This window comes from Emys orbicularis, chromosome 15 (assembly GCF_028017835.1).
Source record: "Emys orbicularis isolate rEmyOrb1 chromosome 15, rEmyOrb1.hap1, whole genome shotgun sequence".
Taxonomy (NCBI): Eukaryota; Metazoa; Chordata; order Testudines; family Emydidae; genus Emys; species Emys orbicularis.
In genome coordinates, this window is record NC_088697.1 from 7,683,656 (window position 1) to 7,755,060 (window position 71,405).

The 71,405-nt window shown below is 47.5% G+C and overlaps 1 protein-coding gene and 5 non-coding genes across 6 annotated transcripts; 3 read left to right on the top strand and 3 right to left on the bottom strand.

The window, feature by feature from the left end:
* Positions 1–8,447: 8,447 nt before the first annotated feature.
* Positions 8,448–19,045, top strand: LOC135889536 (zinc finger protein 501-like). The gene is made up of 4 exons (XM_065417398.1): positions 8,448–8,462; positions 12,065–12,191; positions 17,562–18,281; positions 18,366–19,045. Exons 1-4 carry the CDS (start codon positions 8,448–8,450, stop codon positions 19,043–19,045), a joined length of 1,542 nt encoding a protein of 513 aa, XP_065273470.1.
* A 10,405-nt stretch (positions 19,046–29,450) lies between these two features.
* On the bottom strand, positions 29,451–29,523 carry TRNAF-GAA (transfer RNA phenylalanine (anticodon GAA)). The gene has a single exon. It is a non-coding gene; the product is annotated as a tRNA-Phe (tRNA).
* Positions 29,524–30,906: 1,383 nt separating this feature from the next.
* Positions 30,907–30,979, bottom strand: TRNAK-UUU (transfer RNA lysine (anticodon UUU)). The gene has a single exon. It is a non-coding gene; the product is annotated as a tRNA-Lys (tRNA).
* A 13,062-nt stretch (positions 30,980–44,041) lies between these two features.
* TRNAC-GCA (transfer RNA cysteine (anticodon GCA)) lies at positions 44,042–44,113 on the bottom strand. Its single transcript has one exon. It is a non-coding gene; the product is annotated as a tRNA-Cys (tRNA).
* An 18,714-nt stretch (positions 44,114–62,827) lies between these two features.
* On the top strand, positions 62,828–62,899 carry TRNAE-UUC (transfer RNA glutamic acid (anticodon UUC)). Its single transcript has one exon. It is a non-coding gene; the product is annotated as a tRNA-Glu (tRNA).
* Positions 62,900–66,107: 3,208 nt separating this feature from the next.
* TRNAK-CUU (transfer RNA lysine (anticodon CUU)) lies at positions 66,108–66,180 on the top strand. The gene has a single exon. It is a non-coding gene; the product is annotated as a tRNA-Lys (tRNA).
* Positions 66,181–71,405: the final 5,225 nt, after the last annotated feature.

The window sequence follows — 71,405 nt, forward strand, 5'->3', positions numbered from 1 at the left end:
CTGTCGCACCAGAACAGCCAACAGCCAGCTGGGTTGATCTTGGTGGGAAATTATTGGCCCAAGCTATACCCCAACTAGGAAGAGAGTTAGTGGGTGTAACTTGGAAGAGTCCTCAGACAAGGCTGCCTCTCGGGGTGGGGACAGGTCATTCTCTACTCGCAAGAGGGTGTGGAAAGGGCACAGGAGGAGCAAGTGTCCCTTATGGAGACTGCCCAGCCCCAGGTTATCCAGTCCCAGACGCTTCTTCCCCCACCATACCCCAAACCTCTTCACCCCTCCAACCATCACTTGCCAGTCTTCTCTCACGGCAGAAACCTCTAAGCCAGTAGTGGGTCAGGGCTCAACCCTCTGCCTGAGGCCTCGGGGCACTTTCTTCCTCTCTGAGGGTACCATGCCACAGGGGCCCCACAAATCTACATTGCTTAGGCTTTGGCTTCAGCCCCTGGTGGTGAGGCTCAGGGCCCTGGACTTCAGCCCCATGCACTGGGGACTTCAGCTTTCTGCCCTGGGCCTCAGTGAGTCTAATACTGGCCTTGCTTGGGGGCCCCCTGAAACCTACTAGTGGCCCCCCCAGCGGGCCCCAGACCCCTGCTTGAGAACCACTGCCTTACACCACGAATCACAGCAATGTTCAGGTTACTGCCAGTCATAGAATCATAGAATATCAGGGTTGGAAGGGACCTCAGAAGGTCATCTAGTCCAACCCCCTGCAACTAGTCAGATATTAACCCAGGCAGCAACTCACAAGCATTCAATAAAGTCTAAACACATTCTTACAATTCTAATACCTGTTTTAACAATACTAACACAGGTGAGTCAGACAGATTCCAGCTATGTGTTTGTCCATATTGTGACAAAGTTCTGTCCTTGACTCCGTGGGTCCTGCATTTCCTGGCAGATTTTGCTAGCCTCAGAGGCTCACTGTGACCCTCCACGTAGCCCTTCTCGCTCTAGAGGCAAGGGTCACAGTCTACTGAGCCATTTTCATCATAAGCCAGCAAGGGAGGTGAGGAGAAGCAACCCTCCCTCGCACAGTCTCTGTAGTCTCCCAGTATCAGTGATTAATCAAGGAGGGGAGGGAGGAGCCCGGGCCCACCCTCTACTCCAGGCTCCACTCAGTATCTTCTTCACAATTACCTCAGGGCCTCCTTCCTTGCACCTGATACAGATTTGTATTGCTTCAGTCCTCCAACAGCCCAGCTCCCTCCTATAGCTCCTGCCACCCACACCTCACTGACTAACTGGGAGGCTTTTAACTAGTTCAAGCCAGCCCTTGATTGGTTTCAGGTGTCCCAATCAATCTAGCTGTCTCCACTGCCTGCTAGAAGGATCTTAATTGGCTCCAGGTGTCTTGATTAACCTGGAGCAACTGTCATTTGGTTACCATGGTACCAGGGATTTGTTTAGCCTGGGGCTAACATACCTGTTCCTCACTACTTTACTGTAGCCATCTGCCCTTGCCCCATCACATATCCCCCTCCCCCCCCCCCGCTCAACACCATAGAGTTGGGCAACTTGGGACGCCAGGCAGTGTGCTTGTGATAGACCATCAGCGTTGCCGTGGTGGCATCCAGCCCTGTGCCATATGTGGAACTGGAATGGTTGGAGGGATAAGAACCACCTGGTGACCCTTGCATTCTTTTCCTTATTTCGCTGCATCCACTGGAGAGGTGCATGGTCCGTCACAAGAGTAAATCGCCGGCCTAAGAGGTAATAACGCAGTGTCTCCATGGCCCATTTGACAGCAAGGCATTCTCTCTCTACTACTGCGTACTTCTGTTCTCTTGGGAGCAGCTTTCTGCTTAGGTAGAGGATTGGGTGTTCTTGTTCTCCAACCATTTGCGACAGAACTGCCCCCAACCCCACCTCGGAAGCATCTGTTTGTAAAATAAATTCCTTGTTAAAGTCCAGGGCTATGAGTATGGGGTCATTACAGAGGGCCGTCCGAAGGTCTATGAATGCCCCCTCTGCTGCGTCGGGCCACTTCACCATGTCTGGACCTCGGGCCTTCACCAGGTCCGTTAGGGGACTTGCCCTACTGGCGAAGTGGGGAATAAAATGTCGGGAGTAGCCTACCACGCCTAAGAACGCATGGCCCTGCTTCTTTCGGGTCGGCCGGGGCCAGTTTTGAATTGCCTCTAGCTTATTTGTTTGGGGCTTCACTATGCCCCTGCCTACAATATATCCCAGGTACCTAGCCTCTGCTAGCCCTATGGCGCATTTAGCGGGATTAGCGGTGAGGCCAGCCCGCCTTAAGGTGCGCAGTACTGCCTCAACTTTCTCCAAGTGGGTTCCCCAGTCTGGCATATGGATGACGACATCATCTAGGTATGCGGCTGCATAACTAGTATGGGGGCGCAGCAGCTTATCCATGAGACGCTGGAATGTGGCCGGGGCCCCATGTAGCCCAAAAGGGAGGACTGTGTACTGGAATAGCCCATGTGGGGTGGAGAATGCTGTCTTTTCTTTAGTTTCTTTGGTCAGGGGAATCTGCCAATACCCTTTCATCAGATCCAGTGTAGTCAAGAATCGGGCACTACCCAGTTGGTCAACCAGTTCGTCAATGCGTGGTATGGGGTATGCATCAAATTGGGATACTTCATTCAATCGGCGAAAGTCATTACAGAATCTCATGGTACCATCAGGTTTAGGCACTAGAATGATTGGACTGCACCACTGACTGTAAGATTCTTCAATAACCCCTAATTCTAATATTTTCTTTACTTCGGCCTTGATTTCTTCTCTTTTGGCTGCTGGGATTCGGTAGGGTCTCAATGTTACCTTGGCTCCGGGGATCATGTGGATATGGTGATAGGTCTCAGTCGTCCACCCCGGTTTTGTAGAGAACACATCTCGGTTGCGATTAATCATGTCGGCTGCCTCGATCTTTTGGATCGGCGTCAAGTCGGGTGATATCCTCACTTGCTCGTGTAAGTTATCCTCCTGGGGAAGGATCTCCTGGGTGACTAAGCATGCCTCTCGATCATGCCAAGGTTTTAAAAGATTGATGGGGTAAATTTGCTCCGGTTTCCTGCGGCCTGGCTGCCGCACCTTATAGTTCACTTCTCCCATGTCTTTGATCACTTCCTAGGGTCCCTGCCACTGGGCCAACAGCTCACTTTCTGCTGTGGGCACCAGGACCATCACTCAATCCCCTGGTTGGAACCGTCAAAGCTTTGCTTGGTGGTTATAATGGGTTCGTTGGGTCTCCTGTGCTTTCTCCAAGTGTTCCCGTACAATGGGTGTAACTCGGGCTATCCGATCCCTCATCTGCAGTACATGCTCGACTATGTTCCTTCCGGGATTTGGCTCCTCTTCCCAGGCTTCTCTGGCTATATCCAATATGCCCCGAGGGTGGCGGCCATATAGTAGTTAGAACGGAGAGAAACCTGTGGAGGCTTGTGGGACTTCCCAGATGGCGAACATGAGGTAAGGCAATAGGGTATCCCAATCTTTCCCATCCCGGCTCATCACTTTCCTGATCATGGCCTTGAGGGTCCTATTGAACCTTTCCACAAGGCCGTCTGTTTGTGGGTGGTATACAGAGGTCTGTAGGGCTTGTACATGGAGTAATGAACAGAGATCTTTCATCAACTTGGACACGAAAGGTGTCCCTTGATCAGTCAGGATCTCCTTGGGTAGCCCAACCCGGGAAAAGATCTGTACTAGCTCCTTAGCTATTGTCTTGGAAGCTGTGTTGCGTAGGGGGACAGCTTCCGGGTATCGGGTTGCATAGTCTAGTACAACAAGCACATGTTGGTGGCCCCGAGCTGTCTTCTCTAGGGGCCCAATCAGATCCATGGCTATGCGTTCAAATGGTACCTCTATTATTGGAAGAGTTATCAAAGGGGCCCGCAAGTGCGGGCGAGGGCTATGTAGCTGACACTCTGGACAAGAGGTGCAGTATCGCCGGACATCTTCATGTACTCCTGGCCAGAAGAACCTCCGCAGGATCCGTGCCTGGGTTTTCTCTACCCCTAGGTGTCCTCCAAACAGGTGACTGTGGGCGAGGCTCAATATGGCTTTTTGATGTTTTCGTGGCACCAGAAGTTGATGCATCTCCTGCTCCTGCATTTGCACCACGCGGTATAGGAGATCTTTCTTCACTATAAAGTAAGGTCCTGGACCCCGGACCTTCCCCTCCACTGGTATCCCATCTATCTCAGCCACCTCTTTCCTGACGTTATCATATCTAGGGTCCTCTGCCTGGTCCCGCCCGAAAGTCTCTCTCCCGGGACTAACCTGCCTGAGCTCCCAGGGGCTGGCTTCTGCTTCTTCCAACGGCTCACCGCTGTCATGGCTGGGGCCAGCCTCCGGCTCACCTTCCGTGGTGGTAGTTTCTCTGATGGCTGCTCATGTCCATCTGCCTACTAGGGCGGTCTTCTGGCCCTGGGTCAGGATCCGGGTTCCCAAGGCCTTCGCAGCCTTCCTCTCTTTTTTTTGTCTTCCGGGCCTTTTTGGGGGCTGAGAATAGATCCCGAGAAATCTCAGCGTTGACATTCCCCCAATGATGAGTCGCTGCCATCAGGGTCCCCACTTCCCTCCAGTCTCTCCGGGGGGAGTAAATTATCAAACCCTGGACAGTCCCTCCCAATGACTACAGGATATGGGAGTTTAGGAACTACGCCCACTGTCACCTCAATGGGGTTCCCCTGAACCTCTATCTCCACTGGGATGGTGGGGTAATGGCTCACGGCACCATGCACACACGTCACTGCTATGCGTTTGGCTTGTAGCAGCTGGCTACTTTTTACCAGCTTACCCGATATAAGGGTAATAGCACTCCCTGAGTCCACAAGCGCTGTAGTCTCTGCTCCATTTATCTTCACCGGCCTGGTGTAGTTATGCGGGGCTAATGCGATGCCTGCAAGATGGATAAGGGAGCACGGGATCTCCCAATCCCCCAAGTTGCATTACATAGGCTCCTCGGTGCTGGGACACTGTGTTGCTATGTGTCCCCACTCCCCACATGCATAACATCTATAATTGTTTCTAATCACTCCCTTATCACGGAGTTTAGGGGGTTTAGTCCCAGGGTTCCCCCCACTCAGGCCAATCCCTTCCTTCTGGGGTCCCCGCTGGTTTTCAGCCCCCCCTTCCTCCACCTAGGACTGCCCAGGGGTTTGGCTGTCCCACCTTCCAGGGTTGGGGTCGGGTGCTTGCTTCGAAAGGGGCCTTCCTTGGGTAGTTGGGTCAATTCCCTGGCTGTCATGCGTCTTTCTACCAGGGTGATCATCTCATCATAGGTGGATTGATCGTTCTGGCCTACCTATTTGCGGAGATCTGGTGGCAGTCCTCGCATGTAATGGTCCATGACCAGGGTTTCCAAAATCTCCTCCGGGCTGCACACCTCGGGCTGTAACCACTTCCATGCGAGGTGTATGAGGTCAAATAGCTGGGACCTCGGGGGTTTGTTCTCCTGGTACTTCCACTCCATGAACCTCTGGGCCCGTACCGTGGCCGTCACCCCTGATCGTGCTAGGATCTCTGCCTGCAGTCGGGTATAGTCAGTGGCGTCCATGGCAGGCAAGTCAAAGTAGGCCTTCTGGGCCTCTCCGCACATTCTCTGGGTGAGAATGCTGGCCCACTGCTCCTGGGGCCACTTCTCATGCTGAGCAGTCCTTTCAAATGAGAGGAGATATGCCTCTACGTCATCTTCTGACGTCATCTTTGGCAGACAACCAGTGGCCTTCAGGGTTCGCGTCCCATCTGACCCCCGGGCCTGGGTGATGAGGATCTTCAGCTGGTCAACTACCTCTCGCAAGAGGGCACGATCTTGGGTTGCCTGGCCCATTAATAATTGATTGGTTTCTTGCTGTAGCCGCATGGACCCATGTTGCGCCATTGCCTGAACCCGGGTGGCCTCCTGCTGGGCTGCAGTGGCTTGTACCAGAGCTCTTACCACCTCCTCCATTGTGATACAAAGCAAACCAAAAAAACAAAAACAAATCCAAAATCCCAGTGCACTTTTTTTTTAAACCTCTTTCTTCCACCACAGTGTGAATGATGATCCCACCCCTGACACCAGTTGTGACAAAGTTCTGTCCTTGACTCTGTGGGTCCTGCGTTTCCTGGCGGATTTTGCTAGCCTCAGAGACTCACTGTGACCCTCCACATAGCCCTTCTCGCTCTAGAGGCAAGGGTCACAGTCTACTGAGCCATTTTCATGATAAGCCAGCAAGGGAGGTGAGGAGAAGCAGCCCTCCCTCACACAGTCTCTGTTGTCTCCCAGTCTTAGTAATTAATCAGGGAGGGGGAGGGGGGAGCCTGGGCCCACCCTCTACTCCGGGCTCCAGCCCAGGGACCCTAAAATTAGCAGCTATGGAAGCTGACTTTTTGCAAATAGGATGTGTACAATTCCCTGGGCCACTTCCCCACAGCAGCCCCCACTCAGTATCTTCTTCACAATTACCTCAGGGCCTCCTTCCTTACACCTGATATAGATTTGTATTGCTTCGGTCCTCCAACAGCCCAGCTCCCTCCTATAGCACCTGACACCCACACCTCACTGACTAACTGGGAGGCTTTTAACTAGTTCAAGCCAGCCCTTGATTGGTTTCAGGTGTCCCAATCAATCTAGCTGTCTCCACTACCTTCTAGAAGGATCTTAATTGGCTCCAGGTGTCTTGATTAACCTGGAGCAACTGTCATTTGGTTACCATTGTACCAGGGATTTGTTTAGCCTGGGGCTAACATACCTGTTCCTCACTACTTTACTGTAGCCATCTGCCCTTGCCCCATCACAATATTCAATTAAGACATGGGGGCTTTTGCAAGAGCTAACACCTCATCTGCCAGTGTCACAGGCAGGATGGGCAGGGATGGTGTGTTTAGCCTTTCTTTGCCAGAAGCTGGGAATGGGTGACAGGGGATGGATCACTTGATGATTCCCTGTTCTGTTCTTTCCCTCTGAAGCACCTGGCATTGGCCACTGAGCTAGATGGACCATTGGTCTGACGCAGTGGGCCCTTCTTATGTTCACAGTCTCTGAGGCATATCTACTCATTTGGACTCACTGGGGAGCCACAGAAAAAAGCTAGGTATGCTGAGGCAAGAAGGCCCAGTCTCAGCGCCCTTGGGTTCATGCTTGTCAAAAGCTAAAACTAGGCCCAGCCCTTGAAAGGGGGCACTCCCAGGAGAGACTGTATAAAGGCTGGAGCATCAAACAACTTTGTAAACCTGAGAGAGCTGCCTTGGGGACAATAACAGGGAGAATCACCCAGAGTGACTCCTTTGATTCTGCTCTTCTCTGGCCTTTGGTTCATAGAATCATAGAACTGGAAGGGACCTTGAGAGGTCATCTAGTCCAGTCCCCTTCACTCAAGGCAGGACTAAGTATTATCTAGACCATCCCTGAGAGGTGTTTCTCCAGCCTGCTCTTAAAAATCCCCAAGGACGGAGACTCCACAACCTCCCTAGGCAATTTATTCCAGTGTTTAACCACTCTGACAGTTAGGAAGTTTTTTCCCTAATCTCCATCCTAAACTGCCCTTGCTGCAATTTAAAGCCATTGCTTCTTATCTTATCCTCAGAGGTTAAGAAGAACAATTTTTCTCCCTCCTCTTTGTAACAACCTTTTATGTACTTGAAAACTATTACCATGTCCCCTCTCAGTCTTCTCTTCTCCAGACTAAACAAACCCAATTTTTTCAGTCTTCTCTCATAGGTCATGTTTTCTAGACCTTTAATCATTTTTGTTGCTGTTCTCTGGACTTTCTCCAATTTGTCCACATCTTTCCTGAAATGTGGTACCCACAACTGGACACAGTACTCCAGTTGTGGCCTAATCAGTGCGAAGTAGAGCAGAAGAATTACTTCTTGTGTCTTGCTTACAGTACTCCTGTTAATACATCCCAGAATGATGTTTGCTTTTTTTCTAACAGCATTACACTGTTGACTCATATTTAGCTTGTGATCCACTGTGACCTCCAGATCCCTTTCCACAATACTCCATCCTGGGCAGTCATTTCCCATTTTGTATGTGTGCAACTGATTGTTCCTTCCCAAGTGGAGTACTTTGCATTTGTCCGTATTGAATTTCATCCTATTTACTTCAGACCTTTTCTCCAGTTTGTCCAGATCATTTTGAATTGTAATCCTATCCTCCAAAGCACTTGCAACCCCTCCCAGCTTGGTATCGTCCGCAAACTTTTTAAGTGTAACAGAGAGACTGTTACTGGGAGGGTGTCACCATGTCTCAGAGGGTTACACCCTGGTGGGAGGGGGTGAGGCCTGTTCTGGAATAAGGTCACTCTGTGCTTTACAGTGTGGCAGAACCTAGAATGTCCATTAGCAGGGAAAAATCCTGGGGGGAATCAGCATGTGGAATGGATGAAAACCCCATCTGAATTCTCTCACATTGCCCTTCTCATCCTGTCAGGCTACAGAATAACATCCACGTTTGCTCCAGATCATCCCATCCTCCCAGGGGGAAGGAAATGGCTGCAATGGAGCTGGCTCAGGTAAGAGATTATCAAGGAGCTGGTGGTGGGCTCTGCTTGGAGGGAGAGGAGCAGTAAAGGCATAGGAACGTGGTAGCTGCTACACATGGTGGGAGGCAGGAAATAACAGGATGTGACAAACCCTCTGAGACTTGTGTAATCTAGGGTGTGATGGGTTGTCACCCCCAGGGTGCAGTCTCGGGGGCTTCTGGGAACTGCTGTGCCCTCTAACCCTCAAGCTGGGTTGGCCCTTCTCACACTGCTTTGCTGGAGATTCATTCAGCCTCTCCAGGCCCTGTTATCACCCAACACGACAGCAGGTGGTGCCATACACCCAACTAAGCTACCTGAGTGCTTTACCTAAGCTACTCAAGGACAGATAGAAGACAACAGCCAATTTCCCAGCTCCCCAACCTTGCACACTTGCTGTAGTATAAATTCAGAATTATACCATCTTATAGTGCACAGGGCTCTCTGCAATGTAATCTCATTAATATAATTCGCCTTCCCCTCGATATGGGAAAGATACGCACAATAAGCTTGTGCTAACCAATCTCAGATTTTCCCCAGATACTTCACTCAAAATACTTAACACTGGTTAAGATAAAGCATAAAACAAAAAACAAGTTTATTAACTGCAGAAAGATAGATTTTAAATGATTATTGTTAGAAGAATAAAGAGGCAGGTTAACCCGGACGCGGATCTGAGTACAGGCTTCTTTATTGCGATACTTGTTCCCCTCGACCCAATTGTCGAGTGAGCACTGCATTAGTTACATCACACTCCCTTTATCTAAGTTAGTATGTACACGCCTACATCCATTACAACACCCCCAAAACTCTTATTAAGTAATAGAAACACCCATACTGTTAGTATACCCACACCTATCTATTATTCACAGGATTACGCATGTCATACAGACATTTTTACTTTAAAAATCCAGTTCTTTGCATTAATGTGTTGCTACAAATTTCCTTAATCAGCAGTTCTCAGGGGAGGGAGGAAGGGGCTATAAGCCAGGGCTTGTTTATGTAGCTGGGAAAGGAAGGGTGGGGGAGATAACATTTATTTTACTTTCTTTTGCACAAAGGACATTCATTCCGACAACTAGATTTCTCATGCAGCTGCATCCTTATCAATTCTTACAAGCAGCAGGGAAAGGAAAAATATGGCAACTTATTTATTAAGCAAAGAATTACTGCCTGCTTATGCCTTTGTCCCCTAATGCCATGTCAGCACATTAGCAGCTTCCCAGCTCTTTTACTTAACCCTAACATATCCCAACAATTATAAGTGATAGCAAACAGATGAAAGCAGATTACTTAGCAAATAACCAAAAACTCAAACTAAGCCTAACATACTAGATGGATAGAATTTGAATTAGCAATTTCTCACCCTGACTGATGGTACAAGCAGGCCCCCAAGTTTCCATACACAAGCTAGAAATCTCTTTACCCTCGGACCAGCACTTCCCCCAGTTCAGTCTTACTTCCTCAGGTGTTTCCAGAAGTTCTCTTGTGTGGGGAATGAGGCCAAGAGATGATGTCACACCCTACCTTATGTACCTTTTCCATAGGGCGGGACCCCTTTGTTCCAAGGTCATTTCCCAGTCCAGTTTGTGGAAAAATACAGGTACCAAAATGGAGTTCATTGTCATGTGGTCTGGTCACATGCCGTAGCATGCCCTGCTGAGTGCTAAACTCTTCCATGGTCCATTATCCATATTCTTTGTTGATGAGCCATCAGCACTGTCTGGCTTCTTCATTTTGTACCTGAAAGGCTAGTTGTGGGTGTTATCCAGAGTAAGCACATTTGAAATGCAGATACATAGTCAATAACCATAACTTCAGTACAAACATGATCCATGCACACAAATAGGATAATCATATTCAGCACATGATGCATCTTGCACAAAATGCATCATAATTATGTCCCAATCATATTACTATGCTGAATATGGGGTGTAGTGTCTGATAGGGCCTAATTTCAAGGCACAGGAGTTGGGAATGGAACTTCCCCTCTTTGTGGAACAGGAAATAACCCTCCAGCCAGGGCTGGGAAAACTTCACAGACTCCCAGTACTGGAGCCTGAATCTACTGACACTTATAATATATGGAGATATGCCTATCTTATATAGCTTGAAGGGACCCTGAAAGGTCATCATGTCTAGCCCCCTGCCTTCACTAGCAAGTCCAAGTACTGATTTTACCCCAGATCCCTAAGGATTGAACTCACAACCCTGGGTTTAGCAGGTCAATGCTCAAACCACTGAGCTATCCCTCCCACCTTCATTAGTTACCACCATCCCCAATCTTTCTGGCAACTGCAAACTTTATCAGTGCTGATTTTATATTCTCTTCTAGGTCATTGATAAGAATGTTAAATAGCACAGGGCCAAGATCCAATCCTTGCGGGAACCCGCTAGAAATAAATCCACTTGACCATGGTTCCCCATTTACAATCACAGTTTTTAATCTATTTAATGTATGCCGTGTTTATTTTGTATCATTCTAGTTTTTTAATCAAAATATTGTGCTGAACCAAGTCATATGCCTTACAGAAGTCTAGGTATATTACATCAATACTATTAGCTGTGACCAAACTTTTGTTCTCATCCAATAAGGATATCCAGTTAGTTTTCTAGGATCTATTTTCTCTAAACCTTTCTTAATGGGCACTAATTCTATTACCCTCCTTTAATTCTTTATTAATGAAATCCAGTATCGACTGCTCCATTATTTTGCTCAGTATTGATATCAGACTGACACTCTTGTAATTAACTGGGTCATCTCTTTTACACTTTTTAGTATTGGCACAGCATTAGCTTTATTCCAGTCTTCTGGAATTTCCCCAGTGTTCCAAGTCCTAATTAAAATCAACATTAATAGCCCACCACGCTCCTCCACCAGGTCTTTAAAAACTCTTGGACCTGGTTATCTGGACCTGTTTTTTTAAACATGTCTAACTTTAATAACTGCTGTTTAACGTCCTCGTGAGTTCTTGTTGGAATGGAAAGAGTGTCGTTGTCAACATATTATGATATGAGTACATCATCTGTTTTTCTCCAAATCCAGGAGAGAAATATTTATTGAACACTTTTACCCCTTCTGCATTATTTTTGATAATTCTGCCATTTCCGTCTAGAAATTTATCACTACCATTGTTAGGATTAATATACTTTTCAAAACTTCCTTCTTATTTTCATTGATTGGTCATTGATTTCTGATAGCTTCCCTTACCAATTTTCTACAATTCTGACCTTTTAACTTATATTCTTTACTATTGACTTCCCCTTCCTTCCATATATTTTATTTGGAAAGTGTTGGGATTCCTACCAGGGAGCCACCAGCAGGGTCCAGAGATAGCCCCATCTCCTATATCAAGCCCTGACTAGTAGGTATATGATAAATGTGAAGACCCTGCCTCCATGTGTCAGTTGGGAGACACAAAGGTTCTCTCTTTCTACCCTCTGATGCCTCCTGGCTGCTCTAGGGAAGGTGGGGTGGGACTCTGTTAACATGTGCCTCCCGGAACTTCCATTTACCTGGTGCTACTGTTCTGTGAATAGTGGGGTTGTGACTGGGGCAGCAGATACTGAGTGTTGGACTCTTGCTCTTTCAGGGGCCAGTGACTTTTGAGGAGGTGGCTGTGTATTTCACCAGGGAAGAGGGGGCTCTGCTGGACCCCACTCAGAGAGCCCTCTACAGGGATGTCATGCAGGAGAACTATGAGACGGTGGTCTTGCTGGGTAAGGAGTCCTGTCCCCTCAGTTATTAGAAGCTGTGGGGTCTCTAAAGAACCTGAGTAGTAATAACTTTATACCTTTATTCATCATACAAGTTTTGAGACATTTCCTTGCCCCCCTTTTTTTGCCTTATTTCCCACCCACTAGAATAATTTTTGGACATGTGCTTTTTTGGTGCTGTCAGTCATTTTAAAATTACATTTAATGTATCCTTATTGGAGACATTAATAATTAGAGTTTTCATGCCTTTTCCTCATTTTAAGAGGAAAATATGCCACCTGTAAATTCTAAATTGAGTAAATAGTTGTAGGACTCATGCATGACTTGTGTGACAGTCAGATGAGCTCATCTTTTGATAGGAGAGTGCATAAAGTTGCCATTCGGACCCCATGGGTGAAGGGAGAACAGAGCTGTGGGAAGGTGGAAAAAGGGGGGAGTAGATAATTCTGGGGTGCCAGGACATGGGGAAGGTGTGTGAAGGATTAGAGCTAAGAAGCAGCAGGGAGGGATGAGGTAGTGAGAGACGAGGAGGGAACACAAGAAGCTCCCAAGGTGCTGGGAAGTGGTGACAATTGAGGGTAATGGGAAGAAGGGGAGGAGAGTGTGGAGGAAGGACACCCAGGAAGTGGGCTGGGTGGGTCAGTGGGAGGGAGAGAGGTTTGGGGATCTAGAGCTGTGATGGATCCCAGACCTTTAACCTCGAATCCCTACCCAAGCCTTGTTTCTTTAGAGCTTACAGTCCAGTTTTATTTCTGTTCAGTTTCACTTCATTATACATTTTTTCCCAAAATATTATTATTCTAATTCTTGTCCTCCCTCTGCCACTCATTACCCCTTTCCCCATATAACCTCCCCATCTCTATGCACAGTGACCCTGGCCACCGATCCTGAGTCCTTGCTGCATTCCTCCTTCCCATAGCAGGGCCATTACCCAGGCACAAATGGGCATTTTGTTGATGATATCACAAGGTGGTAGTGTAGCCTGAAGAATTTTTACACCTACATATTGGGGTACAACTGCCCTTGTACATGGCAACTCAAAGTTGATTTAATACAGACAGTTATAATTGAAATCATAGGCAAGGATCAATACACATAACAATTAGACTAAGATAAGTATAGTAAAGAGAGTCTTGCATTGTGCATACTTACAAGTTATGTATACCATTGGAAACAAAGATCGAGGGGCAAGGGAGACCCTCAGAAGGGAGGCCCTTCTTCAGTTTATACTGTCTCGGAGACGTGACAAAATGAAAAAATGATAACTAGGAGAGATATTTTATCCATTTCCTTATGGTAATAGGATGGCTATATACCATATCTGCTCCTTTACTCTGATTACAATAATGTCAATAGCTGCCCCAACCCATATGTGGCCTTTGGGAAGTCCATAATTAAGCATCAAGCATTAATACTCATGATTTACATCACTTATTTATTAATAATTCCAATATATGAATGCGGTCCAACTGCTGAGATACTGCATAGCAACCTAATTGCTAAAGCCCGCCCCAAACTTCCTTCTTTCAGAATCCTGTGGCATATTCCACCCGCTTGTGGTTACTTGTTAGTCTCTTAAAATGAGGGTGCAAAATATCTGACCTGGGATTCTCTCCTTAGCCTATTTGGGTAAATCCCAGACTTCAGCATAACTACTCCCACAAAGCCTCAACCTAATATAACAGGCCCTTAACTGTAGCAAGCTTAGGCTATGTCTACACTACTGCAGTAACTCAACCTACGCTGCGCAACTCCAGCTACGTGAATAACGTAGCTGGAGTCGATGTACCTTAGGTCGAGTTACCGCAGGGTCTACTTACCTTACTCTTCTCGTCAGGGGTAGAGTACAGGGGTCGACTGGAGAGCGATCTGCAGTCAATTTGGCGGGTCTTTAATAGACACGCTGCATCGATCACCGGTTGATTGATCTCAGAGCTTTGATCCCGGCTGTAGTGTAGTCCCTGCCCTTAATAACCCATTTATTTATATTCACCTCCTTGCCCCTCTATGCATATTCCAAGCTAATAAGCAATACTCTGATAATGACATTTTACCTCTAGCTAGTATAAAATTGCCCACAAGACATGTGACTAGGTCATAGATCATAAAATCAGGTTGGGGTCAGCAGGAGTGAGAGTTTGGAAAGAGTTTTGTCACCCCTCTCCCCATGTGCAGCAGCCAGAAGCTGTCTTCCCTCCCGACTCCTTGGATCTTTGAGCCTGTACCTCCTAGGTTGCGTAGCCCAGTTCTTGTTTCTTACATTCTTCTTTTCCTGAAGAATTAGAGGCTGTTACTCCTGAATTTTAGTGTTAAATTCCCCAGCCTTGTCCACACACTGGGGGAGTTTAATTCTCCCTCCCATTACACCTGAGTCACTAGATTTCCTAATTCCCCAAAACGTGCTTTTGCGATGTCACAGTTCTGGGGTAGCTAAGCCTTTGACCTGCCTCCATGGTCTGCTCAAGCAATGCCCTCTCAGGTATCAGGCCTCTAGCCAGCCCCTCTCTATGGGTAGGGACCCACATGCCTCTTCTTTTTGACTAGGGTTTGAGGATTGCAGCTTGTTCTCCACTGTGTTCACTGGACTACCGTCCAGTTCCTGTGCTTTGCTTTCTCTCCAAGGGCTGTGAGCAGTGTGTGTGTGATAGAGGTGGGAATTTTGGTGATACTTCTATGATGCCAATACACACCTCAGTTTCCCTCTGTGATTGGTGTTACTATGATTATAACGATCAGGAGACATGAGGTGTTTTGTCATGTATCTGTCATGGGGTGATATGAATGGGTTATTAAGGACTGGCTGGGACCAACCTACATCAATGGAATACCCGACAGAGACAAGGGAATAATTGTCAGCGGTCCATGGGAGGATCTCCGTTTGGCTGAGTGAAGTATACATGGACTCGTTATGTTTTTGGGAGCAGGAAGAACTGGGCTCGCAGACGCCGGGAGCTCTACCGGAGCGAAGACAAATGGACAGTCACAGTGAAAGGAAACCAAAACGTTTTCTACAGCAGCATGGCTCAAGGGCATTGGCCAGTATGGACTATATTGTCTTTTTTGCTTCCCTGTGCTAATCTAAGGACTTTCCAATGCTGCGTTTCAGTTGACTAATAAATCCTGCTATGTTTTAAAAGTCAAGTGTCACAGCAAAAACTTGCTCCGTGCATTGACTGAGGAACAGTCTCTGAACAGGAGTGTCGTTCAGCTGGACCTGCTGACAGAGCTGACAGGTTGAAATAGGAGTGTTGAAGCCAGAGGCTCAGTCTCAGGTGTTGAAGCTACATGGCCTATCCTTGTGGAAGAGTGGGACCCCTCGGGGGTCTAGTGCACTCAAGGGGCACCTCCCAAGGACTGTTTAAAAGCCAGGGCATTGCACAGATCCTATGGATCCATGACAGTGCGCCTTATGGGGGAAACATATAAAACAAGAAAAGGATCAAAATGTGTATTTACCATCGCCCCTTCATCAGTCCTCATAGGAATCCCTGATCAGTTCCAAAGTGTATTAAAACCTTCCTTAAAGGCTTACCTCTTGGTTATCAGGTCATGCCAGTTTTGTTAGAGGGCTTTCCCTTCACCCTCCCACTTCCCTGGTTCTTGTCACGCAGACAGGAAGCAGCAAAAGACCAGAAGTCCGAAGCGCAGATAATGTTTATTGGGGTTAGTTTCCAAGCAGGCATATTCCGAAGCCCTTCACACCAGTCGGGCTTCTCTCTATACGTGATAGAGTCTGTTCCCCAGTGTTCCCTTCCCAGCTCTGATACCGCATTTTCCCTGTTTCCCCCATCCCAGTTCTGACGCCACAGAGCCTTGCCTGTGTCCCTGTTCCCTGTTCCTGTTGTCCCCCCTTAAGAAACATGATTCCAATTTCTTTTCCCCCTCCTGTTTGACCCCATATTCTCATAGTCATATTCTCAGCTATACCTTAACCAATCATTTTACTGAAATTTAACTAACCAATTCTAACATATTGTAACATAATTCTCTAACCAATTATATCCCTCTACGTAATTAACTTACACCTAGCAACATTAATTTTACAGCAGAAAGAAACAATTAGAGAACCAGACTGATTAACAAGGTAAAAGTGGTGGCCATAAAGATAAAACAATACATAAATGCGGGTTTCACAACCATTGATAAGTGATTTCTTGCCAGACAGGATGCTATCAAACTAAGTTTTCTTTAACCATCTTAAGATCTGTTTCTTTATCTGGTGGTGATGGGCACTATCCAGACAGGAGCGTCTTCCTAACAGCCCAAAAGCACCTTATTTCAATGTGACTGGTTTGGGATGTGAGGATGTGACCCTACGCTTCCCAGCTTATAGCTGCCCCAGCTGCTTAACCAAAGGCCTTAGCCTAAGAACAAGACCTCAGACTATCCTAGTGAGAGAAGGCCCATACACAGGCAGACTGTGATTTTGATTCTTTGTTTTTATACCTCTGTAACTAGCTAAGTGATAAAAATACACCTAAGTTCTTTAAGTATAGACTTTACAGGCAGGCCTGAATATCCCTATTCTAACAGTGGGTTCTACTCCTTCCCCCATTCTGTGTCTCTGTCTTGTTTATTTAGATTGTAAATTCTTCAGGGCATGGGCCATCTACTGTTCTGTGTTTGTACTGTGCCTAGCACAATGGGGACCCACTGTTAGTTGGACTTTAGGCACTAAGGTAATGAATATGATTTATAATAATAATAACTCTCCTGCCACTTTGAGCCAAGGAAGATGGCCTTGGTATTTTACTGCTTAAAAATGAGCTGGGCTTAAAACCATGGAATATTCTTTGTGACAAGTATCCCACAAATTCCACTGACCTCCCTTGTTTTCTTTGCCTGGAGTAGGGTTTCCAGTTTCCAAACCTGATGTGATCTTGCAGCTGGAACGAGGGGAAGAGCCATGGGTCCCAGACCTCCAGGGTTCTGAGAAAGAAGTGCTCCTGAGAGCTGCCTGCATAGGTGAGGAATTGGTTAAACCAACTCAACAACTGTTTAGGAATGCAGGAAACATTTGGGATGCCCTACAAAGACCCTGTGAGCTCTCCAAGTTCAGGATAGTTCCCTGCAGAATGGAATCATTATGGCAGATGTCACACATGGCTTCCCAGCTATTCTGACTGACAACTGGCAGCAGGTCCCTCCCCGATTTTGCTTTCCCGTGAGTGTTCTGGTGAGATGCGGACCAAAACTGATCCCTTCCTCTCTCCTCTGGGGAAGGGTTTGCGAAAAATCAGCTCCTGATAGGTTTGATCTCTCCCACACATATTTTGTTTTGTTCATCCCTTTTTCCATTCCTCTCTCTAAAATTTCCTTTCTTTCCGGCGCAGGGAGTGACTTATGTCTGGATTCTCTGTGTCTCCCATTCAGGTGATGAGATGGTGAGTGAGAATGAGGAGGAGAAACCCCAGCAGGAAGATGCTGAGCAAGTGGAACCACATGGAACGTTATCAGGAAGATCCAAAGGGAATGTTTCCGGGAGTTGTGCACTCCGAGAAAAAGCAAAAGCCTGTGAGACTCAGCAGATGCCAGAGGAAAACTTCAGTAGCCACTCAGACCTTATTACACGTGACAAAATCAACTTGGAAGGGAGACGCTACACATGCCATGAGTGTGGGAAAAGCTTCAGTTGGAACTCTGCCCTTATCACACATTGGAGAACCCACACTGGAGAGAAGCCCTACACATCCTCTGAGTGTGGGAAAAGCTTTAGTCAGTGTTCAAACCTTATCACACATGAGAGAATCCACACAGGAGAGATGCCCTACACATGCTCTGAGTGCGGGAAAAGCTTTAATTGGAGCTCACACCTTATCACACATGAGAGTATCCACACAGGAGAGAAGCCCTACATGTGCTCTGAGTGCGGGAAAAGCTTTAGTCAGCACTCAACCCTTATCACACATCAGAGAATCCACACAGGAGAGATGCCCTACATGTGCTCTGAGTGCGGGAAAAGCTTCATTGATAGTTCAAGCCTCATCTCACATGAGCGAATCCACACAGGAGAGACACCCTACACATGCTCTGAGTGTGGGAAAAGCTTTAATCACAGCTCTACCCTGAGCAAACATAGGAGAATCCACACGGGTGAGAAACCTTATGGATGCTCTGAGTGCGGGAAAAGCTTTGGTCAGCGTTCAGACCTTATCACACATCAGAGAACCCACACAGGAGAGAAGCCCTACACGTGCTCTGAGTGCGGGAAAAGCTTTAATCGGAGCTCACACCTTATCACACATGAGAGAATCCACACAGGAGAGAAGCCCTACACGTGCTCTGAGTGTGGGAAAAGCTTTGGTCATCACTCAACCCTTATCACACATCAGAGAATCCACACAGGAGAGATGCCCTATACATGCTCTGAATGCGGGAAAAGCTTCATTGATAGTTCAAGCCTCATCTCACATCAGCGAATCCACACAGGGGAGACGCCCTACACATGCTCTGAGTGTGGGAAAAGCTTCAGCGGGCGCTCACACCTTATCAGACATCAGAGAATCCACACAGGAGAGATGCCCTACACATGCTCTGAGTGCGGGAAAAGCTTCAATCGGAGCTCTAACCTTATCACGCATCAGAGAATCCACACAGGAGAGAGACCCTACACATGCTCTGAGTGTGGGAAAAGTTTAAATAGGACCTCAAACCTTATTACGCATCAGAGAATCCACACAGGAGAGAGACCCTACACATGCTCTGAGTGCGGGAAAAGCTTCAATCGGAGCTCAAACCTTATCACGCATCAGAGAATCCACACAGGAGAGAGACCCTACACATGCGCTGAGTGTGGGAAAAGCTTCAATCGGAGCTCAAACCTTATTACGCATCAGAGAGTCCACACCGGAGAGTAGCCCTACATGTGCTCTGAGTGCGGGAAAAGCTTCCGCAAGAGCTCAAACCTTATCACACATTGTAAAATCCACACAGGAGAGAAGCCTTACATGTGCTCTGAGTATGGGAAAAGCTTTAGTCAGCACTCACAACTTATCTCACATTGTAGAATCCACACAAGAGAGACGCCCTTCACATGCTCTGAGTGCGGGAAGAGCTTTAGTTATCGCTTGCGGGAAAAGCTTCAGTTGGAGCTCGTGCCTTATCAGACATCAGAGAATCCACAAAGGGGAGATGCCAAATACATCAGGCCTTCACAACTCGTAAAGCGAGGGCCGTATTACTCCAAAGAAAACAGCTGAGGGCCGAACCCCCCCCCCCAGTGCTACCTGGCCCCATGGAAACAACCCCCCCCCACTGCTGCCCAGCCCCGCGGAAACAAACCCTCCTTTCCCAGTGCCACCCCACCGAAACAGCTGTGGGCCGAAAAGGAAGGTTGGGGGGGAGGTGATACTTTATTAAGAATTTTTCAATTAAAGCAAACAATAATTTTTAAAAATTATTTTAATGAAAATACTGAAAATGGATGCCCCCCTCCAGCCACCGACTCACCGCTCCCCTCCTCATGCCCCCAAGTATAAAGCTCCCCCCACTACTACCCGCCCACTCGGCTTGTCATCCCCCCACGCCCCCGGCTCGCCTACTCACCCCCCGCCGCCCGCTCGCCTACTCAGCCCCCCCCCACCGCCGGCTCACCTGCCCCCCCGCCACTGGCCTCTTCACCACCCGGCCAGCCAGCCAGCCGTTGGCTTGCTCCACCCCGCTGCTTGCCCACTCACCCCCCGCGGGCCACCCAGGGAACCCATGCAGGCCACATGCTCTGAATGCGGGAAAAGCTTCAGGTGGAGCTCACGCCTTATCAGACATCAGAGAATCCACACAGGAGAGCTGCTCTGAGTGTGGGAAAAGCTTCAATCGGAGCTCAAACCTTATCGCACATAGAACAATCCACACAGGAGAGAAACCCTACACATACTTTGAGTGCAGGAAAAGCTTCAGTGATAGCTCAACCCTTATTAGACATTAGAAAATTCACATGAGAGAGAACTGTAATAAATCCCTTGACTAGGGCTGGCCAAAATTTTTTTTTAAAAAAATCACATTTGCTAATTCCCACATAGTGATTTTTGCACCATCTTCACTGTCGCCTCTCAGCTCCACCAGATGAGTTGCCTGCTTCTGCCTTTGCAGCTCACCCTTCTTTGGGGTCAGTCCTGTGATCTTTTCTATCAACTCCTTTCCTTTTGAGCTGTAGGAGTGTGTCCCTCAGCCAGGAATGTTCATCGGCTCCAGGTAAGAGAGGTTTGATCCCAACAAGCTACACTGATTGAAAAAACCACCTGTGCCTTACATCCACTAGGACTGTACATGGCGTTGGCTGCTCAAGTTAGTGATCTTGGTGTAAAAAGACAATTATAGTTGTAGTGCACATGCAGCCCAGGAGCAGTGGTTGGCATTAGCTTTCCCCTTGACCTGACCTCAACTCCATCACTTTTCCTAGTCTAAACAAACCCTGAGCATCACGGTTATACTGTTCCCCCATTTCAAAGCAATTGTTAGTCATCAAGTTCCCTCTTGGGGAACAAATTGTTTCATTCCCAGCTGCTCTGATGTTGCGTCAAGTTGCTTTGGAGAGCAGATATTTTTACTACCATTTTCCTCACTTAAAATATATTGAACTATAACAAAGAGCAGGAACAGGGCAGGGATAGGAAAAATTGTCATTTCACCCTCTGTAACAACAGAAGATAGGGTAAATCAGAGGGATTCCCTTATTCCCCATCACCATCCCAATCCCCCTGTTGTTCAATTGGTTAGGTCAATATTTTTTCTAAAGGGCTGGGAAGAGGATTCCCTAGTAAATGACTTGTAACTAAGCAAAATACCCATGTATTGGGCTCCGAAAGCAGTTGTGGGCCATGCCCTGCAGGAGGTCGCTCCTGAAGATATCTCCTTTCTGATCAGGTGCATGTTGCCTTTTATTTGGGAAATGCAATCCCTATCTAGGTAGAGATGGGAAAAATGGAAATGACATTTCTGTTCAGGTCACCCCTGGGAGATGCTGCAAATGTGTAGAAAATTAAACCGGTGTTGAATGTGATATAGCTGCAGAAAGATACCTATTTTTAATAGATACCTGACATTTGGTGTTTTACAGGGATTCTAAGCCACACCTGAATTTAGTCCCTAATTTAAAGCTGTGCCACTAGATTAAAGAAATAAAAGGGCATAGTTGGGGGAGTTATACCTCACTATCGCTACTGATATGTTGTGTGGTTGGTGAAGAATTCTATGCCAGAGAAGTGTAAAATTACTCCAAGTAAGGTCAAAGATTTGACAAGAACTCAGGTAGAAATTGCAGGTAGTGGTGGTTGATTTTCATCCCAGAGATGGAAGCAATGGTGACCTGTGGCCCAGGTAAACTATTTTTAGAATACTGCTCCCTAGTTAAGTGGCATTGATCACACTCCTAAAGCATGCCATGATTAAATTGGGCACAACAGTCTTTTACCATTTGGATCCAAAGCTTCATGAATCACAGAGAGAATCATAGAAGATTAGGGTTGGAAGAGACCTCAGGAGTCATCTAGTCCAACCCCCTGCTCAAAGCAGGACCAACACCTCACCTTCCCTATCTCCAGTTGCGCAAGAGCGAGTCTTTCCCCTCCTGCTGGGTGACTCACGCCCACTGGAGCCAGATCTTCGGTCGGGATGGTGTGACGGGATGGTCGCAGTGAGTTGGGCCTCTAGAACTTGCCACCCTAGCTACTGATTCCGGAGGACCTGCGGTTTGACCTGATGGTTGGGATTCTCGCTGCTTCACCTGATGCCCACAAGTTTGGCCCTTGTGCTTGCTGCCACACTTTTCCTCTTGCCCATGTGGTGCTTAAAGAAAGGAGTGCCAGGGCCAGGCTTCATAGTCAGGGATAGGCAGGAGGGAGAAAGAATCCCAGGCTGGAGCCCAGCACACCTTTCCTCCTCTGGGCACCTAGAGCAGAGGCAGCTTGTGCTGAAAGATCCAAGGGAAGGCTTAAAAGCCACAGAGTAGACAAGGGCAAGGAGGACCATGGCTATGCATGGCCAGCTGACAGCCACAAAGGCACCTGGCCAGCCTGCTCCCTGGCATGCCAAATGCCCACTGAAGGCCACCCGCAGATCAGCATGCAGGGTGGCTGCTGATGCTCTGTGGCCAACATCAGAAGGTGGTAGGAAAGCAGGGCCAGCCCCCCGGTGAGGCCTCTTACTGTTCCAACTCAAGGTGCTCACATTTGCAGTGGGGCAGGAGAGTTTTCCCCAAGAGGCTTTTCCACAGCTGGTGAGAAGCAGAGAAACACCCAGGCTCCATTTAGCAAGCCCCCTCAAGCACAGGGACAGGTGCACGTTTGGAAGAGGAAACTGCTCTACACTGTAGCCTGGGAATCCACACATTTTCTTTGGTAAGTCAGGAATGGTAAAGGCTAGACTGGAAGACCTGGGGCTCGCGCCCTTGTGATGCCCAACCCCCAACTCCTTCCCAGGGCTCTAGCTGAAGCAATAGGATTGGCCTGAGCAGCCAAGAAGAGAGCAGGACTTTCAGTACAAAGGGAAAACTGCACAAGCACAACCACGAAGGGACTCAAATCCTCAATCACCTGACCTGAAGTCAGGCATCTTCTCCATTAGGCCACACGAGAAAAGTCTCTCCACACACTTCTTTGGAAAAGGCAGACACTGTGTTTCTTGGGTCATCTACTGAGGGGGCAGAGACACTCTGGGCACAAGAAGCAGAGTTCCTAGCTAGATGTGAGACTTAATTCTATGGAGCCAGGTACAGGACTTTGGCAGGGAGGCTTAAGTATGGGAGATTGGGGTGCAGCGGATGGGCCGGCTGTCTAGTTGAAGAGATTTAGTTGCACTGAGGCCCAGGAGGGAGGAGGAGGAATCCTGCTGATGGGCAGTGGCTGTGGAGAAAAAGAGGGGTTCCTGGTACTCACCTGCCTGCTTGCTCTTGTGGTGGAAGGGGGCAGATGCTCTCAGGAAGCCTGTTTTGTTAGTTCCCTCTGGGGCACCTGGCATTGGCCACTGTCAGAGGACAGGATACTGGGCTAGATGGACCTTTGGTCTGACCCACTCTGGCCATTCTTATGGGGTTTGCCAAGGTCACCTATGGATCTTCTCTTTATGTCTCTGAATGCTCTACAGGGCCGCATAAGCTGCAGCAAGTTTCTGGTCTTGGGTTTGATCTTGAGAAACAGGTTTGTAGGCGAGGCAGGGAGTCAAAGGGCATTGTGCCTGACAGCCAGCAGATGTGCAGGTCATGGGCAATGAGCCCAGGACAACTGGTAAATGCAGTGCATGAATGAGCCCAAACTAGAAGGTTTCTTGTTGGCCTCTTTGATGTTATGAGTGTAATATAATATTTCATTGGAAGGTGACAGGGCCAGAAAGAGTTAATTAACTCACTGACTGACCTGACCCATGGGTGAACTTTAGTGACTGGTCAGGAAGCTAGGTAAATGAATAGAGCTTCGAAATGCAAGTCTGCATTGTTAGAGATCTCAAGGGTAGATGTTTGCTCAGGTCTTGTTATGTAAGCAAATAAGTCTTGTCTATCGCTATAGCTTTGATTCGAAGATCAAAAAAGGAATATTAACATTTATGATGATACTTGAGTGAAATAGTATTATTGTCTATATGTCTCTTTGAAGGTTGTGGTAACCTGTATCTGAACTGTTTAATGGATAAATTACCCTGTGCTAATTGCCAGGATGTTTGGAAGAAGGAGAGTTAGGCCTATTGTTTTCTTAGGCAGAAAGGCTGCTGGAAATGTATAAGAACCCTGGGACCTGATCCTACTTCATCTCAGATCTGCTTTGGCTTTCAAGAGGGGGAAACCTTAAGCCACAGGGATTGAGATCCCCAGTCATTGACTGGAGCCACGCTGAATATGGACATTGGACTATAACTAAAAGGACTTTTGTCAACTACAAGCTCACCTCTGCTATGTATCTGAAACTCAAGAATTGAATTCAAGTCTGTATGTATATTGATCTTTTAACCAACACTCTCTTTTTCTTTTCTTTTTTAATGAATTTTAGCTTAGTTAATCAGAATTGGCTATTAGCGTGTATTTTGGGAAAGATCTAAGTTGTAATTGAACCTGGGTGTGTGGCTGATCCTTTGGGATTGGAAGAACCTCTTCTTTTATATGATGAGATAAGATTTTCAGTAATCATCATCATATGTTTGACAGGTGTGTCTGGATGGAGGCCTGAGGCTGGGTACTTTAAGGGAACTGCATTGTTTGGACTTCTAAGTAACCAGTGAGGTACTATAGAAGCTGTTTTGTGCTGGCTTGGTAAATCTAAGTATTGGAATAGCCACCAGCTTTTGGGGTTTGTCTGCCCCGTTTTGTTTGCAGTTCACCCTGATTGAGTGACCTCAGCTGGCTCCTACAGGCAGCACCGTCACAGTGGTGTAGTCGTGCAAGGATCCACAGAACCAGGTCAATTAAGCTTTGGCTCAGAACCCCATGCTATCCAAATTTGAATTTTGGTATTGAGAGTTTGGTTGGTTAAAGAGCAGTTGCAATGGATGAGCAAAGAGCATATGAGGGTCTTGCCAAAAAAGCCCTGAAAGATTTGTGTTCAGAAAAGGGTTAAACACAGATTTGTGTTTAGAAAGAAAGCTACAAATCAAGAACTGAGAGAGCTGTTAATGGCCAGTGATCAGGAGGCAGGAGCACAACCCTTACCTGATACTACAGTAACTGCAGAAGCAATTAGAATGCAAAAGGCAGCAAGTAAACTGCAAACCCTGAAAGAGAGCCTGCAGTTTGAACATGAGTAAAAACTGGCAAAAATTCGAATGAGAGAGAAGCAAGCCTTGGCCCAGCTGGAGAAGGAGGCTGCTGAGGAGAGGATTTGCCAGATGCAACAGGAGATGGCCAGACTTCAGCTCCAAGTCAAAAAAGCAAGGGAAGAACAGCAGAAATTGTATCCTTTTGAAAATCCAGTTTATAACTATGTTGATATGTGGTATTACTCTGGGCAGTTTTCTGTGTTTAACCAGTTTTGCTATGGGCATGGAGAGGGGGATTCTAACCTGGTGGGTAGTAGCTGTTTGTCTGTGCAAGAAAGCAGTGTGGCTGTGAACGAAGTGTCTGAATGTCTATCCAGTGTCTCAAAAGTAAATCTGGAGTTAGATCAAAAGCAGAAAGATTTCATTGGTCAGGAAAATGTTTCTCAGGAGCAGATTAAAGTTTATGGTCAGGTTAAAGCCCTAACGGAGGAAGGAAAGGGTAGATCTTTGATGGGTGATGAATTATTGGCAAGTACAGCTTGTAAAAGTGAACCTGAAAAGGGTAATCATGATTTGCTGGAAGTAGCTCAGTGTAGTGAGAAGAGCAGCAGTTTATCTGTTGGAAGTGGCAATTTGCCTGGTAAGGAAAGTTTGGATGAGCCTAGGCAGCCTTGTGAGCTGATGGCTTTGTCTAGTCAGCAGTTCGGGAAGGCAAGGATAGTGGAAGATGAGTGTCCCTATACCTTACCTGTTTCCAGTGTGGAGACTAGTAACAGTGAAGGAGATATGCCTGTGTGTGTCAGGGGTATTGACTTGCCTATGAAGAAAGCTACTTCAGTCTCCAAACAGTTGTCTGTGAACAGCCCTGTGTGCTGGGACAAGGGAAATGAGATGCCAAGCTGTGTGTCTGGCAAAGGGAGAATGTATCTCCAACTCTTCTTTGTCTGTGAAGCAAACAGAAGGTGCCTTTCAGCCTGTGATGGTTGAGAATAGTACAGTTGTCTCAAAGTTGGTTCTGGATTCAACTAAAGCCCAGGAAGGAAATGGTCCTAAGTTTGTGTCTGCTGGGGAGAATGGCACTGTAACTAGGTTGCATCCAGTTAGTGTCTTTGCAAAATCCCAGAGACCAGACAATTCTGGTGCTTGTATTTTGCCTATTGCTAATGTGTGGTTGGAAAAGGGTGTAGCAACTCTGTCTAATCAGGGTGATATCCTAGCCAGTGCACAAGGAGAGCATGAAGGTGATTTGATTGTGTTGCCTACTGACAGTTTGACAACTTGTAGCTAGAAGGAAAGAATTCCTGAGCTTATGTGTGGCAAAGGGAAGGAGAATGCTTCTAACCTTTTATCTAGTGAGTCTAAAGAGTTTGCCTAAAAGGGGATTGTGTAAAAATCCACCTGATGGGCCAGTGGTGATCCTGCATATGAGTAAGACCCAGAAAGAGTCTGTTGTTGATCAGGAAAGTGTTCCTTTAGAGCAAGCCCTAGGTGAAGAAGGTAAGGGCAAAATTTCTAAAAGGAACGAGGTGTTACTTAGAAAAGCTGCTAAGGAAAGAAATCCCCATGGTAATCTGTGCAAGCAGTTAGCTACAACTAAAGGGTGTGAGAGTGATTTAATCAAGAAAGTTTCAGTTCCTAACAGCCAAAAATTTTCTGTTGTAAATGGATCCACTGACTTTCCTTTTGAAAGATCCAGTGTGGATAGCTTTGAAAAGGTCTCAGATGAAGTAAGAGCTGTTAAGAAAGTTGAGCAGCCCTATGACCAAGTGGCTGTGTGTGGCCAGCTTGTTGGGAAGACAATGGTGTTGAAACAGGAATGTCTCCATGCTAATTCGTTAAGTGAGCAGTCTGTGCTTCAGGGTCTGAGGACAGATTTGGTTACTGGTGTGTCAGAGCAGAACAGTTTTATGGCTAAATGCTTGAGGATGCAGGGGAGAGCAAGCAAACTCTCACCCTCAGACTCTTTGGGTTTGTGTGGTATCTCTGTAAGACAGAGTCCAGCCTTGGAATTGGTAGCAGCTGAAAATCTAAAAGCTAGTGTCTGTGTTGATGCAAAGTACCTGGCTGTCAGGAAGAAGAAAGACTTGCTAATAGGGGGTTTAATATGTGGTTGGGAGAATTCCACATCCATAAAATCTCACACCTGGGTTTGTAATGTCAGGCTACAGCAAACAAGTCCCTTTATATGTGAAGGGAGGGGCTGTGAGGGGGAGGGCTATGGAGTGTCTCTGTAAATGGGAGGGGCTGTGAGGATAGAGTCACTTCCAGGAAGCAGGAGCCCACGGAGATGGGGGTTGAACTGCCCCCATCCGCCCAGGTACTTTAGAGGGCCCTAGGGCCCAGCATGGAGCTGCTGTCCCTGCAGGGTTCCTGGGAGTCACAAAGGGGTGATGTGAGGTTACTGCCCCATCAGCCCTGGGGTGGGGGCCTGGAGCCCCTGGAACAGCCCTGTATGGAATTCACTGTCTGTGGAAAAGCACGTCTAGGAATGGGGATTCCCAGCTGCATTACAGCATCAGGAAGGAGAAGAAAGAGTCATTGCTTTAGAACAGTCTGGATGCGCTGGGTGTGGAGGAGGGTGTCCAGCTCTCAGTCTGCAGAATGGCCAACCCCAAATGTTCAAAAACCCTGAGTCAGGCTCACCAAAAATCACAAGATTGGCTTTGAAATCAGGAGATTCTGTAAAAATAATACAGCTACAGTTTACTTAGAAAGTGCACTTCTCCTATATAGGTCATAAGGATCCTATCTGTCTGAATACTGGCTGCTCTTTCTTTCTTTGATCTGCAGAGTGACTGATGCTTTTCAGATATCAGTTGTGGGTACAGGAGGGTTTCATTGCATCTTCTCTTTAAGGGAAATTACTGCTTTGTTCAACCCCGAAGAGCTATGAGATCTTTGCTCACCAATTCTCATAAAACTTGTATTTGTCATGCCTTTTTGGTGACTTTAGTATTATGATCTATTATAAATAAAGTGCATTTCATTGACTGATTTTAAAATGAAATTAGTAACTGGAAAAAATGGCCAGTATTTTTTTTAAACCTGTGACAATTATAAACTACTGTATTCTGTCATTTACTTTCTAGAATCTAAAGTATATCTAAGTATAACCTAAAGTTCTCATGCAAAATGCCGGCTGTGCAAACCCTTCCGTGGCTGGATCATTCTTGTGTTTTTATTTTAAGTACAAATAAATATGTATAACGAATTTTAAAGTATGTAATTAGTAATTTGATATGTCGGGTGGTGCCTTTTTTATGTGTTCGCTCCCCCTGATGTTAGAACCTGTCTACACCACTGGATACAGACTAACACAGCTACCACTCTGAAACATATTAATTTATCTAGTTCTCTTTTAAACCCTGTTATAGTCCTAGCCTTTTAAACCCTGTTATACTCCTAGCCTTCACAACCTCCTCAGGCAAGGAGTTCGACATGTTGACTGTGTGCTGTGTGAAGAAGAACCTCTTTTATATTTGTTTTAAACCTGCTGCCCATTCATTTCATTTGGTGGCCCCTAGTTCTTATATTATGGGAACAAGTAAATAACTTATCCTTATTCACTTTCTCCACACCACTCATGATTTCATATACCTTTATCATATCCCCCATTAGTCTCCTCTTTTCCAAGCTGAAAAGTCCTAGTCTCTTTCATCTGTCCTCATATGGTACCCGTTCCAAACCCTAATCATTTTAGTTGCCCTTCTCTGAACCTTTTCTAATGCCAGTATATCTTTTTTGAAATGAGGAGACCACATCTGTACGCAGTATTCAAGATGTGGGTGTACCATGGATTTATATAAAGGCAATAAGATATTCTCCATCTTATTCTCTATCCTTTTTTAAAATTATTTCTAACATCCTGTTTGCTTTTTTGACTGCCGCTGCACACTGCATGGTCATCTTCAGAGAACTATCCATGATGACTCCAAGATCTCTTTCCTGATTAGTTGTAGCTAAATTGCCCCCATCATATTGTATGTATAGTTGGGGCTAATTTTTCCAATGTGCATTACTTTACATTTATCCACATTAAATTTCATTTGCCATTTTGTTGGCCAATCACTTAGTTTTGTGAGATCTCTTTGAATTTCTCCACAGTCTGCATTGGTCTTAACTATCTTGAGCAGGTTAGTATCATCTGCAAACTTTGCCACCTCACTGTTTACCCCTTTCTCCATATCATTTATGAGTAAGTTGAATAGGATTGGTCCTAGGACTGACCATTGGGGAACACCACTAGTTACCCCTCTCCATTCTGAACACACCGATGGGTGAACGTGGAGAAAGTGGTGGCAGCCCTTCGATAGGTCGGCTGCTAGAGCAAAGGACTGGAGCCGGCACTCAGGAAGTCATCCTTACATCGCCCTTCTGACTCCAGCTTGAAGGAGAGCTTCTTTTTCTTCCCCTTGCTGACAAAGAGCAAGAGAAGAAAGAAAGCTAAGGTGGGCAAACTCGGTGCATAAGTCCACGCTGTCTTTTCTTGCTTGGGAGCTCGAAATGAGGGACTCATGGTGGGTAAAGGCACTGCTTCACTTCCAGAAAACAGCCCACTGCTGCACACAATGGGACTAAAGAGCATGCCAAAGCCTGGGATTGAACCAGGGATCTCTAGATCTTCAGTCTAACGCTCTCCCGACTGAGCTACTTCAGCACCTAAAGGGCACTTTTTTGGCCTGCTGCTTCTCTGTCCAGGATGTTTTTCTCAGCCATGGCACACAAAAAGGGGATCATTGCGAGCGCCCATGAAGATAAGATGAATTTTTGCCTGCCTTGCTCAGCTTGACTTGCTTCCTCACCCCATTCCTGCCTTAGATCCTGGGTTACCTGGTGGCTGAAGGTGGTCCATTGTCTCAAGCGGTGCCAGAGCCTGACAGTGCCCCTGGGCAGCTTTTGCTCTGCACATGCTGGCCATGCACATTTGCAAATACTTTAAAGCTCCTGTCAGTAAATTCTGGGGACACTTGCTCACCTTCAGAGGAAGCTCCCTAAAACTGGCCTGTCTCAGCCAGGGGTACATTGACCTCTGTTCAGACTGAGCCGAAGTGGGGGCCTCACTGCTGTGGCCGCCGCTGCTGTGAGGGAGGCCATTCTTGCAGATGAAACCATCCTACAAGCACCTTCCACCTAACCAACCACTTCTCCCAGTTCGCATTCCCCACCTCATCCCCAACCGAATGATAGAAGGCCCAGCCCATCAACCTGCCCACTCTTGCAGCCTCCTCTTCTGCCCTGACTGATAGGGAGGAATATTAAGCCTCCCTCCCTTAGGCCAGCCCTTCAGCATTCCTGGGGAACACCAACACCGCCCAAGTGACTTTAGGCCAGTAGGTCAACCAATAGGGCTGCCTCCTAGGCCAGGCTGCAGCCCAGCTTCAGGACTCAGAGGAAATGGAGCTCGCATCCCTATCTACAGGACGCCAAGCATGGCCAGCCTTCTGGATCAAACGTCCCCTCTTGTGCTCAAGTCACAACAGCTAGCAGGCAAAAGTCAAGCTACCATGTCATTTGAGAGAGCAAGATGAAGCTTTGGAAATCCCAGTATGGTTAGCTGGCAATGAAAGGACCCCAAGGTCCCACTGAGACTTGAATTTTGATTGCAGGATTCAAAGCCCTGAGTGCTGGCCCTTACACCATGGGACCAGCAGGGGAGCCCTTGACCTCTGCTGACTTCTGGCAGGGAGGATTCTGTGGGGACAATTTTTTCTGGCAGGGAGGACCCAGTGGGAAAATGGCTCTCTGGCCAGCCCTGTATTTGCTCAAGAAGTCAGCACACAGTGCTTTGCTGCAGGCCCAGAGGCCTTTCTTCCCAGGCAGTAAAAGGCCCTTCTTAGGAAAACCTGAAGTCAAGGAAAGTCCTTCTGAAGTTCTTGGGGGATATCACAGGGAGAAAGTATCAGAGGGGTAGCTGTGTTAGTCTGAATCTGTAAAAAGCAACAGAGGGAACTGTGGCACCTTTAAGATTAACAGAAGTATTGGAGCATAAGCTTTCGTGGGTGAATGCCCACTTCATCAGACGCAAGAGAAAGTGTCCCTCTGTCTGACTAGGGACTTGAACCCTGGACCCTCAGATTAAAAGTCTGGTGCTCTATCAACTGAGCTAGCCAGGCTCACATGCAAAAGAGGCAAATCTCATGCAGAAGAGAAATTAGTCAAGAAAAAGAGGGCAGGAAATAATACAGAAAACCTGCTACTCTTGCTCTCTTAGCAGTCCTAGCCTCAGCCTGCTCCTTCATCCGGCACCCTGAGGCGTTATTCTTTTTTTAGTTAAATATCGAATCCAGGAGAAAACACAGTTATACAAAGCAAAATGAAATCACAAACAGAAATGTCATTGGAAATACAAAAATAAAAAAGGAAAATGCAATCCCCATCACTTTATCATATCTGGGCTTTTCCTGTATCGAGAGCACTCGCTAAGGTCCCTGTATGCTTACGAGAAACCTGAAGCAACTCATACCACAGCCTGAACATGAAACTCAACTGCTCCCAGGTGCCGCAGTAAAACCCTTTCCCTTCTGTGATGTTGCACTCCTTGTGATTTTATGAAAATATGCTAATGAGTGTGAATATAATATAACTGGGATATGCTTCATGCAAAAGGTCTCTTGTAAAGTATCATTACAAAGCTTATAATCTACTATGTGTGTTCATCCTACTTGTATGAACCTATCATTCTTGTATCTGACACTAGAAATATGAAATAAACTCTGAGGTCCTGTTGTAATTATGCAAAGTGTGGGCCATTAATAGTGGTTTGGAATCTTGAAGGCTCCCATTAACCAGAACAATTGACTGTAGATGGCTCTGTCCTGCACCATCTGTGAGTCAGGGCAGGAAGAATGAAGGCTTGGGGTCTCACAGGACATGTGACCATGTCACTTGGTAGAGGAATCCATCTTAAACCTGGGGCTTTTCCCCAGGAGAGAGACAAAGTATGCCTGCCAGCTATATAAGGGGGTGGGACAGAAGAAAGGTGGCTGCAGTCATGAGAAGTCCCCTACCTACCACTTGAGCCGGAACAAGGACTATACCAGGCGAAAAGATTGGGCCCAGACTAGAAATAAGGCTAGTCTGTGAAAGAAGCTTATTGGAAGATCTCTGAGGGTGAGATTTTATCTGTATTGAGTTTCGTACTGTATTAGGCTTAGACTTGCATGTTTTTGTTTTATTTTGCCCTCTGGAGAATACATACTCCGTAGAGAAGGAAAAATTAAGGCCTTAGAAAAGTCTGTGTGTGTGTGTTAGATGGGTGGGAGGGTGTCTAGAAACCACTCTCCTATAGTTTCTTTTCTCTGATTTCCTTTAGAAAATCTGAAGCAGGGAGGAAAAACCATTGCCTTCTCTGAGGCTTGAACTCAGGATCTCCTGACAACTGCACTAAGAAGGCTTGGAAAAGCTTTAGCCTTAGTGCATATAGGATCCTCCTATAGCAGTGACTGGGGCAGGGAAGGAGCCAGGGGTGTGTTGGAAGAAGCAGGGAGATCTGGTGCTCAGAGACTTTTCCTGGCAGCTTTCTCAGCAGCAAATAAATCAATTTGCCCTGCCAGTGAACAATCTACTGGAACTAATGGCAGCAGAGGGTGGATGTTTCCAAGCTGTTCACCCCCTTCCACATTTTAGAAAATACTCTCCTTTTTCCTAATAGGGCACTTTCCCTATGAATTAGGCAAAGTAAGTTGGGGAAACTACACAGGTAACAGAAACAAGTGCTCTAGGTAAGACTTGAACTCATAACCCCAGCAGTATTCCCATTTGCACTAACCAGTTGCACCACTGCAGGATGTTCTTAGACAAACTTGGGAAGCAAGCAGTTATCAGTCTCTGTGGTTCACACCTTTGCCTGGTAATTGAAAGGCTGATTGTGGCACCTTAGAGACTAACAAATTTATTAGAGCATAAGCTTTCGTGGGTTACAGCCCACTTCTTCGAATGCATATAGAGTGGAACATATATTGAGGAGATATATATACACACATACAGAGAGCATGAACAGGTGGGAGTTGTCTTACCAACTCTGAGAGGACAATTAAGTAAGAGAAAAAAACTTTTGAAGTGATAATCAAGATACCTCAGTACAGACAGTTTGATAAGAAGTGTGAGAATACTTACAAGGGGAGATAGATTCAATGTTTGTAATGGCTCAGCCATTCCCAGTCCTTATTCAATCCTGAGTTGATTGTATCTAGTTTGCATATCAATTCCAGCTCAGCAGTCTCTCGTTGGAGTCTGTTTTTGAAGTTTTTCTGTTGTAAGATAGCCACCCGCAGGTCTGTCATTGAATGGCCAGACAGGTTAAAGTGTTCTCCCACTGGTTTTTGAGTATTATGATTCCTGATGTCAGATTTGTGTCCATTAATTCTTTTGCATAGAGACTGTCCGGTTTGGCCAATGTACATGGCAGAGGGGCATTGCTGGCCCATGATGGCATATATCACATTGGTAGATGTGCAGGTGAACGAGCCCCTGATGGTATGGCTGATGTGATTAGGTCCTATGATGATGTCACTTGAATAGATATGTGGACAGAGTTGGCATCGGTCTTTGTTGTAAAACTACAATACCCACCTGCTGAAGTGAAAAAACAGATTGACAGAGCCAGACGAGTACCCAGAAGTCACCTCCTACAAGACAGGCCCAACAAAGAAAATAACAGAACACCACTAGCTGTCACCTTCAGCCCCCAACTAAAACCTCTCCAGCGCATCATCAGAGATCTACAACCTATCCTGAAAGATGATCCTTTACTCTCACAGATCTTGGGAGACAGACCTGTCCTCGCTTACAGACAACCCCCCCAACCTAAAGCAAATACTCACCAGCAACCACACATCACTGAACAAAAACACTGACCCAGGAACCTATCCTTGTAACAAAGCCCGATGCCAACTCTGTCCACATATCTATTCAAGTGACATCATCATAGGACCTAATCACATCAGCCATACCATCAGGGGCTCGTTCACCTGCACATCTACCAATGTGATATATGCCATCATGGGCCAGCAATGCCCCTCTGCCATGTACATTGGCCAAACCGGACAGTCTCTACGCAAAAGAATTAATGGACACAAATCTGACATCAGGAATCATAATACTCAAAAACCAGTGGGAGAACACTTTAACCTGTCTGGCCATTCAATGACAGACCTGCGGGTGGCTATCTTACAACAGAAAAACTTCAAAAACAGACTCCAAGGAGAGACTGCTGAGCCGGAATTGATATGCAAACTAGATACAATCAACTCAGGATTGAATAAGGACTGGGAATGGCTGAGCCATTACAAACATTGAATCTATCTCCCCTTGTAAGTATTCTCACACTTCTTATCAAACTGCCTGTACTGAGCTATCTTGATTATCACTTCAAAAGTTTTTTTCTCTTACCAACTCTGAGAGGACAATTAAAGTAAGACAACACCCACCTGTTCATGCTCTCTGTATGTGTGTATATATATCTCCTCAATATATGTTCCACTCTATATGCATTCGAAGAAGTGGGCTGTAGCCCACGAAAGCTTATGCTCTAATAAATTTGTTAGTCTCTAAGGTGCAACAAGTACTCCTGTTCTTTTTGCGGATACAGACTAACACGGTTGCTACTCTGAAACCTGAAAGGCTGATGTATCAAACCTAACTCAAGGTGCGGCTTTTCAGCGATGAGACTCCAGTGCATTTTGACAGGAAGAAAATCTCCTCTATTCTGGTTTAGCCCCATTTGACTCCTTCTGCCCATCGTCTCCCCCCCTCCCCCAGTCTCTTTCCTTCCCTATTGAGGCCATGCAGAGGGGAGCCCCAGTCAGTCTCTGTCACAGAGAGTCTGTATCCCATAAAGGGAGGGAGGGGTCGCTCTAAAACATTCATAATGGGGAGGGGAGTGGTGTGCATGGTTAGGGGGAGAAGGGATGGAGAACTAACAGTGGGGCCCAGAGAGATTCCCCCAGATTGGGGAGATCCCCTGCTGCCCACCATCAGCCAGCTGTGGGAAGAACAACTTTGGATTGCTTAGGGAAACCACCTTTAAAAATACAAGTGTAACATGCTAGTTACATTTTAATAAGACCAAAGCCGCCTCAAACCCAGTGTCCTGATATTTTACCGGCCGCAGACACAAAGCGAGTCAAATTACAGTTTCCGTTCGGAGTCAGGGCACACACAAGAATCCGCAGGCTTTTCATTCCTTAGGTTCTGCTGCCGTTTCATTTCTATCCTGTTCCGAGACTTATCATTGTGCAAAGCAACATTAGGCCCTTGGGAGTGTCCCCTCTGGTCCCGCCTTCCACCCCTGGGCAATTTAAAACAGCCCGGGGATGCCCGCCACCACCACCAGCAGCACAAGGGGGCTAAGGCTGCCCCTGTCCAGCCCAACCTTCTGCTGATGCACCTCAGCCCACACCCTTGCAGGGTTTGAAGCTTGCATTACTTAAATTCCAGGACACTGAGGGATTTCAGCTCCCCTTTGCCCAGAGGGAACCTTCACCCCACTCCCAACCAGGTTCTTGTCCATGGGATCACTGTAGGGGGGCTGGGTCTTTTCTCTCTACAACAGGCCAGGGTGCAATAACTGGGGCATCTGAGCACGCTGTGGGGCTGCCATTCCCCTTCCCCTTCTATGGTCTCATCTGTCATTGCCTCCAGCCTTTTTTCTATCCGTCATCAGCACCATCCCAAGCAAGCTGCACTCGCCTCAAAGGGTATGTCTACACTACGGGATTACTCCGAATTTACAGAATTCGATTTTTGGTAACTGATTTTATAAAGTTGAGTGTATGCGGCCACACTAAGCACATTAATTCGTTGGTGTGCATCCATGTTCCGAGGCTAGCGTCGACTTCCGGAGCATTGCACTGTGGGTAGGTATCCCATAGCTATCCCATAGTTCCTGCAGTCTCCCCCACTGATTGGAATTCTGGGTTGAGATCCCAATGCCTGATGGGGCACAAAACATTGTCGCAGGTGGTTCTGGGTACAGCCTCACCCCTCCCTCCATGAAAGCAATGGCAGACTACCGTTTCACACCTTTTTTCCTGGGTGAACACTGCAGACGCCATACCACGGCAAGCATGGAGCCCGCTCAGCTCAAGACAGCAGTCATGAACATTGTAAACACCTCGCACGTTATCGTGCAGTTTATGCTGAATCAGGACCAGAAAAACCAGGCGAGAAGAAGGCGGCGACGGCAGCGCGGTGACGAGAGTGATATGGACATGGACACAGAATTCTCTCAAACCGCAGGCCCCAGCGCTTTGGATATCATGTTGTTAATGGGGCCGATTCTGGGCCGGGAAACAAGCACAGACTGGTGGGACCGCATAGTGTTGCAGGTCTGGGACAATTCCCAGTGGCTGAGAAACTTTCACATGCATAAGGGCACTTTCATGGAACTTTGTGACTTGCTTTCCCCTGCCCTGAAGCGCCAGAATACCAAGATGAGAGCAGCCCTCACAGTTGAGAAGCGAGTGGCAATAGCCCTGTGGAAGCTTGCAACGCCAGACAGCTACCGGTCAGTCGGGAATCAATTTGGAGTGGGCAAATCTACTGTGGGGGCTGCTGTGATGCAAGTAGTCAAAGCAATCACTGAGCTGCTGCTACCAAAGGTAGTGACTCTGGGAAATGTGCAGGTCATAGTGGATAGCTTTGCTGCAATGGAATTCCCTAGCTGTGGTGGGGCGATAGATGGAACCCATATCCCTATCTTGGCACCGGAGCACCAGGGCAGCCAGTACATAAACTGCAAGGGGTACTTTTCAATGGTGCTGCAAGCACTGGTGGATCACAAGGGACGTTTCACCAACATCAACGTGGGCTGGCCGGGAAGGGTTCATGACGCTCGTGTCTTCAGTAACACTAATCTGTTTAAATGGCTGCAGCAAGGGATTTACTTCCCAGACCAGAAAGTAACCATTGGGGATGTTGAAATGCCTATAGTTATCCTTGGGGACCCAGCCTACCCCTTAATGCCATGGCTCATGAAGCCATACACAGGCAGCCTGGACAGGAGTCCAACTACAGGCTGTTCAACTACAGGCTGAGCAAGTGCAGAATGGTGGTAGAATGTGCATCTGGATGTTTAAAGGGTCGCTGGCACATGTTACTGACTTGCTCAGACCTCAGCCAAACCAATATTCCCATTGTTATTGCTGCTTGCTGTGTGCGCCACAATCTCGTTAAAGTAAGGGGGAGACCTTTATGGCGGGGTGGGAGGCTGAGGCAAATTGCCTGGCCGCTGATTACATGTAGCCAGACACCAGGGCGATTAGAAGAGCACACCAGGAAGCGGTGCGCATCAGAGAAGCTTTGAAAACCAGTTTCATGACTGGCCAGGCTATGGTGTTAACGTTCTGTTTGTTTCTCCTTGATGAAAACCCGCTCCCTTTATTGACTCATTCTCTGTAAGCAACCCACCCTCCCCCTTCGATCACAGCCTGCTTTCAAAGGAAATAAAGTCACTATTGTTTAAAAATAATTTATTCTTTATTAATTGATTATAAAAAGAGGGAGAGAACTGACAAGGTAGCCCGGGTGGGGTTTGGGAGGAGGATAGGAGGGAAGGAAAAGGCCACTAAAAAAGTTTAAAATAATGACAGCCTTTTGCTTGGGCTGTCCACTGGGATGGAGTGGGAGGGTGCATGGAGCCTCCCCGTGTTCTTACACGTCTGGGTGAGGAGGCTATGGAACATGGTGAGGGGGGAGGGGGGTTATACAGAGGCTGTAGCGGCACTCTGTAATCCTGCTGCCGTTCCTGAAACTCCACCAGACGCCAGAGTGTGTCCATTTGCTCACGCAGCAGCCCCAGCATTGCATCCTGCCTCCTCTGATCTTCCTGCTGCCACCTCTCATCTCGAGCATCTCTCCTCTCCTCACGTTGGTCCTCCTGTCCTCACGTTCACTGGCATCTTTCCTGTACTTTGATACCGTGTCCTTCCACTCATTCAGATGAGCTCTTTCATTGTGGGTCGATTCCATGATTTCCAGAACATTTTGTCTCGCGTCCTTTTTTTCCGCCGCCTTATCTGAGATAGCTTTCGGGACGGAGGAGGAAGGCTTGAAAAATTTGCAGCTGCTGGAGGGGAGGGAGGGAGGGAAAAAAGGGAGAGTAGTATTTTAAAAGATACATTTTACAGAACAATGCTTATACTCTTTCATGGTGAACAACACTATTCACATTACATAGCACATGTGATTTCAGTACAAGGTCGCATTTTGCATCTTAATATTGAGTGCCTGCGACTTTGGTGTTAAAGATCACAGACGCAGGTCCGGGCAACAGAATTCGGCTTGCATGCGGCTATGGTAAGCCATTGTCTTTCGGCTTCTGCAGCCTTAAAGCAGTGCCCTCCTTTCCCACATACCAAGCAAAGCCCGTTGAGTGCTGTGGTTTTCTTGTTAACGTGCAGCAGCAGAAAACAAACTAACCCCCCCGCATCCAATTCTTTGGGATGATCGCTTTATCCCTCCCCCCACCGCGTAGCTGGTATCAGGGAAGATCCCTGCAGAAACCAAACTAACCCCCCCCCCCCATCAATTATCTGGGATGATCGCTTTACCCCTCCCCCCATCACGTGACTGGTTTCAGGGAAGATGCCTGCTAGCCAAACGTGAAAAGCTCAGCGCCAATTCCCTCCCCCCTGCCCCCCGTTTGGCTAACTACAGGGAAGGATTTCTTTTCAGCCACAGGCAAACAGCTCAGTAGGAATGGCCACCTCTCTCCCCATAATTAAATTCCCATATTTCAACCAGGTTACCATGAACGATATCACTCTCCTGATGATAACACAGCGAGATAAAGAACGGATGTTGCTTGAATGCCAGCAAACACCGGGACCATATGCTGCCAGGCTTTGTCATGCAATGATACCAGATTACTTGTTACTAGCATGGCGTGCTCAAGTGTCCTACCATGGAAGACGGAATAAGGCTGCACTGCCGAGAAACCTTGTGGAAAGGCTTTTGGAGTACCTCCAGGAGAGGTTCATGGAGATGTCCCTGGAGGATTTTGCTCCATCCCCAGACACGTTAACAGACTTTTCCAGTAGCTGTACTGGCCGTGAATGCATCCCAAGTCCTCAGGGCAAATTAATCGTTAAAAAATGCTTGCTTTTAAACCATGTTTTATATTTACAAAGGTACACTCACAGGAGGTCCTTTCCATGGCATCATTGTCTGGGGGTTGGGAGGGTACTTCAGTCAGGCTGAGAAAAAGATCCTGGCTGTTGGGGAGAATGGAGTGCTGTGTGCTCTCTGCAAGCTCGTCGTCATCCTCCTCGTCATCATCTTCCCCATCCGCAGAATCCTCAGGCATGGCTGAGATTACCCCCGCCTCGGAATCCACGGTCAGAGGTGGGGTAGTGGTGGCGGCGCCCCCTAAATTGCATGAGGCTCAGCGTAGAAGCGGCATGTCTGCGGCTCTGACCCGGAGTGACCATTTGCCTCTTTTGTTTTTTGATGGGCTTGTCTGAGCTCCTTAACTTTCACGCAGCACTGTAGTGAGTCCCTATTGTGGCCTCTCTCCATCATGCCCTTGGAGATTTTTTCAAAAGTTTTGGCATTTAGTCTTTTGGAACGTAGTTCTGCTAGCACGGAATCCTCTCCCCATATAGTGATCAGATCCAATACCTCCCGTACGGTCCATGCTGGTGCTCTTTTTCAATTCTCGGACTGTGCTGATGAGCTCTGCGTGGTCACCTGTGCTCTGCACTCTGGGCAAACAGGAAATGTAATTCAAACGTTCTCGGGGCTTTTCCTGTCTACCTGGCCAGTGCATCCGTGTTCAGATTGCTGTCCAGAGCGGTCACAATGGTGCACTGTGGGATAGCTCCCGGAGGCCAATACCATCGAATTGTGGCCACACTAACCCTCATTCAAAATGGCAATGTCGATTTCGGCGCTACTCCCCTCGTTGGGGAGGAGTACAGAAATCGATTTTAAGAGCCCTTTATTTCAAAGTAAATGGCTTCGTTGTGTGGACAGGTGCAGGGGTCATTCGATTTAACGCTGCTAAATTCAAACTAAACTCATAGTGTAGACCAGGCCAAAGAGACAGTGTCCCCTGTTGGGTGTAAATCACTGACCTCTCTCCTCTCTGAGCACTGACTGCCCCTCCATTTCCTTGCCTCTCAGTCTGTGCAGATGGGACCTTTCCCTCCAGTGCTGGAGGATTCACCCTTCTCATCTACCATTGTCCCAAGCAGCACAGCGGGTGGGAATCTTAAATGTACCAAGGTGACTTAGGAGCAGAAACCCCCACAGACCTTCCATTCAATTGGCACTTGTCCCTCACTGAGCTGAATTGAAAATCGTGCAGGGAGACTGCTGGACCACATCCCCTCTGGGCATGAGCAAAGCAGCAGGGTGAAAAAAGTGCCAGGAAATGCTCGGGATTGAACCCAGGGCTTCATATATGCAAAGCATATGCTCTACCACTGAGCTACATCCCCACATGGGCTGTGTATGCTATGGGTTACACTCAAAGCCCTCCTCTTCCCAGAGAATCCAGTGGCCTATAAGCAGCATGGCAGACACATTCCCTGCTCTGAGGGCCAAACCTGCTGTCTTGGAGGTTGGTGGTTCTTTGGAGTCACTTTGCAGCAGAGCCAGATTCTATGTGTGGGGCAGAGAGAGTGTGTGCCCTGGACTCAGGGTGCAGAGATAGAAGAATCAGGCCTCTCCCCTGCATTGGGTGGGGGGTGCTGCAATCCCCTGCTGGAAGGTAATGGTGGTGGGGGACACTGTGAGCAGCTCAACACCTGACCATGGTGGCAGAAGTGGTGTGGGGAGCTCCAGTTATTTTTAGGATCTGCTATTTCCAGTTGCCTGTAAAGTCCAGCTTTCCCCAGCACATTCACTGTGGTGCAGTTGGGTCACTGTTTCCATGGCTGGACAGCAAAGAATTGTTCCCGGTTTCCCTTCTATCTGCAGCATGATTAGCCTGTGTCAGTGGTTAATGAGGTGGATGTAGTTGTAGATTCTTATTCATTCTCCACTTTGAAAATTCACACAGTCCCTTTCACATGCAGATTCCCAGCACCTCAGTGATCCTGGTAGCAGGGGTTGGGTCCTGAGATTTTCACTGTTCTTTCTCCCCTCCACCTGGAGTGAACTCAGCTTTTTTCCCATCCCAGACAATCCATGAAATAACAACAGCAGCATAAAGAAAGATGGGAGGGAACATCTCACTACCAGGGCTGGATGTGCCCAGGGCCCCCTGCTTGTCCATTGTTTCCATGGAATTTGGCACCCTGCTTTGCACAAGGGATAGAGAAAGATCTTGTTGTTCCTGTGTCTGTGCAAAGAAAATTGTGCTTCTGTATGAAAGAGAGGCGGGAAATGGCCCCATGGTGGGACAATATCCTCAGGATTAAGAGCAAAAGACTCAGGCTGAGAACCGATTTAACTCCACTCATCTGGGATGTAACAAATTGTCTTCCATGGAGACACTGGGAACTTGTGACATTGATCCAGACTCTGGGTGTTCGGACTGCTTTAACTCATGGTAAAAACATGATCTTGATTCCAAGAAGGGAGAGAGGAGAAGCCTGAAACTGACTTTAGTCCTAGGCTTGGGTCCCTTGAATGGTGGGAAACATCTTTTGCTGCTACCCAGGGACAGCAGGCTACTGGCAACATACCAGGGCTGGGATGAGAGGGGAATGTTGCAGGGACTTTATCATACAGGGCCCATCCTGCTTCTCAGAGCCCACAGCTGCCATTTGAATGCATCTGAAAGTTACAAGGAACAACGATCTGTGTTAAAGGAAGGTTGACATTTATTAGAGCCCCAATTTATATTGTGTGCACAAAGAGAGGTTTGAATGTGTAACAGGTAGTTTGGTAAATCTTGGTTATTTTATTTTTCTAAGAGGTTCCTGTGCACCTCCAGTAGAATTTTCAGTCCCAATGGCAATTTACTTACCAAATGTAATACAAACTAGTCCATTCCTCCCAAGTGCATGTGGTTCTTTTTCTTCTACACATTGTAGCCCATGGAGGCCAAGGACCTGCAAATGTGTCTTCATGTGCATTTGTTTAATTGATGAAAACATAAACAAGACACTTAGAGGATTGAAACTGATTTCAGCTGAGGGACATATTTGCTAGGTTTTTATGCATTTGCACAGGAAAACATTGAGTGTTTCGCAAAAATAACAGGAGTACTTGTGGCACCTTAGAGACTAACAAATTTATTAGAGCATAAGCTTTCGTGGGCTACAACCCACTTCTTCGGATGCATATAGAGTGAACCATATATTGAGGAGATATATATACACACACATACAGAGAGCATGAACAGGTGGGAGTTGTCTTACCAACTCTGAGAGGCCAATTAAGTAAGAGGAAAAAAACTTTTGAAGTGATAATCAAGATGGCTCAGTACAGACAGTTTGATAAGAAGCAAGTGTGAAAATACTTACAAGGGGAGATAGATTCAATGTTTGTAATGGCTCAGCCATTCCCAATCCCTATTTAGCCCTGAGTTGATTGTGTCTAGTTTGCATATCAATTCAAGCTCAGCAGTCTCTCGTTGGAGTCTGTTTTTGAAGTTTTTCTGTTTTAAGATAGCCACCCGCAGGTCTGTCAAAGAATGGCCAGACAGGTTAAAGTGTTCTCCCACTGGTTTTTGAGTATTATGATTCCTGATGTCAGATTTGTGTCCATTAATTCTTTTGCGTAGAGACTGTCCGGTTTGGCCAATGTACATGGCAGAGGGGCATTGCTGGCACATGATGGCATATATCACATTGGTAGATGTGCAGGTGAACGAGCCACAGATGGTATGGCTGATGTGATTAGGCCCTATGATGGTGTCACTTGAATAGATATGTGGACAGAGTTGGCATCGGGCTTTGTTACAAGGATAGGTTCCTGGGTCAGTGTTTTTGTTCAGTGATGTGTGGTTGCTGGTGAGTATTTGCTTTAGGTTGGGGGATTGTCTGTAAGCGAGGACAGGTCTGTCTCCCAAGATCTGTGAGAGTAAAGGATCATCTTTCAGGATAGGTTGTAGATCTCTGATGATGCGCTGGAGAGGTTACGACAGCACCTCCTTTGTCAGCCTTTTTGATAATGATGTCAGGGTTGTTTCTGAGGCTGTAGATGGCGTTGTGTTCAGCATGGCTGAGGTTATGGGGCAAGTGATGTTGCTTATCCACAATTTCAGCCTTTGCACGTTGACGGAAGCAATCTATGTAGAAATCCAGTCTGTTGTTTCGACCGTCCGGAGGAGTCCACGCAGAATCCTTTTGTTTGTAGTGCTGGTAGGGGGGATTCTGTGGGTTAGTATGCTGTTCAGAGGTATGTTGGAAATATTCTTTGAGTCGGAGACGTCGAAAGTAGGATTCTAGGTCACCGCAGATATCTATTCAAGTGACACCATCATAGGGCCTAATCACATCAGCCATACCATCTGTGGCTCGTTCACCTGCACATCTACCAATGTGATATATGCCATCATGTGCCAGCAATGCCCCTCTGCCATGTACATTGGCCAAACCGGACAGTCTCTACGCAAAAGAATTAATGGACACAAATCTGACATCAGGAATCATAATACTCAAAAACCAGTGGGAGAACACTTTAACCTGTCTGGCCATTCTTTGACAGACCTGCGGGTGGCTATCTTAAAACAGAAAAACTTCAAAAACAGACTCCAACGAGAGACTGCTGAGCTGGAATTGATATGCAAACTAGACACAATCAACTCAGGGCTAAATAGGGATTGGGAATGGCTGAGCCATTACAAACATTGAATCTATCTCCCCTTGTAAGTATTTTCACACTTGCTTCTTATCAAACTGTCTGTACTGAGCCATCTTGATTATCACTTCAAAAGTTTTTTTCCTCTTACTTAATTGGCCTCTCAGAGTTGGTAAGACAACTCCCACCTGTTCATGCTCTCTGTATGTGTGTGTATATATATCTCCTCAATATATGGTTCACTCTATATGCATCCGAAGAAGTGGGTTGTAGCCCACGAAAGCTTATGCTCTAATAAATTTGTTAGTCTCTAAGGTGCCACAAGTACTCCTGTTATTTTTGCGGATACAGACTAACACGGCTGCTACTCTGAAACCTGTCATTGAGTGTTTCCATTCATTTCAGGTATCCCTATTCAGTGGAACTCCTGAACATAATGGAAATGGATATGCAATTATTTTTGTTAAAGGAAGAAGCTTGCAAGGGGGCACTTGGATTTGAACCAAGGACCACTTGATCTGCAGTCAAACACTCTACCACTGAGCTATACCCCCATGACATGTGTGTAGGTAAGTCAGTGATATTAAGGAGTTTGAAGGACAGGCCCTGCCTCAGAGAGCTCCTTTTCCATTCCCAGACCACAGTGGTTTTAAAAATGGGGTTTGATTAAACTTTATATATACATGTAGACACCACAACTTGCACACCCACTGACATAGCTTCCCCCAGTGACATAGCTACCACCTCTCGGGGAGATGGATTAACTACACTGATGGGACAGCTCTCTCCCATCTGCTTAGAGCATCTTCATTATTTATGAATAAGTAGGAAATAACCTACTGAATGGACAGTAACCAATTTATCAAATATTGCTGTGTCTGCATTCAATATGGGTAACTGGTCATATTGGGCTGGATTAGTAGGAGCATTGCAAGCAGATCAAGGGAAGTGACTATTCCCCTCTATTCGGCACTGGTGAGGCCACATCTGAAGCATTGCATCCAGTTTTCTCCCCCCCCCCCCCCACTACAGAAACAAATTGGAGAGAGTGTAGGGGAGGGCAACAAAAATGATTACGGGAAAAGGTCTTACGAGGAGAGCCTGAGTGAACTGGGATTATTTAGTCTGCAGAAGAGAAGAATGAGGGGGATTTGATAGCTGCTTTAAACTACCTGAAAGGGGGTTCCAAAGAGGATGGATCTAGACTGTTCTCAGTGGTATCAACTGACAGAATAAGGAGTAATGGTCTCAAGTTGCAGTGGGGGAGGTGTAGGTTGGATATTAGGAAACACTATTTCACTAGGACGGTGGTGAAGAACTGGAATGGGTTACCTAGGGAGGTGGTGGAATCTCCATCCTTAGAGGTTTATAAGGGCCTGCTTGGCAAAGCCCTGGCTGGGATGATTTAGTTGGTGTTGGTCCTGCTTTGAGCAGGGGGTAGGACTAGATGACATCCTGAGGTCTCTTCCAACCCTGATTGAGGGTTAGAATAACATTTCCAACTGTTGGTTGAGCTAAGTGCAAATCCCTGTTATAACCCTCCTCCCCCGTTCAGTAGCCCTAGGGCATGTTCCATGTTCATGCTGCTGAGTCAGCTTCCTGCAATGGGTTTTAGCCTTCCCAGAGGTAATTTGTGAGGGCTCACCATTTTCAGATGTTCTTGTGTAATTCCCATCCATCCAATTCAAATGAGTTTGAAATTACTCATAGCAACATTCTTTCACCTACTTTGGTAAACTGAGAATAGTTAGCAAATGTTGTACTGAGATACCAGTCAGTGGGGAACAGAGTAATAGTCATTTGTAAACCAGTTGCATTAAGAACCACAGGTCTCTGGATGGGGGTAGACCACCATGGGGATGGGTGTGTCACAGAAAATTTGGAAGGAAGTGGTGGAGTAGGGGGTGGAAGAGGTTTAATTATGGTATATTTTCCCTGGGTCCCAAAAGAGGCAGCATGACATGTCCAATGAAAAAGGGGTGTCATGCCTGAAGAATTTACAATATCCACCAAAATAACAGTAATAACAAGACAAACAACACAGAACACAATTTTTTGTTGCGAGAGTGGACCCATGGTGTTCTGGGTTGTTCTTCCACTGGCGCCAGCTTGCCCATAAAGTGTCTGAAAAACAAAATAAACATTTCCTAGCCCCTTGGTGAGGACAGATTATTGCTTAAAAATACCTCTTCCTTTTTACAATTTTTTTGCTGACTCCAGAAAAACAGAAGAATTACCTTTATTTATATATATATATATATATATATATATTGTTTTATACAAAGGATACTTGCTGCATATCTAGGCAGAGTAGGTGTGTCTATGTAAACATGGTCTGTTCCTGAAGTCTTTCCCCCAGCTCATCAATAGATGTGAGGGGGAAGCTCATTCAGACCCTCCTTACACTTAGTATTTAAAAACTCCTTATTGGCCCTATCTCTGCTGGCCTTAGATTTCTCCTCCTGTCCTATTTTTGAACCTCAGATGAGGTGGCTGAGTGGTTAAGTTAATAGACTGCTGATTTATTGTGCTTTTTACATATGGGTTTGAATCCCATCCTCATCGTGTGCATTTAGTCTTCTCCCCTCCTTTACGAACAACGATCTCCCCTTTGGTACAATAACAGACCAATCCACATTCCTTCCTCTAAACAAAAACATTCTCAGGAACTCAGACCTCCCTTGCTTTCAATAAAATAGGTCTAAATACCAGATTTCTCAAAGAATTCTCTTTGTTCTGTATTTCTTAGTTTTTATCTCAAAAGGTAACATCCTCATAATCTCCCCAAAACACCCTGGGACATCCCCAAATTATTAAAATGCCCCCATCCTCAGCAAGGCCATGATAGTGACACACAGCTAGAGTATCTAGGCCAAGCTGTTTTGAAGGAGCATTTCAAACATTTTCTTTCAGCTTCCCTTGGCAAGGTCTGACTGGGAAAACAAAATCCCCAAAATTGAAAATTTTCTGCTGAGAAACCAATACTAGTCTGTTTGGGGACTTTGATTTGAATATATTATTATTATTCTCTTCTGATCTCTGAATTATTTCAGTTCAGTCTTTGTCCTCCAGATGTGTTTCCAGGTATTGAGTTCCAAGTCATGATGTCTCTTCCCCTCTTTCATAGTTTCTGCCAACTTGCTAGGAAGTTCCTTTGCTATGATGTGAGTCAAGCAGTGTCTATTGTCTCCATGCTATCTCGGAGAAGTCTGCATTGTATACAGTTCCTGGGATAGTCCTTGGGAGTGTGGATACCTTTAATGGGCCAGCAGCGAGTCTGGCTCCTCCACTGTTGCACCAGAAAGGCTGGTTGTGGGCATTTGCCAACCTCATAACATATTTCAGTAACGCACACAGAGCAAAACTTCATAACTTCCCAGACAATGCTACCACATGGAATGCAAGAAGACATTAATGCAAGGAGACATAGAGCTCAAGACTTTTGAAATGATACCTCACAAGACAGACTTTGTAGAAACCATATCATCATTATATGACAGTGGTGAATATGGGGCTTCGAGGTGCTGCTTTGAGCACAGCATGCCACACCTGGGCTTACATTGCAATGGAGATATACTCTTAGAGTACATCTCTCCTGTGATAAAGATTGCAGCATGGCTGGCCTAGGTCATCTGGCTCGGGCTCATGGAGCTAAAGCTGTGGGGCAGCTATCTGTGTTCATGCTGTGTGCCTGTGAGTGTAATTTAAGCCACAAGAACAACCACACTGGGCTAGACCAAAGGTCCATCCAGTTCTGTATTTTGTCTTCTGACAGTAGCCAATACCAGGTGCCCCAAAAGCCACCACTGGGAGTTGAACCCAAGATCTCCTGTTTACAAGACAGGTGCTTTAGCCATCTAAGCCATGATGCCTGCCTGGGACTAAGCCATGGTGTCTGCCCACACCTGATTCCCTACCAACCCCCACTGGGGCCTGACAAGTGTTGCTTGTGTTTGGATTCTGTAAAGCAGAGGAGCAGGTGAAGTTTTACTCCCAAGGTGTTTGTGTGATTCTTTGGACAGGTCTACGCTACAAAATTAGGTCAGTGTAATTACATTGCTTAGGGGTGTAAAAAAAATATTCCCCTGAGCAATGCAGTTATATCAACTTAACCTTGGTGTAGATAGCACTGTGTCGATTAAAGGGACTGAGACAGAACAGCCACATGATTGTGACACATCAGGAATGCAAAGCTCACAGTAATGTCCCAAGCCTCATTGACAGCTGAGCTCTTCCTGTCCATTAAGCCCAGGACAGACAGTGGCTGGTGGGTGAGTTCATACCCAAATAACCAGGGCCGGCTCTGGCTTTTTTGCTGCCCCAGGCAAAAAAGCCTCCCGCCGCACCCGGCGGGTAGCACGGCGGGGGACGGCGGCGAGCCTGCCGCGGCTCTGCTGCCGACCGGAGTGCTGGGAGGAGGGCGGCGAGCCCACCGCAGCTCCGCTCTCCCCGGCAGCCAGAGCGCCGGGAGGAGGGCGGCGAGCCCGGCCGGGGCTCTGCTCTCGCCGGCGGCCAGAGCGCCGCGGGGAGGGCGGCGAGCCCGCCGGGGCTCCGCTCTCCTCGGTGGCCAGAGCGCTGTGGGGAGCGCGGCGAGCCCGCCGGTGCTCCGCTCTCCCCGGCGGCCAGAGCGCCGGGAGGAGGGCGGCAAGCCCAGTCGCGGCCCCGCTCTCGGGCCGGAGCACCGCGCCGCGTCGCCCCCCTCCAGGTGCCACCCCAAGCACATGCTTAGTGGGCTGGTGCCTGGAGCCGGCCCTGCAAATAACTGACAGAGCTAAGCAAAGAGCAAAGAAATGTTTGCTTCAGTCACTAGGTCTCTGTTTCTATTGCTCACTCCCTCTCCCCTTTTCTGATAATGAGCAACGGTAAGAGAAGAAGAGGTTAAAAGATGTGCTAGGTGGTGGCTAGGTTTGGATGACAAATTTAAAACCATCACAGCGCCCTCCAGTGTGACACTGACACTATCAGATTCTGACCTTTTATTGACACTTCATTAATAACTGTTTCCCTAAAGTACTTTACTATGATTATTTCAATAGCTCCTATACTGATACCTGCTGCCCCTTCTGGTTGGTTAATTGCATTATTTGTACACCCTTCCTGGAAGGAAGATTCAGAACTGCCCACAGAAACCCCATTGGGTTTCAAGTGCAGCCCAGGCAGGGTGGTGAAAGGACAGCACAGGGGTCTCAGAGCTTCTTCTTTGTCACAGGGAGAAGGGTGAGGGGGCTAGTAGTCATGACTCCTGGGTTCTATTCCTGGCTGTGGGAGGAAAGGGGTATTTAGTGAATTACAGTTGGGGGCCTAGGAGTCAAAGAGAAAACATCTCCCTTTTCAGCTTCAATGCACATTGAACAAGAACATGGCTTCTCATTTCTTAGGTTTCAGAGTAGCAGCCGTGTTAGTCTGTATTCGCAAACAGAACAGGAGTACTTGTGGCACCTTAGAGACTAACAAATTACTTAGGTTCTGATACCATCATGTGGCTACTTCATTTCACTTCTTATTGTTAAAAGGTTTGGGTACTTTGCAGAGAAACGGTATTTCCTTGGGAGAGACAGAGAAGTGGAAGCTGCATTGATTCAATAGTTAATGTTTATATATATTTTACTCTGTTCAAAATGGATACTCCAGATAATCTTGACATGAAACCCATAATTCCATTTCAAATTTGGAGCCTCCTACTTTGAGAGATACCAGACTGTGGAATAGCCTTTTGCCCAGTTACTAAGTCTCATGCATGTTCCTGATAAGAAAGTTACAGTTCCTTTTATATAGTAATGAAATTTTAGCCATTTTCCAGTGATAAACATTTAAAATCACAGGCAATGGAACTCACGTTGCTTAATAATTTACAGTTTAAATAACTGTTAGATCTGGCCCAGGTAGTGATTTCTATAATGTCACTATAGACAACTGCATACTCAATCGTCCGTATGTGGTAGACCGAGGTGTAGTTGAGAAGTCTTATTTATAAGGCACTTTATCTTTTCTTCTTCCAACACTCAGGGGTTTCACTGTGCTCTGATGTCCTTTGATGTCTTTGGGATACATCCTTAAACAGGATAAGTTGGTTAATGTAATAAAGTTTTTGCTTCTTTGTTTTATACTTCTCTTGTTTTCAATAACCGAAATGTAATACACAGGTTAACTTTCCTTCATGTAATAGGTACCAAGTCTATTATACTACAAACTATGCTTTTTTTTTTTTTCCCCCCAATACTTTAGCATGAATGTACCTGTTTTACATGCTTTTGCAGTTGCTGTATAGACATTCATTTTCACTTAACATGTGCATTGCTAATTATTTATACTAAATATAGGGCTTAACTGCTAAAATAGGTGCTCGGAGATTGGTCCTGCTTTGAGCAGGGGGTTGGACTAGATGACGTCCTGAGGTCCCCTCCAATCCTGATATTCTATGATTCTATGAGAAAGTGAATTGCTCTTCCTGCTGAGTTCTCTGTTTTAGCAAATGAGTTAGTAACAGAATATTTACCCAAGTTTCTTAATTTCCCTGTGATAGCAATTCAACATTTGTTAACGGTTTGAAAGCACAAGCTTTAACAACCATCATGTCTTTTTAACATAACATAACAAACAAAAATAGCATAAAAGGAAACCCAAATGAAGTTTAAAGGCAGGTCTATCAAAACACACTGAGGGTATTAAACTTTTATATTTGGTTGTGCTTGGGTGACAACGATAGAAACCTGTTGAAATTGGTGAGTTTTAACATTTTGCAACAAAACCAGATATACTATATATTGTAATATTTTGGACATTTCAGCTGTAACATTCTTATAACTATATTTTAATATTTAATAAAGGTGCAAACGAGTTTGCAATGCCCCCTAAAAAGAAACTGACATTTTCTTAATATCACCTTTTCATTAACGTTGAGGTTTCTCTCTAGAGTTTTTCTTTGAATAAAAAACCCCTGTGATTAATAAAAGAGAATCCTTTTCATTTGCAATTGCATTATGTCTTGAGGCAAAGGAAGTATTTCTGGAAGAGAAACCTATCTTGAGTCATCAGTCTTCGAAAAACTGGAGCCAAGAGGAGTGGGTTTGTGGACTAGCAATGTAATGGGAATCATTGGTGGGGGAGGGGGCTTTCTATCCCAGTCAAAAATTGGAGACCCCAAAATTTCTGCATATCACGCACATTTGTTCGGGTCCACGGCTGCATCTGAGAAATGGACTGAGAAATGGTGGCCATGTTGCTTCACACCTAACTCAGGGTATGAACTTGTCTGTGCAACCAAAAAGGAAGGAGAAGCCTCAGATTGCAATAATCCAGTGCAGATAAATCAGGCTTATCCACCCTGTGTCCTGACACAACAGTGAAGGTTAGATTTTGAAAACTGTCAGATTCATAAACAAACCCCTTTTCATGCTGACAAACCAAAACAAAGTGCTGGTCCACACTAACCCCCCACTTCGAACTAAGATACGCAACTTCAGCTACGTGAATAACATAGCTGAAGTCGAAGTATCTTAGTTCGAACTTACCGCGGGTCCACACACGGCAGGCAGGCTCCCCCGTTGACTCTGCGTACTCCTCTCGCAGAGCAGGAGTACCGGCGTCGACGGCGAGCACTTCTGGGATCAATGCGGGATTGATTTATCGCGTCTAGACAAGACACAATAAATCAATCCCAGAAGATCGATTGCTTACCGCCGGACCCGGAGGTAAGTATAGACGTACCCAAAGTTGGGACACGCCCAGAGGGTAGCGGCACTCAGGGCGTACATGTCGGATGCTCCTTGAGAACTGCTGGCTACTGCAAATGGCCCCTTTTGCTGCCTCCAAGCCAATCCCCTTGGCTTCAATGTGTTGACCTAGTGGATGGGCGACCATTGGGGGCAGCACCACAAAACCCCATGTCCGAGCAGCAACGACGGGGCCTCAGGCTTAATCCTCCAGTCCAAGTGCAAAATCTTCAGCCGGGCCCTTGTCGTTCCCCTCCTTCTTCTGCCTGAGTAGTGAGGGAGAAACCCACGAGATGTGCAGGCTCCACCTTCCTTCCCTCCTGCTACTATGTAGACTGTGCCCAGCTCTTTGCCTGTGGCGTACCCTGCCAAGGAAGCATGGCCATGGGGCCGAAGCCTGAGCTGCAGCCACAGTCCCTCCTCCCATGGTTGGCCAAGCACAGAGCAATGTGGGCCAATGGCAGGCTGAGATGGAAGGCTTGGCTCTTTCCCCTGCCAGCCACACCTAGCTGACTGATATCCTGAGAGCCTCACTCGTGTGTCCCCACAGCAGCTGCCTGCCTCTCTGGGTAGGAAAAGAGGACAAAGAAACCCCAATGCCTCAGGCCAGGAAATGATGCACTTACCTCCCATAGGAGTGCCCCTTGACTTTAGCCCAGCCAGCGAGAAGTGCTGGGGACCTTCCTGGCAGGCTGCAGCCTCAGCAGGTCCCTGACCTCAGGGGCCAGGCTCTTGTTGCTTGGCAGGCCCCTGCATCACTTGAAGGTCCAGAAGAAAAACAAAGGAGCCTGTTGCTAGCAGAGAATGGTGTCAGTCCATCAACTTCTGACTTACTGGCCCAGTTTGTTACTGCTGCAAAACTGTGCATGGATAGGTTAACTTGTAGGAACAGGCAGTAGCAGTTGCAAATAAGCTTCCCTTCAATAGTTTAGATGGTAGAGCAGAGGGCTGTAGCAGGCCAGGAGTGAATTTACCATGAAACAAACTGTGTGGTGGCACGGGGCCCCCAATGACAGAGGACCCCCAAAATGAAGGACAAATCTCATCTGACAACCTGCCCCCGAGTCCAGGCCAGTGGCTGATGCCAAGGCACTTTCTCCACTGATGTCACGACCCTCTGTCATGCAGGGGTTGGGGTAATCCCAGGAAGAGGCCAGTGGCAGAAGGAGGAGCGCCTTGTTGGACAGCAAGGGGAGCTGGGAAAAGGAAGCCACTATGTTTCTGCCGGCTTTCAAATGGGGGCCCTTTTGCGTGTTAGGCAAACGTGATAACCACTACACTACAGAAACTCCATCACAGTACTCTGCCCTGACCCGCCAACCAAATTCCATCCACTTGGGTGGCACTCGTCCTGTCACATACTGATGAGTGAACCTGGAGAAAGTGGTGGCAGCCCTTTGATGGGTCAGCTGGAAGAGCAGAGGACTGTAACCAGCACTCAGGGAGTCATCCTTAAGTCACCCTTGTGACTCCCACTTGAAGGAGAGCTTCTTTCTCTTCCCCTTGCTGAGAAAGAGCAAGAGACGAAAGAAAGGTCAGGTGGGCCAACTGGGTGCAGAAGCCAATGCTGTCTTTTCCTGCAGTGGAGCCCAAAATGAGGGACTCATGTTGGGTAAAGAAAACGCTTCCAGAAAACAGCCCACCCCTGCACAAAGAGGGATGAAAAAGCATGCCAAAGCCTGGGATTGAACCAGATCTAGATCTTTAGTTTAATGTTCTTCCAACTGAGCTATTTAAGCAGCTGCAGGGCATCTTTTTGGCCTGCTGTTTCTCTCTCCGGGATGCTTTTGTCAGCCATGGCACACAAAAAGGACATCATTGCAAGCGGCCCATAAAGGCAAGATGAATTTTTGCCTGCCTTGCTCACCTTGACTTGCTTCCTCACCCCATTCCTGCCTTAGTTCCTGGGTTACCTGGCGGCTGAAGGTGACTGGGGCCCAGTGTCACAGGGAGGAAGTTGGTCAGCTCGACCTCAGCAACAAGAGTCCGGCCGCCACTTGCCGCCCCACCCTGTTGTCCCAGCTTCACCTACTGCAGCTCAAATTCTCTGGATCCTCAATGCCCCTCACACATTTTCTAAGAACAGAAGAACAGCCTTACTGGGTCATACCAAAGGGGCTAGGGGGGTCGGCCTGCAGGATTCCAGGCGGTTGGGGCCAGTACTCATGAACGCTGGGGGCCGGTGCTCTGGGCACTGGGGGCTTCGATGCCTGCCTGGTGTTCAGGGTGCAGGGGACCGGTGCTCTGGGTCCTGGAGCAGCTGGGGGCCATGCCACCTGCCTGCTCAGCATTTCCTCTAATTTGTGAGAGTGGATCTCAAATTGCTCATATTTGCATCCTTTTCTTTTTAATCATTAAATGCAGCTATCAAATTTCAGATTTTTCTGTTTCTTGTATAATTATCAATACTGATTTTAAAAAGAATCCTTTTGGGTTTTGAGGTGTTCCCTGGGTTTTTTAGTTGCAGCCCTTTGTTTCTGGAGGGAATCCACACTGATTAGGCCTCAGCTGGAGTATTATGTCCTGGGCCTGACTGGTATATAAGGGCAGTCAGCAGCGAACCAGCTGAGCGGCGAACAGCAGAGGCTAACAGAGGGAGTTTGCCTGGGAGCTGTCCGAGAGGAGGTACGCTAAGTGCTGCATTAGGGGGGCTGTGTTGGTGAGTATCTGAGTGTCTGTTGCTGGGACAGTTTGTCAGTTTGACCGTGTGCTTGATTGCTTGCTTGTTTGTTTGAAAAGTGTGAATTGGGAGTGCTTTGTTCCAGGTGGGCCTTGAGTGGGCCTGACTGGTATATAAGGGCAGTCAGCAGCGAACCAGCTGAGCGGTGAACAGCAGAGGCTAACAGAGGGAGTTCGCCTGGAGAGAGCTCACTGAGGCTTTCATCTGCAGGTTTCTCTGAGTAGTTCTTGCAACAGCTGAGGAAGCTCTTAAGAGGAAGGTGATATGGAAGGTGAGCGATCAGCTGTTGTAACCTGCACAGGTTGTGCCATGTTTGTCTTTCTTCCACAGGACAGAAGCGACTTTGTCTGTACAAAGTGCAAGCTGGTCTCCATATTGGAAGAGAAGGTTCGAGGTCTGGAGAAACGAGTATCGACTCTGCGTTGCATAAGGGAAAATGAAGATTTCCTGGACAGATGTCAGGAGAAGCTTCTACGGCCACAATGTTCTGAAGATTCAGAGCAGGCGCAGCAGGGACAGACGGATGATGAAGAAGTTTGGCAGCATGTGACCTCCAGAAGAAGAAAGAGGAGCGTCCATGTACCAGCAATGGAGATACAGGTGAGCAATCGTTTCCATGTTCTCTCTACAGGTACTAATGCGGAGAGTGGAGTAGATGACCCATCTGAGGGAAGGGAGCAGAAGGAGACTCCACCAATTGGAAGGCAAAAGATGCACTGTCCTAGGGATGGGGGTTCCACGACCACCACTCCCAAGAGGAGGAGGAGGGTGGTGGTGGTCGGGGACTCCCTCCTCAGGGGGACTGAGTCATCTATCTGCCGCCCCGACCGGGAAAACCGAGAGGTCTGCTGCTTGCCAGGAGCTAGGATACACGATGTGACGGAGAGACTGCCGAGACTCATCAAGCCCTCGGATCGCTACCCCTTCCTGCTTCTCCACGTGGGCACCAATGATACTGCCAAGAATGACCTTGAGCGGATCACTGCAGACTACGTGGCTCTGGGAAGAAGGATAAAGGAGTTTGAGGCGCAAGTGGTGTTCTCGTCCATCCTCCCTGTGCAAGGAAAAGGCCTGGGTAGAGACCGTCGAATCGTGGAAGTCAACGAATGGCTACGCAGGTGGTGTCGGAGAGAAGGCTTTGGATTCTTCAACCATGGGATGGTGTTCCAAGAAGGAGGAGTGCTGGGCAGGGACGGGCTCCACCTAACGAAGAGAGGGAAGAGCATCTTTGCCAGCAGGCTGGCTAACCTAGTGAGGAGGGCTTTAAACTAGGTTCACCGGGGGAAGGAGACCAAAGCCCTGAGGTAAGTGGGGAAATGGGATCCTGGGAGGAAGCACAAGCAGGAGAGCACAAGAGGGGAGGACTCCTGTCTCATACTGAGAAAGAGGGACGATCAGTGAGTTATCTTAAGTGCCTATACACAAATGCAAGAAGCCTGGGAAACAAGCAGGGAGAACTGGAAGTCCTGGCACAGTCAGGGAACTATGATGCGATTGGAATAACAGAGACTTGGTGGGATAACTCACATGACTGGAGTACTATCATGGATGGATATAAACTGTTCAGGAAGGACAGGCAGGGCAGAAAAGGTGGGGGAGTTGCATTGTATGTAAGAGAGGAGTATGACTGCTCAGAGCTCCGGTATGAAACTGCAGAAAAACCTGAGTGTCTCTGGATAAAGTTGAGAAGTGTGAGCAACAAGGGTGATGTCGTGGTCGGAGTCTGCTATAGACCACCAGACCAGGGGGATGAGGTGGACGAGGCTTTCTTCTGGCAACTAGCAGAAGTTGCTAGATCGCAGGCCCTGGTTCTCATGGGAGACTTTAATCACCCTGATATCTGCTGGGAGAGCAATACAGCGGTGCACAGACAATCCAGGAAGTTTTTGGAAAGTGTAGGGGACAATTTCCTGGTGCAAGTGCTGGAGGAACCAACTAGGGGCAGAGCTTTTCTTGACCTGCTGCTCACAAACAGGGAAGAATTAGTAGGGGAAGCAAAAGTGGATGGGAACCTGGGAGGCAGTGACCATGAGATGGTCGAGTTCAGGATCCTGACACAAGGAAGAAAGGAGAGCAGTAGAATACGGACCCTGGACTTCAGAAAAGCAGACTTTGACTCCCTCAGGGAACAGATGGGCAGGATCCCCTGGGAGAATAACATGAAGGGCAAAGGGGTCCAGGAGAGCTGGCTGTATTTTAAAGAATCCTTATTGCGGTTGCAGGAACAAACCATCCCGATGTGTAGAAAGAATAGTAAATATGGCAGGCGACCAGCTTGGCTAAACAGTGAAATCCTTGCTGATCTTAAACGCAAAGAAGAAGCTTACAAGAAGTGGAAGATTGGACAAATGACCAGGGAGGAGTATAAAAATATTGCTCAGGCATGCAGGAGTGAAATCAGGAAGGCCAAATCACACTTGGAGTTGCAGCTAGCAAGAGATGTTAAGAGTAACAAGAAGGGTTTCTTCAGGTATGTTAGCAACAAGAAGAAAGTCAAGGAAAGTGTGGGCCCCTTACTGAATGAGGGAGGCAACCTAGTGACCGAGGATGTGGAAAAAGCTAATGTACTCAATGATTTTTTTGCCTCTGTCTTCACAAACAAGGTCAGCTCCCAGACTGCTGCACTGGGCAGCACAATATGGGGAGAAGGTGACCAGCCCTCTGTGGAGAAAGAAGTGGTTCGGGACTATTTAGAAAAACTGGACGTGCACAAGTCCATGGGGCCGGATGCGCTGCATCCGAGGGTGCTAAAGGAGTTGGCAGATGAGATTGCAGAGCCATTGGCCATTATTTTTGAAAACTCATGGCGATCGGGGGAGGTCCCGGATGACTGGAAAAAGGCTAATGTAGTGCCCATCTTTAAAAAAGGGAAGAAGGAGGATCCGGGGAACTACAGGCCAGTCAGCCTCACCTCAGTCCCTGGAAAAATCATGGAGCAGGTCCTCAAGGAATCAATTATGAAACACTTAGAGGAGAGGAAAGTGATCAGGAACAGTCAACATGGATTCACCAAGGGGAAGTCGTGCCTGACTAACCTAATTGCCTTCTATGATGAGATAACTGGCTCTGTGGATGAGGGGAAAGCAGTGGATGTGTTATTCCTTGACTTTAGCAAAGCTTTTGATACTGTCTCCCACAGTATTCTTGCTGCCAAGTTAAAGAAGTATGGGCTGGATGAATGGACTGTAAGATGGATAAAAAGCTGGCTAGATCGTCGGGCTCAACGGGTAGTGATCAATGGCTCCATGTCTAGTTGGCAGCCAGTTTCAAGCGGAGTGCCCCAAGGGTCGGTCCTGGGGCCGGTTTTGTTTAATATCTTTATTAATAATCTGGAGGATGGTGTGGACTGCACTCTCAGCAAGTTTGCCGATGACACTAAACTAGGAGGCGTGGTAGATACACTAGAGGGTAGGGATCGGATACAGAGGGACCTAGACAAATTAGAGGATTGGGCCAAAAGAAACCTGATGAGGTTCAACAAGGACAAGTGCAGAGTCCTGCACTTAGGACGGAAGAATCCCATGCACAGCTACAGACTAGGGACCGAATGGCTAGGTAGCAGTTCTGCAGAAAAGGACCTAGGGGTCACAGTGGACGAGAAGCTGGATATGAGTCAACAGTGTGCTCTTGTTGCCAAGAAGGCTAATGGCATTTTGGGCTGTATAAGTTGGGGCATTGCCAGCAGATCGAGGGATGTGATCATTCCCCTTTATTCGACATTGGTGAGGCCTCATCTGGAGTACTGTGTCCAGTTTTGGGCCCCACACTACAAGAAGTATGTGGAAAAATTGGAAAGAGTCCAGCGGAGGGCAACAAAAATGATTAGGGGTCTGGAGCACATGACTTATGAGGAGAGGCTGAGGGAACTGGGATTGTTTAGTCTCCAGAAGAGAAGAATGAGGGGGGATTTGATAGCAGCCTTCAACTACCTGAAGGGGGGTTCCAAAGAGGATGGAACTCGGCTGTTCTCAATGGTGGCAGATGACAGAACAAGGAGTAATGGTCTCAAGTTGCAGTGGGGGAGGTCTAGGTTGGATATTAGGAAACACTATTTCACTAGGAGGGTGGTGAAGCACTGGAATGCATTACCTAGGGAGGTGGTGGAGTCTCCTTCCTTGGAGGTTTTCAAGGCCCGGCTTGACAAAGCCCTGGCTGGGATGTTTTAGTTGGGAATTGGTCCTGCTTTGAGCAGGGGGTTGGACTAGATGACCTCCTGAGGTCCCTTCCAACCCTGATATTCTATGATTCTATGATTCTGGGTGTCACATTTCAGGAAAGATGTGGACAAATTGGAGAAAGTGCAGAGAAGAGCAACAAAAATGATTAAAGGTCTAGAAAACGTGAGCTATGAGGGAAGATTGAAAAAAATTGGGTGTGGTTAGTCTGGAGAAGAAATGTTTGAGAGGGGACATGATAACAGTTTTCAAGTACATAAGAGGTTGTTACAAGGAGGAAGGAGACACATTATTCTTAATCTGAGGATAGGACAAGAAGCAATGGGCTTAAATTGCAGCAAGCGTGGTTTAGGTTGGACATTAGGAAAAACTTCCTAATTGTCAGGGTAGTTTAAGCACTGGAGTAAATTTCCCAGGGAGGTTGTGGAATCTCTGTCAGTGGAGGTTAGACCAACACCTGTCAGGGATGGTCTACATTATATTTGAGTGCAGGGGGCTGGACCTCTCAAGGCCCCTTACACTCCTATGATTCTATGATTTTGCATATTGGAGGTTGCGGGCAAGAGATGGTTAAATCCCCGTCCCCCGGCCTCATCTGAGTAGATCCATGACCCATTAAGCCTTGTATTTCTCCTCCCCCAGCAGATATCCTGTCTGTGGGAGTGGCCAATGCCAGAAATGGTAAAGGAAACTCTAACCCCCTCCCCACCGACTGCACAATGACCCTTTCCATACGTTATTACATGGGAACAGTCCCTCCTGAATCCCCAGCCACACAGCAGTTTGAGACGTGAAGCGTGATGGTTAGCCCTTCCCTTTAATCCCTTTAATCCCCCTGCAAGAGTGGGTGCCTCAGTTGTGCCAGGCACTGCAGAGACCCCGACCGAGTGTGGGGGCCCTGATTCTGCCAGGTGTTGTACAACTCAGTGAGAGAGAGGGTCCTGGCTGCCAAGAGCTCATAGGCAAAACAGATAAAGTGTGGGAGGGTGATTCCCATTTTACAGATGGGGAAACTGAGACCCAAAGATGTGATGTAATTTGTCCATGTTTGCACAGAGAATAATGGGGAGAAACTGGGAACTGAAACCAAATTTTCGGAGTCACAGCTTGGCCCTTAATCACAAGCCAAGCATTGTCGATTGCATGACAGAGACCTCAATGGGAAGTTGCAGAATCTCCTTTATTGGAGGATTTTAAGAAGGGATTATGCAAACACCTGTCAGCGATGGCCTAGGGATACTTGGTCCTGAATCTTGGGGTCCCTACCTTTCTATATAATTCTATTATATGATTTTGTGCTGTGTCGTTGTTCCATGCTGAGCTGTTTTGCATAGTGTCACTTTGCACTCTGATGCATTGTTTCATGTTGTATGGGTTTTGCACTGCCTTGTGTTGCATTGGCTTGAGCTGAGCTCTTTTGCAGTGTGTCATTTTGCCCTATGGCACGTTCATTTGTATGGTGCTGAATTGTAGGGCTTTGTACTCCTACGTATTGTCACTTTGTGCTGTGGAATGTCATTTCATGCTGAATTGTTAGTTGTTATATTGTGGGCCAAGCATAGATGATGTGTTGGGAGGGCATGTGGGGTCAAGTGCCCCCAGCAGCCGGCCCAGGCAGGGAGTGGAAGGATGGAGCCTGAAGCGGAGCGGAAGGAGTGGGGCCAGAGCCTCTTGTGGCCATGCTGGAACGCTGCCCGGTGCAGTGCAGCAGCTGCCTGGAACAGCGCCTGGCTGCGGCAGTGGTGGGCTGCCCCCCACCCAGACTCTGCTTCCGGGGACAGCGGCCGAGCAAACAACCCCCCCCCCATCCATCCACCATGCTCAGCCCCTGTCCCCGGAAGCTGAGCCTGGGAATGGAATGGGCTGCTGCTGCTACCCCACCCCAGCTGGGCTCTCTCCCAGGCATCTGGCTATAATGCATGCAGCAGCAACCGGGAGTGGCTCTGTCCTGCTCCCTGCCTGGGCCTGGTGGAAGCAGCCGAATATGTTGGGGGAGAAGCCAGCACAGCAGGAGGACAGAGCACCTCTTTCCCCCCCCCCCGAGACAGGTATCATGGGAAGGGGAGAGAGTGGGAGCCCCAGGCTGTGGGCAGGGTGGGGAGGAGACACATGGGGAAGTCATATGTCCTCCCCTTTAGCTGCTGCCTCCCCAGTATGGGGAGGCACCATTTGTCTATGGGACCAAGTATATGCAGACTATCCTTGACAGAGGTTTGTTCAACCTGTGGTTAAATACCTCAGAGGACAGAGACTCCACAGACATCCTTGGGAGCCTATTCCAGAGCTTAACTACCCTTAGAGTTAGAAAGCTTTCCCCAACATCTAACGTGAATCTCCCTGACTGCAGATTAAGCCCATTACTTCTTGGCCTACCTTCAGTGGACAAGGAGAACAATGGATCATCCTATGTATAATGACCAAACTTTTCTCTCTTCAATCATCTGTTAAATGGTTATTATCCCCTCTCTTGCCTGGGGTAGAATGGAAGAGGAAAAAATCCTCTCTCAACTCTTATTGGAGGATGCAAATGTCAGTTTGTTCTCTCTTCATGTTTTATTGAAGCTCAGAGAGAGGAAGAAACATTACCTGCCTAAGATCGTAGAGAGCTTCTTTCATTTTGGGTTCTGACTATACAAGGGCTGTCGCTACCGCCCAAGGTAGCACTCAAACTCATGATGGTGGGATTAAGAGTATCATTCTCTATCGACTGGGCTAGCCAGATTTGAAGTCAGTCAACTGCCCAGTCTTAGTGTAGAAGGAGTCCTGAGGGCGTTTATTTGCGGAGCTGAGGTTCCCTTTCTGACATTTGCCTTCTTTCCTTGTTCATTATGTCTCCAGCGAGCAAACTGGAGCTGTTACAAGGCTGGTTAGATGCTGCTTTCTAGACCAGAGAGCTGGGGTTGATTTAGCTTGCTGTTGCCATCCGCTGGTCAGAGAAACCAGGGAGGGAGGGTGAAATTTAGGATTCTTCCACCAGGGGAAGAGGCTGTTGGACTCATCTAGTGGGGGAGAGTTGAAAAAGCTTCTCAGCTCTCAGAGACGGGGCAGACAAGCTGGTTCCCTACACGCCACATACATTTTCACATTTCCCGCCCACTGACTGCCCCCCTCAGAACCTCCAACTCCCCTGCTCCTTGTCCCCTGACTACCCCCTCCTGGGACCCCTACCCCAACTGCCCCCCCAGAACCCCACCCCCTATCTAAGCCTCCCTGCTCCTTGTCCCCTGACTGCCCCCCTAGGACCCTGTCCCCTGACTGCCCCGACCCTCATCCACACCCCCATCCCCAGACAGACCCCCAGGACTCCCACGCCTATCCAATCGCTCCCCACCCCCTGACAGGACCCCCAGAACTCCCGACCCATACAACTCCCCCTGCTCCCTGACTGCCCCAACCCCTCTCCACACCCCTGCCTCCTGACAGCCCCCCCAGAACTCCTGACTCATCCAAACCCCCCATCTCCTTGTTCCCTGACCACCCCCTCCAGAGACCCCCCCCCTGCCCCCCAGGACCCTCCTTGCTCCCTGTCCCATGACTGCCCTGACCCCATCCACCTCCCACCCACTGACAGACCCCGGGACTCCCATGCCCCATCCAACCCCCCTGCTCCCTGATTGCCCCCTCCAGACCCCCTGCCCCTAACCACTCCCCCAGGATCCCACCCCCTATCCAACCCACCCTTATCCCTGTCCCCTGACTGCCCCCACCCCTTATCCGACTCCCCCGGCCCTGGACCCCTTACCATGAGGCTCCTAGCAGCATGTTTTGCTCCACGCAGAGCCAGACACGCTGCCCCGTGGGAGCGGGCAGCCCCACCCCTCAGAATACTGCACGTGCGGTGGCATGGCTCCGGATGAGCATGTCTACCTCCCCACGGAGCCAAACACTGCCCCGTGGGAGCGCACAGCCCCAGCCCCCAGAGCACTGCGCGCATGGCAGCATTGCTCCAGGGGAGGGGGGAAGGCAGGGGAGGGGCCGGCAGCTTGCTGCACTCGGCCGGGCACTCCGGGCTGGGAGCGCGGACCCCACGGCTTGCTGCGCCGGGAGAGTGGGGCCATTTGCCCACCCCTGCATTAGGGTGTGCCTAAGCACACGTGGCACACCCCGTGTGCACGCCTACGCAGATCCCTCCAACATCTGATATAACCATTTGTGGGGAAGGTCTGGGAAGCCGAGGAGGACAAGGAGAGGGAAAAAGGGCTTGTAGCTGTTGTGCAATCACCATGCTCCCAGCAGAAGGGTCCGGGGGGTTCAGCACTTTGGCTGCTTGTTGAGGACACAGAACTCACAAGATGGCAAAGCTCAGAGCCCCATTACATGGAGTAAGAATGCGATCAGCTCACATCAAGGGGGAGCAACAGCCCTCCCTTGGTCTCTATGCCAGAGCTCCTATCAACTCAGCTTCCTTCCTGGAAGAGCATCCAGGTAGGCTGCTGAGAGGGTTGCGATGGGGTAAATGGAGGCAGAGGAGGATTGTTCCTCATGGGTTTCCTTTGTGTTACTCTGTGATCCTGCTGAAGGACGCATCATTTGAGTTTGTTTCAGTGGCTTGGGTTGGGCTCACATTGTGACCCTGAGCACAGCGGTTCCTGCACTCTCTACTCTTAGCCCCTTAGGGAATGGACAAAGGAGCAGCTTCAGAAATTGGCTAGAAAGTAGCCTATGAAAGTGTAGTATAAGTGAGAAGAAAACATCAGCTCCTCCCTGGTGGTCTAGTGGTTAGGATTTGGTACTTTCACTACCACAGCCTGGGTTTGATTCCCAGTCAGGGAAAGGTGACTTTACATCAAAGTTAATTGATGATCATTCTTCACTTACAATTTAAACAAATCCATGGTTTTTCCTGATTCCTTCATCTTCTACAAATCTACATGATGTTGGAAAGGGCTTTGGAGACCATATAAAAACCAAAGCTTCCCACCGACTAATGGCAGAATGTGGGCATGTTTCCACTGTGCACTCTGAAGTCCAGGCTGCATGCTCTTTTACACAAATAGACATGTGCAAATTAGCCTAACCAAGATTATAACAACAATAATAGATATTCAGGTTGACCCAAGATGAATATTTTTTCCAATTTTCTTCCTGAAACAAAATAAAAAAAAACATTTTGGGTCAACCAAAATATTTCATCAAATAAAATATTCATCCAAAAAACTTTCTTCCCACTCTATATACCAGTCTTTGGAAATAAGCACCCTGGAGAAACTGATCATTAGCCTCTTCCATTCCTGAGGTCTAGCTGCCTAAGTGTTCTAAGCATAGATGATGGGCCTTTCACCTGTTGGCCACTGGTTACTACCTTACTCAGGTAGCTACTGATGAAAGGCAATGTGGTTTAGTGGCAGACCCTCTGCCCAACTAGGGGTGTTTGTTTCACATTGCATGTAAAAATACAATAAATGTGTTTTGTTGGTTCCTAAACCTGGGATCAAGATGAAACATTGTGACTGCAAGTGAATGAGAATCTCTGCTGAGTTCTACAGAAGGAAGGTTTTCTCATCAGGTTCTAGCACATGATAAAAGTCCTGAAGGTTCTTAGACCTTCCAGACACATAGGCCAGAACTTTCAGAAGGTCTCACACCCACGCTAGAGCCAGATTTTCAGAAGAACTCAGCTCCCATTTAGGCAACAAAAATTTTGGCCAGGTTTTCAGAAAGGCTGAACACACTGAGGGCTGAGCTATTTTGAAAACAAAAGGTGGTAGAAGTTGTGGGTGCTGGTTGCTTGGCCGTTTGGCCCACCATGCAGGAGTTTGAGGTTCAACATTACTTTCTCAGAATGCTAGCAACCATCTTTTATTCTCTTAAAAAGAGAGCAGGGAGACTACATATAAAAATCAGCTCTGCTTCAGAAGGTCTCTAAAAGTTGAAAGAGATGTGCCATCTCTGCCTCCCTGAAGAGTTCATAACAAGTTAAAGAAAACTAAGATTGATAAATCACTTAACTAACTGCCTCAGGCTGGCTGCATGGTCTAACACGTCAGATTCACGGTTGTGTCTTTCTGTCATTTGTTGTTCTGGGCTCCATATGGAGGCATGCATTCAAATCCCCCTCCTGACACAATGATTGTCTTCTACCTTTAGAAATAGCCTAATTTCAACCTCTCCTGTAACATTACAACACCAACTACTTAGCATTTGTATGAGAGAAGTTGGAGGGAATTCAAACACCTTCCAAAGCAGTGCATTTAGAGCACCTAGTTGGGTAAATTCCAAGCTCCTTATCCAGAAGAGTCTTGGCATGGCTTGAGGGGAGGCAGGCTTGGCTGTTCAGTGTACAAGTGGTGGGAGAAGGGTGCGGTACGTTAATAATATAGAATGTGAGACTCATAAGTTGTGGTTATGTGTTCTGAGAGTTATCTCCTTGCTTTCCATTTAAGGTCAGGGAGGGATATTATAACCAAGTGTTCTAGCAAAACTTTTTCCCCGGCCTGGTCAGTGAACCCTATGGTGAGAAACTTTCCATGTATTTGACTGCATTTTGGTTTCTTGTATTGTTGGATAGGGCCTGAGGCGCTGGAAGGGAAATGTCCATGGAAAACTTGGACATTGCTGTTCTCCAAAAAAAGCAGGTACTATTTAGACACTATTGCTTCTAGTATTTCTGTGGAATCCGAGTCTAGCTGAAGAATTCCTGTCTATCCTAGAGAGAATCATTCCATTGTAAAATAAATGAAATGAGATCTGCAGGTCAACTCAGCGCCTTTTTAAAATATTTACTGAGAAAAAAGCCATTCTTTGCCTTGTTGATAAAGACAAGCAGCCCTCTTTTCCTTTCAATTTCAAATGCGAAAGGAATGGAGATTTTCATTGAAAAACTTCTATTTTCTAGGGGGATTTGAACCCAGGCCATGGCTGTTAAAACACCAGAACCTACTGCTTAAAGCACCAGGTATGGCTGTTTTTTTCTGACAGTGAGCATTTTTTTTCTCAGGCTCCTACTTCGCCAATATCAGATGTTGGTCCATTCTCCATTGCCCTGAAGGGACAAGAACAGAGAGTGAAGGATCTCCAGTGCTCAGTGTCACAAGCTAAGCCCCAAAAATGGACGGCATGGTATCACAAACTCAAATTATGCTTCCGGTTCTTCCATCAGCATCACAGGAGCAAAATAAAAAATCATCAGAGGAGCAATTCTCCTCTGCTTTCATTTACCACAGTGCAATTCTCTCCACTTCTTCTGTTTATAATCTGGAGGCTCTGTCGGGGGAAAAATCATTGAGCTGACAGTATTTCTGTGATAGAAGCCCAGAGAGGGGGTTTGATGTCACCTGATGGGATGCTGATTCATTATAACAGGTCCCTTGGCTTTAGCTGCCCCCAGTGTAGCTCTCATTTTGTCAGCTCTGTACTCTCAGGAAGCCGACAAAGTGCTGAACCCTGCTTCTCTCGGGCCACTGGGAGCATGGGGATTGCACACCAGCTGCAAGCCCTTCTGTCCTCTCCTTCTCCTCCTCGGCTACCCCGGACCCTTTCCCACAAATGGTTTCATCATATGCTGGAGGGACCTGAGGACCTGCAGGTTTCCCTCACCCACCTCCTAAGGCAAACAGTGATTCCCTTCTCTGACACTCCTGGGGCCACATTTCCTTTGAGAAGCTTCTCCCCAGGGGGTCTGATATCCAGCAAAAATGTGTGTGGGTTGGGGGGAACCGGCTTATCTGTCCCATCTCTAAAAACGGAGAAGCTTTTTTTACTCTTCCCCACTATGTGAGTCAAACAGCATCTCCCCCTGGTGGGAGAACACTAAATTCCACCCTCCCACGCTAGTTTCTCTGACAAACTGGTAAATCAACCCGAGCTCTCAGGTCTAGAACCCAGCTTCTAACCAGCCTTGTAATAGCCCCTGTTTGCTAGCTGGAGAGCGAAGGAACAAAGACAGAAGGCAAATGTCAGAAAAGGAATCTCAACTTGCAAAAAAGCAGCCTTACGGCTCCTTCTACACTGTGATTGTACCTTTGAAAATGCATTGTAGACAGCCCTGCTAGCTCAGTTGGTAGAGCACGAGACTCTTAATCTCAAGGTTGTGGGTTTGAGCCCCATGTTGGATGCTTGATCTTGCTGCCTTAAGTGTGCTTTTTTGTGTATATGATGAGCCCAAAATGAAATGCACTCTCTTGCCTCTCAACGATCTTACACAGAAAAAGTCTCTTCCTGTTAGCTTAGATCGAACAGGAAGAGAGAACAAACTAACATTTCCCTCTATTCAAGGGACACCATCATAGGACCTAACCACATCAGCCACACAATCAGAGGCTCATTCACCTGCACATCTACCAATGTGATATATGCCATCATGTGCCAGCAATGCCCCTCTGCCATATACATTGGACAAACCAAACAGTCTCTATGCAAAAGAATACATGGACACAAATCAGACATGGAGAACTGTAACATTCAAAAACCAGTAGGAGAGCACTTCAATCTCCATGGACACTCAATAACAGACTTAAAGTGGCCATTCTTCAACAAAAAAACCTTCAAAAACAGATTTCAATAAGAAACTGCAGAACTGGAATTAATCTGCAAACTGGACACCATCAAATTAGGCCTGAATAAAGACTGGGAGTGGCTGGTTCACTACAAAAAATAATTTTCCCTCTGTCAACTGTTGGGAATGGGCCACATCCACCATGATTGAATTGGCCTCATTAGCACTACAAAAAGTAATTTCCCCTCTTTTGCTATTTACCCCCTTCTTGTCAACTGTTGGAAATGGGCCACATCCACCCTAATTGAATTGGCCTCATTAGCACTGACCCCCACTCTGTAAGGCAACTTCCATCTTTTCATGTGCTGTGTATTTGTACTTGCCTACTGTATTTTCCACTCCATGCATCTGATAAAGTGGGTTTTAGTCCACGAAAGCTTATGCCCAAATAAATTTGTTAGTCTCTAAGGTGCCACAAGTAATCCTCGTTTTTTTAAAGGAAATAATGTTATTTCAAAAGGGAAAAGTGGTGCTGTGTGTTGAAAGCTTGCCTTAGACATTTCTTATTGTTACTTTCTGATTCCTCATTACTGTGATTTTCTAATTCCTCATACCCAGACCCTGCCTAGACAGGAAAGGAGGGGAAATGTGATCATCAGACCATATTAGATTTATCTGACATGAAAAGGTGACCTGAGGCTGTTTGTAGTTAGCTAAAAAAAAAAAAAAAAAAAAAAGGCAAGGAGAAAATTGCTGACTGGGAGCTAAATATGCAGGAGAATGGGTTGGGATTCTTCTATGCTCAGATGTGTTAAGTAGCTGGTAATCTCCCAAATGATGGTCTGTTCCTTCCATCAAAATGCAGGCTAACCCCCTTCTTTAGACTTTAAAGTTTCATGAAAGGAAAAATCATAGAATTTATGGATGTATTTGAGAAAGGAAAGCAGATGGACTGAAAGAAGACAAAAGGACTAAGGCCTGGTCTACACTACGAGTTTAGGTCGACTTTAGCCGCGTTAAATCGAATTAAGCCTGGACACGTTCACACGACGAAGCCCTTTCTTTCGACTTAAAGGGCCCTTTAAACCGGTTTCTTTACTCCACCTCCGACGAGGGGATTAGCGATAAAATCGGCCTTAGGGGGTCGGAATTGGGGTAGTGTGGATGGAATTCGACGTTATTGGCCTCCGGGAGCTATCCCACAGTGCTTCATTGTGACCGCTCTGGACAGCACTCTCAACTCAGATGCACTGGCCAGGTAGACAGGAAAAGCCCTGCGAACGTTTGAATTTCATTTCCTGTTTGCTCAGTGTGGAGAGCACAGGTGACCACGCAGAGCTCATCAGCACAGGTAACGGTGATGGAGTACCAGGATCGCAAAAGAGCTCCAGCATGGACAGAACGGGAGGTACGGGATCTGCTCGCCATATGGGGAGATGAATCAGCGCTGGCTGAACTCCGAAGCAGTAAACAAAATGGCAAAATATTAGAAAAGGTCTCCAAGGCCATGAAGGACAGAGGCCATAACAGGGACGCACAGCAGTGCCGCGTGAAAATTAAGGAGCTAAGGCAAGCCTACCACAAAGCCAGAGAAGCAAACGGAAGGTCCGGGGCTGAGCCGCAAACATGCCGCTTCTACGCGGAGCTGCATGCCATTCTAGGGGGTGCAGCCACCACTACCCCAACCGTGTGCTGACTCCCTCACTGGAGAAACAGACAGGGAAGAGGGTTCGGAAGAGGAAGATGGAGAAAATGTAGATTGCTCACAGCCGCAAGGAAGCGGAGAAACCGGTTTCCCCAACAGCCAGGATATGTTTATCACCCTGGACCTGGAACCAGTAACCCCCGAACTCACCGAAGACCCTGAGGGCACACAGGGGACCTCTGGTGAGTGTACCTTTGTAAATATTACACATGGTTTAAAAGCAAGTGTGTTTAATGATTAATGATTAATTTGCCCTGGCAATCGCGGCCAGTACAGCTACTGGAAAAGTCTGTTAACGTGTATGGGGATGGAGCAGAAATCCTCCAGGGACATCTCCAGAAAGCTCTCCTTCATGTACTCCCAAAGCCTTTGCAAAAGGTTTCTGGGGAGGGCTGCCTTATCCTGTCCGCCATGGTAGGACACTTTACCACGCCAGGCCAGTAGCACGTAGTCTGGAATCATTGCATAACAAAGCATGGCAGCGTATGGTCCCGGTGTTTGCTGGCATGCAGACAATATCCATTCCTTATCGCTCTTTGTTATCCTCAGGAGAGTGATATCATTCACGGTTACCTGGTTGAAATGGTGCAATTTTATTAAGGGGAAGGGACATTCAGAGGTGCCCGTTCCTGCTCTGCTGAACAGAAATATTCCCCGCTGTTAGCCATGCGGTGGGGGGGAGGGGTGAAGTGATCATCCCAGAGAATTGGGTGTGTGGGGGAGGGGAGTTAGTTGTGTTTGTGCTGCATGTTAACACTGAAACCGCAGCCCCTCCTTTTACATTGCAAACCCATTTTAAATGGCCAACCCAACGGGTGCTTGGTATGGGAAATGAGAGCACTACTGTTTGAAACCATTCCCACATGTTAAGAAGGTTAAAAAAGCGAAAAGACTGTGTCTTACCATGGCTGCCTGCAAGCTGAAATCTGTGGCCTGGCACTCCGTGAGTGATCTCTCACACCAAACCGGCAGGCCCTCAATATAAGAGGAAAAATGCGACCTTGTAACGAAAGCACATGTGCTGTGTAATGTGAACAGCAAAATTTAACGTGAAAGAGTGTACCCATTGTTCTCTAAAATGTGTCTTTTTTAACCACCTCTCCCTTCTCCTCCACCAGCTGCAAATGTTTCTCCTTCACAGAGGCTAGTGAAGATTAGAAAGAGAAAGCGTAGGACGCATGATGACATGTTTACAGAGCTACAGATGTCCTCCCACGCTGACAGAGCACAGCAGAATGCATGGAGGCAGTCAATGACTGATTTCAGAAAAGCACAATATGAACGAGAGGAGAGGTGGCATGCTGAATCGCGGGATGAACAGAGCAAGTTGCGGGCTGAAGATGATAGGTGGCGTCAGCTTGCACACAGAAGGCAAGAGTCGATGCTCCGGCTGCTGGAGCATCAAACTGATATGCTCCAGCATATGGTTGAGCTGCAGGAAAGGCAGCAGGAGCAGAGACCGCCGCTACAGCCCCTGTGTAACCAAAGCCCTCCTCCCCAAGTTCCATAGCCTCCTCACCCAGACGCCCAAGAACACGGTGGGGGGGACTCCGGCCACCCAGTCATTCCACCCCAGATGATTGCCCTAGCATCAGAAGGCTGGCCTTCAATAAGAGTTAAAGTTTTAAACTGCAGTGTGTCCTTTTCCTTCCCTCCTCCCCCACCCATCCCGGGCTACCTTTGCAATTATCCCCCTAGTTGTGTGATGAATTAATAAAGAATGCATGAATGTGAAGTAAGAATGACTTTATTGCCTCTGCAAGTGGTGCTCGAAGGGGGGAGGGTAGGGGAGGGTGGGGTGGTTGGTTTACAGGGAAGTAGAGTTAAACGGGTGTGGGGGGGGGTGGAGGGTTCATCAAGGAGAAACAAACAGAAGTTTCACACCGTAGCCTGGCCAGTCACAAAACTCGTTTTCAAAGCTTCTCTGATGCGCACCACGCCCTGCTGTGCTCCTCTAACTGCCCTGGTGTCTGGCTGCGCGTAATCAGCAGCCAGGCGATTTGCCTCAACCTCCCACCCCGCCATAAATGTCTCTCCCTTACTCTCACAGATATTGTGGATCGCACAGCAAGCAGCAACAACAATGGGGATATTCTTTTCGCTAAGATCTGAGCGAGTCAGTAAGCTGCGCCAGCGCGCTTTTAAACGTCCAAATGCACATTCCACCACCATTCGGCACTTGCTCAGCCTGTAGTTGAACAGGTCCTGACTCCTGTCCAGGCTGCCTGTGTACGGCTTCATGAGCCATGGCATTAATGGGTAGGCTGGGTCCCCAAGGATCACGATAGGCATTTCAACATCCCCAACGGTTATTTTCTGGTCCGGGAAGAAAGTCCCTTCCTCCAGCTTTCGAAACAGAGCAGAGTGCCTGAAGACGCGAGCATCATGTACCTTTCCCGGCCATCCCACGTTGATGTTGGTGAAACGTCCCTTGTGATCCACCAGGGCTTACAGCACCATTGAAAAGTACCCCTTGCGGTTTATGTACTCGGTGGCTTGGTGCTCCGGTGACAAGATAGGGATATGGGTTCCGTCTATGGCCCCACCAGAGTTTGGGAATCCCATTGCAGCAAAGCCATCCACTATGGCCTGCACGTTTCCCAGAGTCACTACCCTTGATATCACCAGGTCTTTCATTGCCCTGGCAACTTGGATCACAGCAGCCCCCACAGTAGATTTGCCCACTCCAAATTGATTCCCGACTGACCGGTAGCTGTCTGGCGTTGCAAGCTTCCACAGGGCTATCGCCACTCGCTTCTCAACTGTGAGGGCTGCTCTCATCCTGGTATTCTGGCGCTTCAGGGCAGGGGAAAGCAAGTCACAAAGTTCCATGAAAGTGCCCTTACGCATGCGAAAGTTTTGCAGCCATTGGGAATCGTCCCACACCTGCAGCACAATGCGGTCCCACCAGTCTGTGCTTGTTTCCCAGGCCCAGAATCGGCGTTCCACGGCATGAACCTGCCCCAGGAACACCATGATTTCCACATTGCTGGGGCCTGTGCCTTGTGAGAGGTCTATGTCCATGTCAATTTCCTCATCACTCTCGTGGCCGCGCTGCAATTGCCTCCTCGGCTGGTCCAGGTTTTGCTTTGGCATGTCCTGGCTCTGCATATACTCCAGGACAATGCGCGTGCTGTTCA

What these genes read in the sequence shown, in the direction of transcription:
- LOC135889536 (XM_065417398.1), top strand. An exon ending in TGAGACGGTGGTCTTGCTGG is followed by an intron (nt 12,192 to 17,561) that starts GTAAGGAGTCCT and finishes TCTCCCATTCAG; the next exon opens with GTGATGAGATGGTGAGTGAG. An exon ending in ACATAGGAGAATCCACACGG is followed by an intron (nt 18,282 to 18,365) that starts GTGAGAAACCTT and finishes GAACCCACACAG; the next exon opens with GAGAGAAGCCCTACACGTGC.